The sequence below is a fragment of the Oncorhynchus gorbuscha genome, unplaced genomic scaffold, assembly GCF_021184085.1.
Source record: "Oncorhynchus gorbuscha isolate QuinsamMale2020 ecotype Even-year unplaced genomic scaffold, OgorEven_v1.0 Un_scaffold_15:::fragment_4:::debris, whole genome shotgun sequence".
Taxonomy (NCBI): domain Eukaryota; kingdom Metazoa; phylum Chordata; class Actinopteri; order Salmoniformes; family Salmonidae; genus Oncorhynchus; species Oncorhynchus gorbuscha.
Window position 1 is genome coordinate 8178 of NW_025744755.1, and position 72089 is coordinate 80266.

The 72089-nt window shown below is 42.7% G+C and overlaps 1 protein-coding gene across 1 annotated transcript; it reads left to right on the top strand.

The window, feature by feature from the left end:
- Positions 1-5369: 5369 nt before the first annotated feature.
- On the top strand, positions 5370-54902 carry LOC124017092 (AT-rich interactive domain-containing protein 5B-like; the record flags this gene model as incomplete). Its single annotated transcript, XM_046332482.1, has 7 exons — positions 5370-5600; positions 29834-29964; positions 30413-30653; positions 39924-39976; positions 41433-41530; positions 51846-52059; positions 52202-54902. Coding segments are annotated over 7 exons (2891 nt in total), but the record flags the coding sequence as incomplete, so codon positions are not given.
- Between the last annotated feature and the right edge of the window lie 17187 nt (positions 54903-72089).

Here is a 72089-nt window from a genome sequence, read left to right on the forward strand (position 1 = left end):
TTCACAGAGTTCAAGTAACAGACACATCTCAACATCAACTGTTCAGAGGAGACTGCGTGAATCAGGCCTTCATGGACGAATTGCTGTAAAGAAACCGCTATTAAAGGACACCGATAATAAGAAGAGACTTGCTTGGTCCAAGAAACACGAGCAATGGACATTAGACCGGTGCAAATCTTTCCTTTGAGTCCAAATTTGAGATTTTTGGTTCCAACCGTTGTGTCTTTGTGAGACACAGAGCAGGTGAACTAATGATCTCTGCATGTTTTATTTTAGATTTTTATTTGACCTTTATTTAATTAGGAAAGTCAGTTAAGAACAAATTCTTATTTTACAATGACGGCCTACCCCGGCCAAAGCCTCCCCTAACCCGGACAACACTGGGTCAGTTGTACGCCGCACTATGGGACTCCCAATCACTGCTGGTTGTAATACAGCCCAGGATCGAACCAGGGTCTGTAGTGACGCCTCTATCACTGAGATATAGTGCCTTAGTCCGCTGCACCACTCGGGAGCCCGTTTGGAGTATGTGTGGTTCCCACCGTGAAGCATGGAGGAGGAGGTGTGGGGGTGATGGTGTGGGGATGCTGTCAGTGATTTATTTAGAATTCAAGGCACACTTAACCAGCATGGCTACCACAGAATTCTGCAGCGATATGCCATCCCATCTGGTTTGCGCTTAGTGGGACTATCGTTTGTTTTTCAACTGGACAATGACCCAACACACCTCCATGCTGTGTAAGGGCTATTTGATCAAGAAGGAGATTGATGGAGTGCTGCATCAGATGACCTGGCTTCCACAATCACCTGACCTCAACCCAATTGAGATGGTTTGGCATGAGTTGGAGAGTGAAGGAAAAGCAGCCAACAAGTGCTCAGAATATGTGGGAACTCTGTAGGAAAAGCATTCCAGGTGAAGCTGATTGAGAAAATGCCAAGAGTGTGCAAAGCTGTCAAAGGCAAAGGGTGGCTACTTTGAAGAATATAAAATATATTTTTATTTGTTTTAACACTTTTTTGGTTACTACATGATTCCATATGTGTTATTTCGTAGTTTTGGTGTCTTCACTATTATTCTACAATATATAAAATAGTAATATAAAGAAAAACCCTTGAATGAGTGGGTGTGTCCAAACTTTTGGTTGGTACTGTAAAATTAGTGGAATTAAATGCCTCCGATTTTCCCTGGCCTTCTTTTCATCCTTAGATTCAGTCATTTACACTGATAATCTCCTTTGGGTAAGGTTTTCTACATAACAGCCTGGCCACTGTTAATAATTTGTGAATGAGGAGTAGTGCTATACTGCAATATCTGGATTGGGATAGGCAAACAGAGCCATTAATCTCACTGGATGAATAAAACAAAGACCCAGGTACGCTGTTGGGGCCTGTTTACCACGGACAAAAGATATTGACTGTCAGTTCGGTAAAATCTCTGTTTCTGCTTGTCTAAGTCAACTTTCTTGTTCCTAACAATAATACCTTTCTGGTATAGGCAATTATGGGTCTTATGTTTGGAGTATGGTTGTGGTGATGCAGGGTTGAAGCTATAATTTGGTTCAGGCATAAAACCTCTGGAACATTTGGATGCTGCCTTGTTTGTAATAGCCATGGTCTTTGATAGTCAAAGAAACCAATTTGGCACAAGGAGCTCTGAATAATTTCATCATGTATTACAGAGCCTATTAAATGCAAACTTTTCAATCTAGCAATCAATAACGCAGACAGCTTACACTGGCCCCATGCCAACGACATTAGAACTGCTAGCGCTTGTTGCTAGGGAGCAGAGCCCGCTTAGGGGAAGGAATGTTTAATGTAATAGAATCACATAAATCAACAAAGGGAAAGTGCTGCGTTCTTTTTCTAAACCATTTTGAAATAGGAGTATGTTTTTTTAAATGTCGTTTATTGCTAAAAAAAAATATGTGAACTGTGAGAACATCTGGAACCAAATTAAGAACAGTGTGTAGAGTAATTGTGCAGTTTTTTCTTCAGTATGCATGTAGCTGGCCTGAATTTTTGCGCAGCACACTTGAATAAATGGAGGTGAAAATTATATAAATGTTTATTTCTGTCTCAGGAGGACACCCTCCCCCTCTCCACTCCTTAAAAAATCTAGAACAGAAAGAGGCACTTTAGTGCTGTTAGATAATTAAGAACAGGAACCAACTTGCAGAGAGAGCAGCCCTCTGCTGCCCTTCATACCATTTCAATAGAACATTTCCTCTGGGTGTTTGTGGCCTTTTGTGAGAATACCATTCGCTTTGAAGGCTTTACGGACATGCCTTGTGAATATAACAGGGACTAATAGTTCTCTTAGTGCTGATCTAAACCGGGCCATTTTTTGATGCAGCCGATATTATTGGTTGTTGTGAAGATGCGAGTCAATACTTGAGTGTAATGTAGCAGAGGTGATTGGAGCCCATTGAATCATGGTGGATACATTATGCGTCATGAATATGAAGGGGTTTTTATTTATTTTTTATTTTTAGGGAGGACAAGCTAGTCGTTACTGAAATGTGATTGTCTTTTTGCATTCTGTCCAGTATTTATTACTGGCAGATGCTGTGCTTTTTTGGTTCAATAAAAACAAACAGCTTGAGAGCCAGCATGCATATAGCTCTCTGTGTCGTTCTTTATATGAAAAGTGTATATGCTGCAGGAAAGAGAGGAGGATGAATCCGTTATGTGTTACACATTATGATAGAAGTCTTTGGTAAATGGAAACAAGGCAACCTCTGAAATCAATACAGAGCTGAACAGCAAAAAGGTAGTGGATGGAGAGAGAATACAAAATAGTCTCCTTCTCCAGTTTCCCTCGTTTATTCCCTCTACTTTGAAAAGCTTTACATGTTGTTTTGATATCTGTGGGGTACCTACTGTAAGAACAGATATCAAAGTGACGTTATTGGCTCATACATTTATTACCTCTCTCAAATCCTATCACATTAAGCTTCAGTAAATTCCCTGGCTGGTTAGATAATGTGGAAATTTTGACAACAGCAAATTTCAGCTGAGTGAGTGATTGTGTGAGAATGATGTATGTCCGCATTTTTGCCTCAGTGAACAGAACTTCAGTCTCAGTCTTTTGAAAGATCTTGTCAGTTCTTTTGTCTGGTGTAATGATTGTAAGCTTGTTTGAAATGTAAGCCATACAGTTTACAAAAGCAATTTGGTTAATGCATTGGGTTTTTCCTAGCATAAAATCGTTTTTTGGAGTTTGTTTGAAAATACAATTTCCTTTACTCTTCACCAGGCAATCTCAATGGAAGGAAACCCACAAGTAGGTTTGAAAGGGTTGTTATCAATGACCGGAGAAGTGAAAAGCAAAAATGCGCTCATTGCCTATGGTTGTTCAGAGTAATGGTGATGCCGGAAGCAGCGGTATTATAAATAGTAGGCCTATATCCCAGATTCATCGACCTTGTCCTTGAGTTGCCTTGTAATTGAGTTCTGCACTTAGATTTTCTTATGGCGGCACTATAATCCGTCTACTGTATAGTTACAGTTGAATTGCATATTGTGTAATACACTCTTATATGTCCTCGGTTATGAATAGTAATCACCTGTCTTGAATTGTTTTGATTACATCCTGTCACATTGTGTTTATGCTGATGATACAGACACTGTGTTGTGTTTATTAGTTTTGAGATTGCTTGACGATGCATAAAAATAAATAAAAATCTGTTACATGGTAGTTTAATCATCATAGAAGTGCCTCTAGGTCCTACACAAAAGCTTCTTGTCAAAAACCAGCTGTTTTAGTCGAAAGTAGTAAAAACAGAGAGAGATCAATTACATAATGTCCTTTCTCTCCGGATTTTAACTCTCTAGTGACAGAGCTAAGGCCCCAGCCAATTTAAATTATTATGTAAAGATAACAATGTCCTTTATTTGGAAAGGTCAGACTTTTCGAACAAAGGGACATAAGGTGTGTATACCATTATGCACACGCAGTTTCTTTCTCACACACACACACAAGCACTCACACTTTCATTCACACACAGATACTTAGCCCTACTATACAGTAAATGCCCCATGGCTTCTTCCCCAGCAAGTTGAATCTAATCAAGAGAATGCTGGGAGGGCCCTCAGGAGATTGCCAGGTTCCAGGGTTGGCTAGTTCAAATAAAATCCTTGACATTTGGATAAAAACCAAGTGCCACCAAGCAGTAATTGCATGCGACCACAGACACACATCTGTGGTGTGTGTGTTTGAGGAGGGGGCTTTCATTCCCTCCCTTTTGAAGTATTAGTCATGTGTAGTTAACTAACTGGCTCAGTTGTCTGTGAAGGGTGGCTCTATTGGACTATGGTACCAAGTAGGGCTGGGCTGCAAATTAATGGTGTCAAATAGAGGTGTGCCACCTGATCCTGTCCAATAGAAATACTCATTTTTGTTGGACTATTCAGATCATATTTCATATCAATGATTATCATCGACAATTATGATTTTAATTATTATCCGTATCACCCAAAACCTAGTACATGTACAGTACCTCATACAAAAAGCCCCATTGATATGTTGTGGAATGTTTGAGTAGGTGCTACTACAGAATGCCTGCATTCAACACCTCATTATGCATAACACCTCCGGCTGGATATATGCCAAGTAATGCTACCCAGGGATTGTTCAACAAATTCTAATAGCTAGATATTCAGTCTATACTGTATGCAGTGAAAAAGAGAGAACAAGAGAAATAGGGAGAGGGAAGGGAGGGTGAATGAGGGAGTGTTCCATTTCTTTATGATTTATCTTTCCCTTGCCCTGGTCTAGCAGTTTTGCCAACTCAACCTTACATTTCTGTAGATGTGTTGCAATGCATACATGGTGGATTTTTATGCTTATATGGGCCAAGGGGTATATTTTATTATTTCATGTCTAACAGTACACGGTTTGGGCTCAATACAAGTATATTTCCCCATCATAAAGTATATGTTTTTTCCTGTCATATATTGCATGATATACATAGCCATATCAGCTGGTAGATTTTGATGGATTGTCTAGGGGTTTCTCTAAGAAGGTTACAACATTTTCTACATAAACTTCCTGTTTCTGAATGACAAGACTGCCTTAAGGGGCATTTCTTACATGCTTGTTTTCCTAAAATGAACGATCCTGGGAGAACTGCTGCTTGAATTTACCTATATGATGCTTGTTAAAACCTGTCAATCTAGATGTGAAAATCTCTGTTGCCTTGACATTTGCTTTCCCTTTGCCTCTGCTATTATCAGTTTACGCCATACATAAAGTATTATTCATTCACCTATCCAAGTGAAATGTGTCATTATCAGCGTGTCTGTGGGTTTAAACTATATTTGTTTGAAACTATGGCTAACTGTTTGTTTCTACATTTGTTTTGTTCCAGGCCAGGATGATGACAGCAAGAAAGTGCTGGTGATGAGCTACCCCCAGTACTGTCGTTACCGCTCGGTCCTGGCCCGGCTCAGAGAGCAGCCGTCTGCCCTGCTGACGGACCACACCGTGCTGGCTTTGGGCGGCATCGCCTCCCAACACGACACCACACGCATCCTCTACTGCAGGGACACCTTCGAACACCCCACCCTGCTGCAGAATGAGAGTGTCTGCGAAGAGTTCGGTAAATCCCAAAGCGCTAGGGTGCAGGTAGTAACTGTTCAGTTTCTGCTCAGTAACTGCTCAGTTTCAAAAGGTTTTCTCCAATTTTGCGCCGACTAAACACCACCCAGGGTGGGGTCACTTCTACTTTGATTCAAGTCACTTCAGGGGATGAATTGAAATTCAATTCATAATTTCAAAATGCCCTATGGACCTGAGATGATTCAATTCACTTCCTAAATTGACTGAATTGAAATTGAACTGACCCCAACCCTTCAAAACACACCAGACTGAGTATCATCGGCCCTTAACATAGTCTTTCTTTAACTTTGTGCGTTTCCACAAAGATCACTGTTGTATAGCTTAACTCATAGTAATTGTGGAACAGGTCAACATTTTTGGAGAGATTGTCAGTGTGGGTAATTTAATTTTAAAAGAGAAGCGAGGAGGTGAAGGGAAACTGTTTTATGCCTCGGAAAATAATATATGAATAGCATGCTCACATCCTGCTGCTGCTCGTACTATTGGCTCATAGTGCCAGTGCTCATACTACTGGCTCATAGTGTCAGCCCTCATACTATTGGCTCATAGTGTCAGCCCTCATACTATTGGCTCATAGTGCCAGTGTTCATACTACTGGCTCACAGTGCCAGTGCTCATACTACTGGCTCATAGTGTCAGCCCTCATACTACTGGCTCATAGTGTCAGCCCTCATACTATTGGCTCATAGTGTCAGCCCTCATACTACAGGCTCATAGTGTCAGCCCTCATACTACTGGCTCATAGTGCCAGTGCTTATACTACTGGCTCATAGTGCCAGCGCTCATACTACTGGCTCATAGTGCCAGCGCTCGTACTACAGGCTCATAGTGCCAGTGCTTATACTACTGGCTCATAGTGCCAGTGCTCATACTACTGGCTCATAGTGCCAGTGCTCGTACTACTGGCTCATAGTGCCAGTGCTCATACTACTGGCTCATAGTGCCAGTGCTCGTACTACTGGCTCATAGTGCCAGTGATCGTACTACTGGCTCATAGTGCCAGTGCTCGTACTACTGGCTCATAGTGCCAGTGCTCGTACTACTGGCTCATAGTGCCAGTGCTCGTACTACTGGTTCATAGTGCCAGTGCTCGTACTACTGGCTCATAGTGCCAGTGCTCATACTACTGGCTCATAGTGCCAGTGCTCGTACTACTGGTTCATAGTGCCAGTGCTCGTACTACTGGCTCATAGTGCCAGTGCTCATACTACTGGCTCATAGTTCCAGCGCCTGTTAGTGTTACACCGTATTCAGGCACAAGCCTTTATCACACTTTGACTCAAATTCCTTTATGTAAACACCAGTTCTCTCAATCTGCCACATTAATGTGTGTTTTATTCATGTTAGGAAACATTAAATTCACCCATGTTTAATCCAGATTTTTATTAGGTCAAGTGCCAGGGGCAGTGAATAATGGGCCGTTGTTAAAGCTAGAAGTGACCATAAACGATTGTATTTATGCTTTTCCAATGCTAATCCTGACCTTTATCATTGGCCAAATCTTTTTCTAGGGTTGCCCCTTTAACAGACGTTCTGTTGACAAACAGCCACCTCAGGGTGTGTGGACATAATGTCATTTGTTTCACTGCAGAATTACTGGAACACTGCTGATAATTACAATTCTGCTATTTAGAGAAGTGACACTGTCATTTATATAAACATGAGGGTTTATTATGGTTTGGTTACTCAAGGCCCTAGTAATAGCAAGGCAACTTGACATGATATCAGACAACTTTCTTCCTATTTCCATATTCATGTAACCTAATTTCTACCAAACTGCGGAGAGGGTATTGACAATGTGACTATCACATATTATTCTCACATTTTCTGTGAGAACAAAAATGATGAATTACATAACATAATCTAGGAAGAAAAGTTTGAAGTAATATTAGTGTTCCAAGGCAGTTCCACTGAGAGATAGAGGTAGTATGATGACCTTTGCTCTTTGGCAATCATACTAGAATTGCAATTATGTGGTTGGAATATGCTGTGAGAGAACATGCTATCCTGAACATTGGTATAATTACCTGCCTGGCAACATGCTTTCAGAATATTTTTAGATATGTCATTCTTCTTTTCCTGCAACAAAGTAATAATGTTGCTTACCCTCCCTGCCCCCATCTCTGAGAAACATAATACCCGTTGCTTAAACAAACAGTGTTTTGAAAGCTGATGAGGCACTCATGTTTGAGGTGAAACTACAGGCGCGTTCCTTCATTTAGTATTTTATTCTAGCTGCTATGTCTGGAAAGGAAATAGAATCGATATCTATTTATGCAAAAATGGTTTTTATTGTTTGCCTGTTTGAGATGTTTCCACTCATATTTCTTTTAATGTTCATTAAAGAGGAGCATTTTCTGGAATCCATCTGAATTATTTTAGTAATCCCCGGGGGTGGGGGGGGGGATTTATTGCTGGATATTAATGCTTAACAGATGCATAGATCCTAAAGAGATTCTATTTTTAACGTATTGTGAAATGAAGGACACTTGCTCTGGAGTGTAAACTGTGTTAATGTTCCTGTAAAAGCACTGTAGCATGGCCAGTATGAGGCCAGAATGTAAACACACTGATAAAGGAATGATTTCCTTTGTGTGCCTGTGTCACTCCCCTCCACTGAATCCCAGTAAAGCTGGAGATTGCCTAAGACAGGCCCATTTTTATCCTGCTAAACTGTTAACATGTGCTCTCCCATATAGATTGGAATAATTTCTGCTCTGAAATCTTTTTTCAAAGCTAAGATCAGGTTATAAAGCTGGCACTGTTTTAATGTATTTGGGTAATCATATAGCTTTTATTTTCTCATATACACTGAGTTTTTCCACAAGATGTTAGCAAGAATCTCACATTGGTATTGAACTAAAAGCATTTTCAGTCTACTGAATTAGCATGACTGTGTGGTGAAGCATAATATCCCTTATTTTTCATCCTAATTAGAAACATACAGGACAAGCTGCCCAGATGCACATTATTATAGTCATTTTAGTCTGTACAGAAAAAAGCCCGGAGAGGTATCATTTATCTGGACAGAGCGAGGAGGGAGAAGACTTTCACAGGCTCTTGATGTGGCTTAATTCCTACACAACACAACTTATAGAGGTTGAGGAGTAGAATGCTGAAGCCTGGAGTCAGATCCATGAGTCATGAGTGATGATATTATACACCCTTGAAGTTTAAGTATGTTGTGAGGGGACTCTTTTGCTCCTCATATTTGCAGGTAGGGGCATGTTGGTCTTTTTGAACATAGTTTATGAGTATCGTAAATAGCATGATTCTTACTTACACTAATCTCTCACATCCTCATTACAGTACAATGGAGGAAGGCCTCTGTGTTAGTCATCGAGGAAATATCTCACTATTTCTCAGAAGAATAAATTGCCCTACAACCAGACAATAGGTATAGTGGAAAAGCATAACCTGACCTATTTGAAATGAATATGATTATTTATAATCACCATGCTGGAAGATTTTACATGACAAAGTCATAACGATAGCTCTTTGGTTAACTCAATCCCATCAAATGTAACCAGAGCGTAATCCATGAGAATAAATATGGTTTATTGATGTATGGGTGCGTTTATCCGTGCATTCATTTATTTATAGGTCGCTGTGATTTCTCCCTTCCGGTAATGAATAGCATAAGTCTTGAGCTCCTTCACTGCTCGGTAGTTATATATGAAACAGATTGTTTGGTTATTTAAAACCCCAGACCCATTTAGTTTTTGTTTCACTCTGTCAATAGCAATAATCTGGAAACGTTTGAAGGTTAGCCCATTTTTAGCAAATCCCACATTACGTAATTTTGTCTGTTTTACATTCGCGCTCATGGAAAGACATGCCATATTTGGGACAGCCCCTCTGTGTGTTGTATGCTTGACTTTCATCCTTAAAAGGTTTTTTTTCTTTAAACAAAAGCCATTAAGCGACACTGCCAACTCAAAGGCACTAGGCAAATCTGAAACTGGACATGGTAAACTCTCCAACATGTAAACTCTACATATATGTATTTTTAGATCATGACACTATTAATGTATCTGTTTTCATATTTTTAGTTACATATATTTTCTAATGGGATAGGGCAGATGAGATGTATGATGGTGGTGTGGGGGCAAAACCTATGTATGTTAAAATCACACACTGTAACTGGATCTAAATGGAGTAGGGTGATGTTATCAAGATTGAGGTCAGAGTTCAGTGCATTCCTTACTCTGCTTGTCAGCCTTGTTTTGGTTTAAGCTGGCAGAGTTCAGAGAATGATCTGTGTTAATGAGTCCCAATGACACACTGCAAAGGGCATGAGTGTGTCACATGAAGAGGAAAGTGGACAAAAAGAATGGAAGACAGAGAGGGAGAGATTTAGATGTGCTTAAGTTACATTTTGATTTGATTCTGAAAGAGTAAAGACAACTTGTTAATCTCTCGGTTTAAGTTAAATGTATTGCACTGTACATGTGGGAATGGTATAGGGGGAATTCAATGCTTGAGTGTACCTTTATATTAGTGTACATTAGTGTACACTCAAGCACTACAACTTTGAGTTTGCACAGCATAAAGCATACACATTCACACCCTCAAACGCACTCTATCCAATGAGAATGATTTCATAATAAACGTGTTTGAACAGTTTAATTGGCTCTTCCTGGAATAACTCCGTTTCACTTCATTTGATATGATGAAAGAGTAATGTTCCCTCCCAAGGGGGGCATACACAACACTGCATAAATAAAGCTGCAGTGGAAAATGACAGCAATAATAAACAAGGCAAATTCATCCGCACTCCTGCCAATTTTAGCTCAAATTGCTTTTGGTTTATTTGCTAATCATGTTAATTAGCAGATCTTGTTTTAAGAAAATTGAATATTAATTCCAGAAGGATGAACGAGCATGGTTATTCAGTATAAGTAAAGTATCAGATGGTTGTTGGGTAAGATGTGACAAAAATATTCTCTTCACACAACCCTTTTAAAATGACATACAGTAGACACTTTTCAATCTAAGCTAGTTTGAGCCTTTATGACATGGAATGTAGTTCTGCACTAAGGCATTTAGTATATGTACAACTACAAACTGAGGAACAGAGACATAAACAACAAAAAAGAGCCTTGAACTTTGCTCGGGAACTTAAACCTCTGTGTCCTTATTAAACAACATTGAGATATTACGGATTTGTGTCTTCAGCTGCATCATTAGCTTGCAGGGCTGTTAACGTTTGGCTCTGTGGTTAAGCCAACCAGATGGAATAGTAGTGGACATAATGGAAGTGTGTATGCCCACTTAAGGGCAATGTAGTTAAATGCTGGCAGTTAAATGCTGTGTTCACCTGTGAGGTAGGGAAGCGAGAGGCTGAACTGAAAAAGGACTGTTCAATTTCCTGTAAACATACATGCTGCGATGTGGGCCTGTTGCCATGGGTACTGCGGTCCAGACAGGATCTTGATGATGATTGATAATTACTACCTGCCGTTTGGTCTTCATCTTCACAAATATATGGCTAGATTTGCCCTCCACTATATATCTGGCAAATTGTTCCCTTTGATAATAGGTTTTTAATGTTCAACAGTCAATGTTTGTTGGGTATAGCAATCATTTTCTCATGTAATTATATTTCCCAGAAAAAAATGCAATGTAAAATCAATTGTGACTTGTGACTTAAACAGGATGGTGGCAGAATTTAATTTACAAATTCTTGCAACAAAAAAAAGGATAGAGGGTGTTGTGTCGGTAGTCGCATATTGAAATTTGAGCATTTGAAAATGGCTATTGCATTTATTTGTATTGTTATTCAAATGAGATTAGTTGAATTTGTCATTTCCATGATAAGAGCATGGCATTGTGCTACTCCTTAGCTCACATAAACACAGGCAATCTGAAGCCATCTCATTACAGTATTCAGCTCTGAAAGGATAACAAGCCATCACATTATTTCACTACCACTGTCACTTACTAGCATACTACAGTAGGCTACTTGTCATACTATATTTCACATTTCTGAACACCTGCAGTAATAGCAAACCTCTTAGATGAGAGGAAATAGTCATTTTCTCACATCAGATGGCGTCACTCCTACATGATGCTCATTCCTCAACCGATCTGTCTTGTAAGACGTTGAACTCATTTCTAAAAATCAAGATTTTGCCCATCCGCCTAACACTAGTTTGCCAGCTTGTTGATGAAGTTGTACGGCACCAAAGTTATGGGACTGTTCTCAGAAATCAGCATGTATCTGACTCTGACAGCTGGCACTGTGCCTCGCTACTTTGTAACAATTGGCCAACGCGATAACGTCGCAGAGAGCAGTCTGCTGTGCAGTAATCACAGCAGAGAAGATATCATGAAAACTAGTTTGTGCATTAGCTAGAATTTCACTACACTAGCTAGCTAGAGGGAGTATTCGGCATTGAGTGTGTCAACTGGCGTTGTTAGCATCCCTGCCTTTCGTTTCATATGGATTTATTTGAGACTGGTTCAGCCAGCAAGCAGACACACTAGCTAGCTAACCCATTAGGTAGCAAATTTTCATTTCAAATTTCACACAGTAATGGAAAAGTACTAAGTGTTCATACTTAGGTAAAAAATACCCTAATAGAAAATGACTCAAGTAAAAGTCACCCAGTAAAATACTATTAAAAGTCTAAAAGTATTTGGTTTTAAATATACTTAAGTATCAAAAGTAAAAGGAACGGTACAGATAATTTCATTTATTTTATTTTATTTTTTAGATAGCCAGGGGCACACTCCAAAGCTTAGACATAATTTACAAACAAATAGTTTGTGTTTAGTGAGTCTGTCAGCTCATAGGCAGTAGGGATGACCGGGAATGTTCTCTTGATAAGTGCTTGAATTGGAACATTTTCATGTCTTGCGAAACATTAAAAATGTAACGAGTAATTTTGGGAAAATGTATGGAGTAAAAAGTACATTATTTTCTTTTGGAATGTAGTGAAGTAAAATAAAGTTGTCAAGAAAAGTACAGATACCCCCGAAAAACTACTTAAGTAGTACTATGAAGTATGTTTACTTAATTAAGTACTTGACACCACTGATTTCATAAATACTGATTCTACCACCACAAAACACCTTAGCTAGACGTAGAATTAGGTAGTGAATACTTGCTCATAAAAAAAGTCAATACTAGGTTCAGAATTTGTCAAATTAACTCTGACTCTTTTGAGGATGAAAGGTGGTTCAGTGGACAATGTCACCTAGGTAACATTTTAAAATGTTAGGACAGCATATTGTAGCCAAAATAATTTGAAACTATCCCGAATTATCAGACAAATCAGTGCAGGCGGACGTCACGCTAGGTGACGTGAGACAATGAGGAAATAGTCCCAACTCAAAACTCTATATGTTACGAAGACTGTAGGAATGCAAAGATGCCCGGGTTCTGTTAAAAAGATAATGATTACTCAACCTCCCATGTGAGCAGGTTTGGGTAGTAATACGTTCCATTAAACTGATTACAAAAAAACTGTAACTGTAATCTGTTACGTTACCAGCAAAAATATTTTAATAAGATTACAGAGACAATTGAAAAACCACATTACTTCTAGAATTGACTTTTAACTTCAGAAAGGATGTTTGTGAAAAAATGATTTGATACCTTTCTGTTGTCTCAATGATATTCAAATTAGCATTGAAAAAAGGCGCAAGTTTAAGTTTGTTCTGCCTGATCGAGTCTGACCACGTCAGAGACCAATGATGACACGCCAAATGGGTTGGATGGATCGTGGGAAAGAGCAGCAATAGGATTTTTTGTAGGCTACAGTCCAAGCTATGTCTTCCAATGGTAATGACTGCTGGTGTAGCCTACGGGTGATACAAATATAACTTGTTATTGATATCTACATAGAGCATTGATGTTAATCACACTGCTACTCTTTCATTTAGCTATTTGCCCCTTAAGGATTGTGGTCGTTGTGGATAGATGTTCACAAATGTTTGTGTATTTTAACCCAATAATGGTTTCATTGAAATGTAAGCTGCTTATCAATCATTGTTTTTTGATACCAGTGGACAGCCAGTAAAAAATGCGCTTTTGCAACAGCTGCATATTACGGGAGTTCCTAAGAAGACCACGAGTGGGGCTTTTATTGTTCAATATAATTCATACTGATTCAAAAACAAATGTCCATAGGCCAAATGGTACACATGCTCAAACTCGCATACTTTTTGATAGACTTAACAGCTGCAAATGATCGAGATATCAAAGTGTCACCATAAAACGTAAACAGCATATGGTATACATTTTTCACATGCAAATAGCACTTTTCGGCAGTGCTCAGATCTTACCATTCCATGAGAGGATAATTTATTTTTCAACTCAAAGCAATAAGCCCAATAAGTCCTCCATTACAACAACATAAACAGAGTAGGAAAACAATTCCTTACTTTTTGGGTTATGCACAGGTAAATAAATTTGGCTAATCTACTGTATATTTCCAAGTCCTACTCTTGAAGATCAAGGAGTATTTAATTCATTGGAATGACTGGAAATCTGACAGAGTTTTGTTTTTAATGTAAAGATGAAGCCTAATTGTATTATTTGAAGTGGCAGCAAGAGGTTAGAAGAAGCCTACATAACCAACACATGTAGTAAAATGCACCATCCATTTATGGTGATCTATGTAAACTCTATCATTGATTTATCCTGCAATAGATATCGTTCACTTGGTAATATTTGTTTTTGTCTTCCTCTAATGCATCTTAAGGGGAAAGTAATCTAAAACGAACTGAAAGTAATCAGATTGCGTACTGAGTTTGGGTAATCCAAAAGTTATGTTAACGATTACAATTTTGAACAGGTAACTAGTAATTGTAATGGATTACATTTAGAAAGTAGTCTTAAATAAATCTACTTTGAAACATACAGTATACAGTATGGTGATGGGCTTAAAAAAGTACACCTGTACCATGTCTGATATAGAGTTGGAATGTATTACATTTTGAGTTTGCATCCCGATATCACACTTTATGTACATCACATAAGACTGAAATATAACAACCATTTGACATAGAAACACCGGATTTTCGTCAGTGGAAAAAAAAGGTGTATTAATTATGAAAAATATTAATAACATTCCACCCATGAGGGCAATTTGGTATTTGACTGCAGGAAAGGGCTGCTACACAATTTGTATAGGAAATTAGGAGGTTGGCTGGGGAATAGCATAATGCCAGAGGATGAGTGAAGATCAATGCTACCCCCATATCACCCCCACACTGTGTTACCCTCACTGTGTGACATTTTTTAATTAAGATAAAAAAGCATCCTACATATGGGAGAGAGAGAAAGACGTGTATAAACATTAGGTTATAGACCTTTAGGTTGGGTGGGTCACACCTTAGGCTGTTGTTCACGGGGGGTTTAGCTCATTTGTAGAAGTCTGTTTAATCCTACAGTACGTGTAATATCATGGTCTGACATGTGTCAGGAGTACTGAGCTGCCCTCTGTTAGAGCCCCCTTTCAAACACATCAGGCTCAGTGACTGTGAAAATGTCACAACAGTGGAGCTACCCAGCAGGAAAAACATACACAATCAGAAAGTTTGCTGCCAGTAGGGATTTTGTTATGTGTTGTTATTTGTTAAGTATTTTTGTTTGTTAGAAGCATATTGGCTGTAAAGTTGTACATGTGCTTGGTTCGCTTCATAATCTGTCATATTTAGTTGGGTTACAGAAATCATGAATAATGGGTGTTCACTAAAAGATCATGGAAATGAGGAGGAAAATAGTATGCCAGTCATCTTTCTTCAAACCACCTCCCAGGACCGGTGTGAGAACAAATCAATTGGATGGGCATCCGATATCCATAAGGAGCACGTTTTTTTCAAGGGAACTCTTGTGTGTGCACGTGCTTGTTATAGTAAAGACCATAGGCGGCGCACAAGCTTACAATTTATCCTACCATTTCTACCGATCTGCGTGGCAGTTAGGATTTTAATTTGCATAACAAAGTTTTGGATTCTGAAAATTATCACATGGTTAATCATAAAAAGTCTGAATTAAAATTATACAAATCTAAAAGTTAAAATTCAACTAATGCGAGAACACCAGCCTCTGTCATATAGACACATTGATACCCCGGGATCCATTGTTGACTAAAGAAATGAGCGCATGGAGCTCAAACATAGCTTATAGGTTAACACAGCAGTAGGCCTATAACTAAGATCGTCAACTACACTGAACAAAAATGTAAAGTGTTGGTCCCATATTTCATGGCCTGAAATAAAAGATCCCATAAATTGTCCACAAAAACCTTATTGCTCTCAAATTCTGGGCACAAATTTGGACAATAAAAGGCCACTCTAAAATGTGCAGTTTTGTCACACGACACAATGCCACAGGTGTTTCAAGTTTTGAGGGAGTGTGCAATTGGCATTCTGACTGCAGGAATGTCCACCAGAGCTGTTTCCAGTGAATTGAATGTTAATTTCTCTTCCATAAGTCGCCTCCAACTTAATTTTAGCGAATTTGACAAGACATCCAACCGGCCTCACAACCACACACCACGTATAACCACGCCAGCCGAGGACTTCCACATCCGGCTTTTTCACCTACGGGATCGTCTGAGACCAGCCTCCCGGACAGCTGATGAAACTGTGGGTTTGCACAACCAAAGAATTTCTGCACAAACTGCTAGATACTGTCTCAGGGAAGCTCATCTGCGTGCTCGTCGTCCTCACCAAGGTCTTGACCTGACTGCAGTTTGGTGTCGTAACTGTCACATGAGTTGACGCTGGAGAGACGAAGCAGGTACGGGGAGTCAAACATTTAATAAATAACGGACATGGAGTGAGACAGGAACAGCGTCAGCAAACAGAAAAAAAAGACAAAAAACAATCAATGCAGAAGCGGGGAACAGAGCTGGTGACAAATATAGGGGAGGTAATAACAGGTGATAAGTGAGTCCAGGTGAGTCCAATAATGCTGATATGCGTGACAGAAGGCAGGTGTGCGTGATGGATGGCAGGAGTGCGTGATGCAGGGCAACCTGGCACCCTGAAGCGCCAGGGAAGAGCTGGAGCAGATGTGACAGTAACCGACTTCAGTGGGCAAATGCTTACCTTAGATGGCCGCTGGAGAAGGTGTGCTCTTTATGGATGACTCCCGGTTTGTACCGGGAGTCATCAACTGTACCAGGCAGATAGCCAACAGTGTGTATGGTGTCATGTGGGCAAGTGGTTTCCTGATGTCAATGTTGTGTACAGAGTGCCCCATGGTGGCGGTGGGGTTATGTTATGGGTAGGCCTAAGCTATGGTCAACGAACACAATTGCATTTTAGCGATGGCAATTTGATTGCACAGAGATGCCATGATGAGATCCTGAGGCCCATTTTTGTGCCATTCATCCGCCAACATCACCTCAAGTTTCAGCATGATAATGCACAACCTCATGTTGCAAAGATCTGCACACAATTCCTGAAAGCTTAAACTGTCCCAGTCCCAGGCCTGCATACTCACCAGACATGTCACCCATTGAGCATATTTGGAATGCTCTGGCGTGTTACAGTTCCCTACAATATCCAGCAACTTCGCACACCCATTGAAGAGGAGTGGGGCAACATTCCTTAAGCCACAATCAACAGCCGGATCAACTCTATGCGAAGGAGATGTGTCGCGCTGCATGAGGCAAATGGTGATCACACTAGATACTGACTGGTTTTCTGATCCATGCCCTACCTTTTTAAAGTATCAGTGACCAACAATAGCATATCTGTACTCCCAGTCATTTGAAATCCATAGATAAGGGCCTCATTAATTTCAATTGACTGATTTACTTACATGAAGTGTAACTCAGTAAAATCTTTGAAATTGTTGAATGTATCGATTTATATTTTTGTTCAGTGTAAGTCAAATACAAAGGTCTAAAGCAACAAATAAAAACAGTATGGGACACTTTTAAATGCCTTTACTTGAGCTCTTCTTGCCATAATGTTGACTTGGTCAAATAGGGCTATCTTCTGTATACCACCCCTACCTTGTCACAACACAACTGATTGGCTTAAACACATAAAGAAGGAAAGAAATTCCACAAATGAACTTTTAACGAAGAACACCTGTTAATTGAAATGCATTTCAGGTGACTACCTCATCAAGCTGGTTGAAAGAATGCCAAGAGTGTACAAAGCTGTCATCAAGGCAAAAAGGGTGGCTAATTTGAAGAATCTCAAATATATTTTGATTTGTTTAACACTTTTTGACTACTTGACTACTTGATTCCATATGTGTTATTTCATCGTTTTGATGTCTTTACTATTATTCTACAATGTAGAAAATAGTACAAATAAAGAAAAACCATGGAATGAGTAGGTGTGTCCAAACTGGATGGTACTGTATGTATTTGCACAGTTGCATTAAAATAAATAAATGACAGCCATTAAAGACCTACTGGTGACATACGTATGTAATGGGGAATTTATCAAAATAAACAATCAAATGCACACAATGAAACAATAAATGCACATGAATTGGCGGGAGACCACTGAATGCATTCTGGAGAGCTGAGTGCATGCATTCTGGAGAGCGACAAGCCTTACACTTAGAATGAAGTACTTTCTAACACCAATACTAGTGGCAGTTGAGTTGCCACCAACCTGAAGGACACAACCTTAACTTAGCTAGAGTATTTAATCACATCATCCTGAGATGTTTTGAAACATGACACGGTGTGTTGTTTACCACTTTATCAAGTGTTGTGCAACACCTTGCCAGGGACTGGGAGCACAGACATTTTTAAAACACTATTTTGGTGTTTAGAGTCCTGTCTTTATGTTTAACATTGTTTTATGTATTTGATCATTTGCCATTTTATACCATTTTGGCAGGCATTGTAAAGCATTGTGCTCAAACAACCAGCACTAACTGGAGATTGAACTGCAAGAATTAACAATCATGAATTAGGGTTAGGGTTAGGGTTAGGGTTAGGGTTAGGGTTAGGGTTAGGGTTAGGGTTAGGGTTAGGGTTAGGGGTTAGGGTTAGGGTTAGGGTTAGGGTTAGGGTTAGGGTTAGGGTTAGTGAGGGGAACAGCACCTCAGTACCTCCAGGCTCTGATCAGGCCCTACACCCAAATAAGGGCACTGCGTTCATCCACCTCTGGCCTGCTCGCCTCCCTACCACTGAGGAAGTACAGTTCCCGCTCAGCTCAGTCAAAACTGTTCGCTGCTCTGGCTCCCCAATGGTGGAACAAACTCCCTCACGACGCCAAAACAGCGGAGTCAATCACCACCTTCCGGAGACACCTGAAACCCCACCTCTTTAAGGAATACCTAGGATAGGATAAAGTAATCCTTCTCACCCCCCTTAAAATATTTAGATGCACTATTGTAAAGTGGTTGTTCCACTGGATGTCATAAGGTGAATGCACCAATTTGTAAGTCGCTCTGGATAAGAGCGTCTGCTAAATGACTTAAATGTAAATGTAAATGAATGTGGGAATGGGTTCTGTCCTCATTAAATGATGGTTTGGTTAGCCGTTCATCATGATCCATTACACCTCATGGCACAACAAGCTTAATACTAACATACTAACATATAAATACACACTATATATACAAAAGTATGTGGACACCCCTTTAAATTTGTGGATTTCAACCACATCGTTGCTGACAGGTGTATACTATTTAACACACAATCTCCATAGACAAACATTGGCAGTAGAATTCCTTACTGAAGAGCTCAGTGACTTTCAATGTGGCACCGTCATAGGATGACACCTTTCCAACAAGTCAGTTCGTCAAATTTCGGCCCTGCTAGAGCTGCCCTGGTCAACTGCAAATGCTGTTATTGTGAAGTGGAAATGTCTAGGAGCAACAACGGCTCAGCTGTGAAATGGTAGGCCACACAAGCTCACAGAATGGGACCGCCGAGTGTTGAAGTGCGTAGCAAGTAAAAACTGTCTGTCCTCAGTTGCAACACTCACTAATTTCTTACAGTCTGGCTGTGTGTTTGAGTGGGTAAAATTAATTGAATGTCAATTTGCCTGACGGTTTGGATATCCATTCATCATGATCAGCTCACACAACAAGCTTAATACTAATATAGAAATATAATTTATATTTCTTCAAACTAGGGATGCATGATATATCAGTGAACTTATCTAGTTTAACGCCAAATGTGCAAAACCGATGTCAAAGCTGACGTGCATACCTACAGTTGAAGTCGGAAGTTTACATACACTTAGGTTGGAGTCATTAAAACTCATTTTTCAACCACTCCACAAATAGTTTTGGCAAGTCGGTTAGGACTTCTACTTTGTGCATGACACAAGTAATTTTTCCAACAATTGTTTATAGACAGATTATTTCACATATAATTCACTGTATCACAATTCCAGTGGGTCAGAAGTTTACATACACTAAGTTCTGTGCCTTCAAACAGCTTGGAAAATTCCAGAAAATTATTTCATGGCATTAGAAGCTTCTGATAGGCTAATTGACATCATTTGAGTCAATTTGAGGTGTACCTGTGGATGTATTTCAAGGCCTACCTTCAAACTAAGTGCCTCTTTGCTTGACATCATGGGAAAATCTAAAGAAATCAGCCAAGACCTCAGAAACAAAATTGTAGACCTCCACAAGTCTGTTTCATCCTTGGGAGCAATTTCCAAAGACCTGAAAGTACCACGTTCATCTGTACAAACAATAGTACGGAAGTAGAAACACCATGGGACCATGCAGCCGCCATACCGCTCAGGAAGGAGACGCATTCTGTCTCCTAGAGATGAACATACTTTGGTGCGAAAAGTGCAAATCAATCCCAGAACAGCAGCAAAGGATCTTGTGAAGATGCTGGAGGAAACAGGTACAAAAGTATCTATATCCACAGTAAAACAAGTCCTATATCGACATAACCTGAAAGGCCGCTCAGCAAGGAAGAAGTCACTGCTCCAAAACCTGCCATTAAAAAGCCAGACTACGGTTTGCAACTGCACATGGGGACAAAGATTGTACTTTTTGGAGAAATGTCCTCTGATCTGATTAAACAAAAATTGTTTGTCCACAATGACCATCGTTATGTTTGGAGGAAAAAGGGGGAGGCTTGCAAGCCAAAGAACACCATCACAACCGTAAAGCACGCGGGTGGCAGCATCATGTTGTGGGGGTGCTTTGCTGCAGGAGGACTGGTGCACTTCACAAAATAGATGACATCATGAGGAAGGGAAATTATGTTGATATATTGAAGCAACATTTCAAGACACCAGTCAGGAAGTTAAAGCTTGGTCACAAATGGGTCTTCCAAATGGACAATGACCCCAAGCATACTTCCAAGAAGAACACTGTTTGCATCCATTAATTATTTTTATGACCAGCACTGTAGGTGCACGAGACAACTTTACCAACATCATAGCATATGTATCGATGAATCATTGTGACATATGAGATACAGGTGATAGTGTAGTCAATGTGTAATAACTATGTAAAACATTTATGAAAGCGTTAAATTATTATATCCAGATTCAGATCCTGATTGGCTAACAAGCATATTTGACACGTCAAATATGTTATTTGACATGTATCTTTTTTGACATGCAAAGACCCAAACGGCGTTCCATAGAAATCCTGGTTGAGAATGAAATGACTGAAGAAATGAACAATGAAACAGCACAGCAAGTTATTGAAAGAAATAGGTTATGATTATGTTTTACTGGTACTGGGGACATGTAAATGCCAACAAAATACTTTTTGGGTCTGTGTGGTGTGTGTGTGTTTGTGTGTGTGTGTGTGTGTGTGTAACCTTTATTTAACTAGGCAAGTCAGTTAAGAACAAATTCTTATTTACAATGACGGCCTACCCCGGCCAAACCCGGACGACGCTGGGCCAATTTTGCGCCGCCCTATGGGACTCGAAATCAAGGCCGGATGTGATAGAGCCTGTATTCGAACCAGGGACTGTAGTGATGTCTCTTGCACTGAGATGCAGTGCCTTAGACCGTTGCGTACATGTGTGTGTGTTAACTACTTAACTGTACTAGAATGCTTAAAAGGCCTCAAAAAATGGTAATATCGGTTACAATTCGTTTTTGGCAAGGAAAATATCGGATATCAGTATTGGCCAAAAATGTAATATCGGTGCTTCACTACTTCAAACACTACTTCAAACATGCATACACCATTGTGTGAAAGATTCAAAGTATAAACATTTTGAATTACACACCATTTACAACAAATATTAAGTAGATGTTTTTTGTACATTTCTATTCACCCCATAATAATTTATTGCTGTGTGGTTGAGTGGAAAAAAGTCCAACAATCTGCTCCTCCTGTTTCTAATCTGTCTAAATAAAGCATTGAAAAAATAAAGGTGGAATTCTGCAATTTTTTTATCCATAGGCCCTAATCATCAATAAATATTTAGATTATGAACCTTTTGCATTTTTAAACCATTGATTGTATGATGCCTATTACATGCACTGAAACCCTAAAATTGTTTTCACAACACTCTCTTAAAAACACCTATATTCAAGTTGAAGAACCACTTTAGGTATTTGAGTGTATTCTGTCTATTAAAACACTTACATTGGGTTGACATTCGAACACCAGATCTCAGTTTAGGTGCATTACTTTTCCTGGTTTCGTTACACAATCATGGTGTTTTGAGACTTTCTATTTTTACAGTGTATCTTAGCCACACACCCCTCCCCTTCTTCTTGTCTCAACATTTTAAATTATACTCAACAAACATTATCTTCACACTTAATTTGGATGCTTTTCACTGACACCCGCAACTCAATAATCAGCTAGGCCTATTGCCACGTGCGCTGCCCAAATTCCACACTTCTTAATTAAATAGGCATAGGCCTACATACTTGCGATTTGAAACAATCAACAGCTATTTAAAAATATATATATGCTCATGATCCTTTGTGGCTAAGTCATGCTCTCTGGTAAAGTATTTTATTTAGAGAGGAGTAACTATATAATTTGGGTGAAATATCAATTTACTTTAGGGGAAGCCAGCACCTGCCAACAGTCCTTTCCAATTCGCAAGTGGTTGACACCAGAGATCGGGATATAATGACGAAGTGCTCATGTCTCCGCCCTAACAATCGGAGTGGTTGTCCCAAAGGCGGGAAAGCAGACGACAAGTTTACGTCTGCATATTCTGTCTCACTATATGTAACCCATGTATCTGACACTGTCTGGACAAAGATAGTATGACATGCCATACTCTTTTTGTCCAGACAACATCAGATACATGCTGTACACATAGTGAGACAGAGAGGCGCTGTTCCGCTTGCTCACATGCTTTATCTGAGATTGATGCGTCTTTCTGTCGGAGCACGTCTCAGTCAAATATATGATCAATATTTCAATATTTTATTTGGATGGGCAAGGAAGTATGGTAGGGCAGGCCAGGCCCTTTAAAGCCCGCCCATAATGCCGGCCCTGCTTCCTCCATTTTACTGTCTTTCTGTCTCTGTTTCACTGGTTAGTGAGAAGGAAGAACAGTAAGTACTAACGCGTGTTTGCATGCTTGGCATTATGTGCATGTGTTGTGTGTCAACAAACCCAGTGTTTACTGAGAATAAGCAAACCACGTTCTTCGCTAAATGTAGAATAGCTCTCAGCAACAAAATGATATCTTGTGCTGTGGTTGCATTATATTTTTCATGGACTGTTCACTAACAAATCCTTTTTTCTGAAATACCTTACCAATATTCGAGTGTACACGACTATCCTGCAAAGTTTATGTATAGTAGTGAAATACATTTGAAAAACCTTAAATTCATAACAAGTTTGGAATAATAAATCATTCCTTTTATAGTTCTGATTTTAAAACTTTGTCATCTGTTACAATTGCTATTATTTTGTAAATATATTATTTGATTTCAATTTAGAGGCATCTGAAATTGTGGTTTTCTGAACATTTTGTGTTAGCCTGTTTTTTTTAGCCTTGTGTTAGCCTTGTTAGCCTTTGTGTTAGCCATGTTATTTGCCCCCTTTTCCTCCCCAATTTCGATCTTTTCTCAATCGCTGCAACTCCCCAACGGGCGCGGGCGGCAAAGGTCGAGTTATGCAGTCCTCCAAAATATGACCCGCCAAACCACACTTCTTAACACCCGCCTGCTTAACCTGGAAGCCAGCCACACCAATGTGTCGGAGGAATCACTGTTCAACTGACGACCAACGTCAGCCTGCAGGCGCCCGGCCCACCACAAGGAGTTGCTAGAACGATGAGCAAAGTAAAGCCCCCACGGCCAAACCCTCCCCTAACCCGGATGACGCTGGACCATGTGACGCATCTAGCACCCTGGTCTGTAGTGTTGCCTCTAGCACAGCGATGCAGTGCCTTAGACCACTGCCACACTCGGGAGGCTCCTTTGTATTGTTCTAATAATACCCAACACTTTACACACAACTGGCAGTCAGAGGGGATTTTCAGCCTGATGGATTTTTCACTGTGCTTCCCTCCTCTGTATATGAACTTTGGCCTTATTTGGGTCACAGGGTTGTAGTGAAATCATTTCTCCCTTTTGCTGGGAAGATGTCAGACTCTCAAAAGTATATTTGGACGTCAATGAAATATAGGCCCTATAATTAGTTTCAAAGTCATGTGGGAATAAAAACAAAGAAGTTGCTATTTTGGACCAAGAGTCAAAGTGGCACTTGCATCAGTAGTGATTCAGTAAAGAGTGCAGCTCATTTATATGTGGTTGTGGATTTTTATTTCACTGAGTACAGTAGCATTTCGTAAGACATTGTTGCAGCAGCAGTGTATTTTAGCAAGGAAGCATTTTAGTGTTATTGCACCATCGCTCTACAGTGCACCATCGCTCTACAGTGCATATAGTTCAAAACAGGATCATACAGTATGTGAATGGAAGCTATAATTTCAAGCTATAAAGACATCATTATGGTAGTATTTAGGTTGAATGTTATTTTTCACTTTTATACAGTGTTCTTTATATTCATTGCTGCATAATCCTAAGGAATCTGTCAATGTGGAATGTCAGAACCCATTCTGAGGTGTCTAATGGCTTTTTCAAACAAGGCGTTCGCGGAATGATAATGAAGTGCTAGTTCTTAATTGAATTGGAGAAATTAGACAAAGTACTGTCAGACATTAAGAGGAGCATTGGACTGCATCAAAAGATCAAGTTGTCAGCTTGCATCACTGCTGAATTTATTGAGACTTTCATGCCTCCGGGGTGCTGCTCAATGACAGAAATTATGGATTTTCCCCAGGGTGTGATTTTATGTCTGCCTTTACCAAGAGAGCAAGCTTTTATTCAAGGTAACCTATGCATTTGACCTGCACTCTAAATTTCTGCCACTTTTTACAGCTGGCCATTTAAACAGCTGTGTATTCCTCAAGGGGTATGAACCAGCAACCTTCAAATTCAACCTTAAGTCAGGTCAGTGACCCCCCAAAAAGTCAGAGCAGACCTAATGCCTGTGTGTTACTGTGAGGAGGTTTCCTTATGTAACTGCCATCAGCGAACATGATCAGTGGCATACAGGCTCAGAATAATAAAATGATTCCTCACATTCCTCCACTTGACCTTGAGGCTCATTTGAAGTCGATATGCTGAAAGTCTGAGGGGGGCTTTCTGATGTTTTTAAACTAGCACAGATGTCGACAGATCCATGTCAAACCCGTGGCATCAGCTCAAAGACAAACCTCTGATGTAGTCAGAGGAGTTAACACACACGATTAGTTTTGCCCCAGAATGTATTTTTCTCACTATAACCAAATCACACGTTATAACTTGATAGTGAATTGCATTATCAGTTTCTAAATCAAGTGTCAACTCCCTCCATCCAGGATACACTGCTGTGAAAATCAAACAAACTTCTAAAACCACTATCTGGAAATCAGTGAATCTCAGCCATAGTGATCATAAACAGCATGTAACATTTATCTCCCAGGCTTCACATCTGCAGCATTTGATGTGTGAAATGTGCACTGCACACAGTGTTAGTACACAATACGCTCTCATCTGAGTTACATGCTCAATGTCACGAGCTTACGGATTGGGTTTCTAAAAAAGACCCACTTTGAGGGCTCTATTTTAACAAACCTAACACAATGGTAACTCTAAGCGCAGGCGTTAGCTCTATAGGTTCAGGGGTGTGTCAGAAATATTTTAGCTATTTTCACTATTACAATTTTCAACGTACTTGTTGGCGTGGGTGCGAAAGGGCTGGGTTTTGATGACTAAACAAGTTGTGCGTGTGTCGAGACTGGCCAATCAAAACATGCTTCATGACGAAATATGTGGTTGCTTCAAGTTGTGTATTTACGGTCTTTTATATGTTGCCATGGAATCGACTCAAATTCCAATGTTAGTCTGTCATAGTTTGTTAGATATCTTACAGAAACAAAATAACAAAATGTAGACTTATCTTGGATAAATAGTTAACTTGAATCCAGTCCACATTGTTCCAAGTAATTGCATGGCTTCTATAGCATTCACACTGATATAGGGTCTGCTCCCAAATAGGCCTATGTTTTATGAACATAGTCGGAACCATCTTACAGATCTGATCACATTCACACATCAGAAGTTGCATTGCATGCACGCCACGGACGTGGTAAGCATAAAACCAGGAAGGTGAATCATTCTAATAATATTGGTTGTAATTAAAATTAAACGAAAACAACAACAAATAAATACATTTAAAATATAATGATATCATAAAATCATCACGCATTGCTGTTGAACCAGCCTTCGTTATAGTAGACCTAAGGGAGGGCTTGGGAAAACAAGCTATTTTTACAGGTTACAGATAACTTCTAAATACAATGTTCATCGGTATTCACCGGAGGTTCTCATCTCTTATTTCATGATGGGGGTGGACACGTAGCCTATATCACGGAAGGGGTTTTATGCAGGTCCCAAACGCTAACATAATGTGGGCCTGCCTGCAATGAATAAATAAAAAGGGAATGTCAGCTCACTGCTTTATATTTTAATTTATAATTAAGATTGATTTCCAAGCGGTCTCAGGAGCCAAACCTTTTATCAACAGTTTTGACTACAACGCGATTACAATGGGCAGACAAGAAAAAACTTAATTGAGAGGAGGGGAGGATATGTTTGGTTTTTAATGGAAAAAAACATGGTTTTTATGTTCCTAAATATGAAGTATAAAGGCACCAAAAGCACATTAGGCTACTCTCGTTCCATGTGCATATGGGCAGTGTGCATCAAGGCTCGATAGGCTCCGTTTCCGCTGTCAAAATTCATACTATTAAGTGCATTTGTGAAAGTATTTAAACCCCTTGACTTTTTTTCACCATTTGTTACGTTACAGCCTTATTCTAAAATTGATTAAATCGTTTTTTCCCCGCTCATCAATCTATAATCTATACACAATACCCCGTAATAACAAACCAAAAACAGTTTTTTAGAAATGTTTGCAAATGTATTAAAAATAAAAAACTATCACATTTGTATAAGTATTCAGGACCTTTACACAGTACTTTGTTGAAGCACCTTTGGCAGTGATTACAGCCTTGAGTATTCTTGGGTATGACACTACAAGCTTGGCACACCAGTATTTGGGTAGTTTCTCCCATTCTTCAAGCTCTGTCAGGTTAAATGGAGAGCATTGCTGCACAGCTATTTTCAGGTCTCTCCAGAGATGTTCAATCGGGTTCAAGTCCAGGATCTGGCTGGCCCACTCACGGACATTGAGACCTGTCCCGAACCAACTCCTGCATTGTCTTGGCTGTGTGCTTAGGGTCGTTGTCCTGTTGGAAGGTGAACCTTCGTCCCAGTCTGAGGTCCTGAGAGCTCTGGAGTAGGTTTTCATCAAGGATCTCTGTATTTTGCTCCATTCATCTTTCCCTCGATCCTGACTAGTCTCGCAGTCCCTGCTGCTGAAAAACATCCCCACAGCAAGATGCTGCCACCATGCTTCACCATAGGGATAGTGCCAGGTTTCCTCCAGACATGACACTTGGCATTCAGGCCAAATAGTTCAATCTTGGTTTCATCAGACCAGAGAATCTTGTTTCTCATTGTCTGAGAGTTTTTAGGTGCCTTTTGGTAAACTCCAAGCTGGCAGTCATGTGCCTTTTACTGAGGAGTGGTTTCTGTCTGGCCACCTCTACCATAAATGCCTTATTGGTGGAGTGCTGCAGAGATGGTTGTCCTTCTGGAATGTTCTCCCATTTCCACAGAGGAACTCTGGAGCTCTGTCAGAGTGACCATCTGGTTCTTGGTCACTTCCCTGACCAACACTCTTCTCCCCCTTTTATTCAGTTTGGCCAGACGGCCAGCTCTAAGAAGAGTCTTGGTAGTTCCAAACTTCTTCCATTTAATGATGGAGGCTATTGTGTTCTTGGGGACCTTCAATGCTGCAGAAATGTTTTGGTCCCCTTGCCCAGATCTGTGCCTCGATACAATCCTGTCTTGGAGCTCTACGGACAATTCCTTCGACCTCATGGCTTGTTTTTTGCTCTGATATGCACTGTCAGCTGTGGGACCTTATATAGACAGGTGTGTGCCTTTTCAAATCATGGCCAATCAATTGAATTTACCACAGGTGGACTGCAATCAACTTGTAGAAACATCTCAAGGATGATCAATGAAAACAGGATGCACCTGAGCTCAATTTTGAGGCTCATAGCAAAGGGTCTGAATACTTATGTAAATAAGGTATTTCTGTTTTTTTATTTTTTATAAATGTGCAAAAATGTCTAAAAATCTGTTTTCGCTTATTCATTATGGGCTATTTTGAGTAGATTGATCAGGAAAAAATTTATTTAATCAATTTTAGAATAAGGCTGTAATGTAACAAAATGTGGAAAAGTCAAGGAGGTCTGAATACTTTCCGATTGCACTGTAACCAACTGCATTACCGCTAAAACCAGCTTTTGGTTGGTCTGAAATATCCCTAAACAACACTGCCAGAAATTAGCACTTTGGATCATGTTTTTAAGGACACACCTCAAATATTCCCACCCAGCCTATCTGAGCACAAGCGAGCTGATATAAGACATATAAATGGCCGAACCTGGTTTTAGGGCTGGAAAATGCCAGTTTTTACATGATGAAATTGCAAACGAACGTGTGTTTGACACTAGCACCTCCTTAACCCCAGCTGAAAAATAGAGGCCTGAGAGTATTATTTATGCACTGTTTCCTACGTAGGCCTGTTTTAGATATGGAATCTCTTGTTTAAACTGATGTCACATGGTGAAAAACAAATCTCAATGAGGTAGAGCTCAGGTCAGCTCGTTTGTATTAACATTCATGAGTCATCCATTACGCAAAGGATTGGACTTCAGGGTATTGTAAGACTTCAACTTTATAGAGGGAGAAAGAAAGAAAGAAAGAAAGATAGAAAGATAGAAAGAAAGAAAGGGAAAAGAAAAAGAAAATACAGTGCACTGTCCTGTATTACAATCAGGCCAAGTATTGTGAAAACTTGCAGTTGCCAAGCTGATTACAGAACATGGTGTAATTTTCCTTGCCTTTTTCCCTGCCTGTTTTGGAAAGAATGTGAAGTGAAAGGTCATTGAGTCACAATAGCGTTCACCAACTGTAATTACTTCCTCCTTGATTTCATTGGGGTTTGTTTTTTTAAACATTTTTTTTCTTCAAACCATGATGAGAATTTGATTCTGCAAAAAATAATTCCCCTGGCTGCCTCTAACCTTGGACGTAATTTAATTGTCATTGCACACGGAATGTCGCTCTGAACGACTTGACTTAACCTGGCTCAAATCGAGTGCCTCCTCTCTCCTTTTAGTTTATCATTGTTATTGTTACAGTGGAAGGCAGTCTGCCAAGATGTTACAATACAGTTGGTGGTTGAAAGACACTGGAGGTTTGAAAATACTTTGTGTACTGTGGAATTATCTGCATACTTCTAACAAAGGACTCCAATCAGACAGGTTTATGTGTTTTATAACTGACAGTATTGAAGGTATCAAATCAGCGAGTTTACAAGGGAACTAAGAATGGAAATAATGATTAGATCAGTGTATGTGTTGTGCAACAACATCACCTAATGTTCTCATGGATTTAACTTTAGAGGATTGGAATTGTTATTCAGATGTTTACATAGTTTTTATGTTACACTCCTGAAACCTAGAATGGAAATGTTTATTTGCTAAATGCTTATTCTACAAATAATTCAGAATTAGCTTGTTTATCTTCCTTCCCTAGGCCCTGTGTGTGGTTGTGTCTTTCTTTCCCCAGAAACATTGTCACTAGGAATACTAACCAGCACATGGTTTGTCCCCATACTCTCAGCCCCTAACCTGAAGGGTCGGCCACGGAAGAAGAAACTGTCAGTGTCCCAGCGAAGGGACTCCCAGGGCCACAGTCAGGCGCCTCAGGGACCCCAAGAACCCAGCACCCCAGAGAACAAGTCTCACACCAAGGTACACTACTCACGTAACATTTGATTTAATAGCAGACATGCATAAAGATGATGGCCCCCATGTCCTTAACACAAATACCTATTTTGCTAAGTTCAGTTCTGCTCTCCATTACTCATTTTTTTGTATCTGCATTAGCACAGTAAACTTGATCCCAATTCTAGTTCCCAGACTGCAAAAAAAAAAAAAAAGATTATGCTGGTTTATTTGCACATTGAACCATGTCACTAGCCGCAGTTTAAAACATGACATCATATCTGAATTCCTCCATCTTTGTGTGCCTTTGCCATTCACTTAACTTTATTTCAGTTTGGTTTAATAAAAAATGTAAAGGTTGCGATTTATATGGAGTGATATGATAATACTTTTGACAGAATCATGCATTCGTTAAATAGCCCCCACTTCCTGTTGAATGTTAACCCTTCAACTCCCACTCTTATATTTCCTACAGATAAAACCTAACTGCAAGTTGACGGTTCCCACCAGAGGCACAATGGCCAAACCCAGGATCTGTAAACAGGCATCTGTGGAGGAGAAGGTGGAGAGGGAGAAGAAGGAGGAGAAAGAAGAGGACGAAGAATCATCAAAGGAGAGTCGTGCAGACGAGCAGGCCTTCCTAGTAGCCCTATACAAGTACATGAAAGACAGGGACACACCTATCGATAGGATCCCCTTCCTGGGATTTAAGCAGAGTGAGTGAAATATCTTCCTTTTATATTCATATAAGCTTTGAATATAGGATATATAATCTTCACACACCAGGTCCTGTAAAAAGCATCATATGTGGGTCCATAACGCTTCTTCTCACACTGTCAGAGTGTCGCATGCATGGGAAACACATCTCGCTCAGATCAAACGCTTCTTATGTAGGTCGAATGTTTCACTTCACAACAATGAGGTCTCACATGCTAGGGAAGATTATGTCTTATATAGAGAACCATACAAGAACCGTCATTCAATATTATTTCTCGGAACAGCCATGCGTCATTGTGGTGTAATTCACTCTATACAAAAAGAGGTGAGCTGTTTTACATGTTAGTCTCTCTATACAAATGTAAGCTGTGGTTCACGATTAAACTTCATATAGATATTTGGAAAGAGACGTCATCTTCACACCAAAGAGGCTGTTCTTAAGTTGGCCGATGTGGTTGAGATGATATGATAGTGACTCAGTATGCATGCATATTGTAGTTACTGAGTTTACAGCATAGCATAGTTTGAATCGAAGCATAACGCCAACTGTTTTACATACAGTACATGTTCTGAATTACAAACCAAGCAAGACTCTTCTCATTAAAGCTTCCAATAATGCAATTTAAACTTGTCCTTGGCAACTTGACTGTTTAAAAAAATAGAACTACTACAAAATATGCTCAGACGCAATCAGCTTTCATCATTCCTTTCAGTCACTGCAATAGCCTCAAGTATCAAAGCAAAACTTTCCTGTTATGGAAATTGTGTTTTTGGATTTGCTTTTATGAGTGGTCTATAATTAAGAAAACAACTGTTTTAAAGCACTGGATTGTCGAACGGTAATACACATGTATTCTTGTCCTCTTTCAATGTGCCTCCTACATGCTTTGCGTGATTGTTAACAGAAGCCATTTAATGACATATTCTTCTCTAAACCATTGGCTCTGAAATGCACACCGAGCTACCAATTCCACTTCCTCTAAAGCACAATGTAGGGCAGACAGAGCAGTGCAGATACAGGTGAAATACTGTACGTGAATCAGTCAATATATCCACTTTATTTTAATGGCATATTCTACACAGGGCAATGCTATAGCTCCAGCACAAAGTTTGTTATCTGTTCCACTAAAAAGGAAGCTTCTTTGGGTCTTCTTTGCCTTCTATTTAGCTTTAGCAGTGTGCCTGCTCGCTGCACAGGGTGTAAGATAAATGAACTTCAAAAGAACAAAAGCCACATGACAAAAAGAGGTTTCATTATATTCCATTCACTTGAACAAACAGCTATTCCCAGTGTTGGTACCACATTCTGAATGTACACGGAGGGGGCTGGGAGTGTGTGTCAGTGTTGGTACCACATTCTGAATGTACACGGAGGGGGCTGGGAGTGTGTGTCAGTGTTGGTACCACATTCTGAATGTACACAGAGGGGGCTGGGAGTGTGTGTCAGTGTTGGTACCACATTCTGAATGTACACGGAGGGGGCTGGGAGCGTGTGTCAGTGTTGGTACCACATTCTGAATGTACAGGGGGCTGGAGGGGTGTTGGGAGTGTGTGTCAGTGTTGGTACCACATTCTGAATGTACACGGAGGGGGCTGGGAGCGTGTGTCAGTGTTGGTACAGTTTGACATCACATTGCACATTTTAAATTGCATTAGTCGCAAATAGGAGAATGAGGAGTTGGGGAATTGGTTTTCATGTGTTGGGCGGGGGAGGTGATGCACATTATTTCAGGTTGCCTTTAGAGAGGTTATTTTTGCCTTGTTTATTATTTACCTGTTTGAACTTGTCTGTTTTAGTCTACATTGTGTTTCGTCTGTTTTGCCATCTTTATCTCTGTGATAATTGCCCTGTTGAATAGAGTGAATGAGAGAAAAAACAGTCTGGAAGTAATCTAAGAAAGAAGTATTCTCTTGTTTTCTTTCTCCTTTCTGTGCTTCCTAATTATGCTTGCTATTGTGGTAATTACAGTCTATGCATAACAACCCCATTAATAGGCCTTAGCTGCTATCCAGTTGAAAACACAATGCCATTCTGCAGTTCAAATAGAACCCACCCAGCTTCCTTTGTTATTCTGCCTGTTCATTGACAACAGCCATGGAAGAGGAGAAAGGAAAAATCAATGCTGTCAAATGCAGAGATAGGAAAATGTCATTTTGAAAAATGCAAGCCTTTGTGTACGCAAAGATTGAATTTTGATGGATTTCTCCCGAGGCGAACCTTCCTTATTTATAGGTCTTCATATAAAAATGATGTTACAATGATGTTACAGAAAGCAGATACAAATGTCATTGTTTGGGAAATCGCACAATAAAGTGGGTTCATTGTTTGTGGGGAAATATACTGTCAGAGATGGAATGATTTCAAGTTTAATCTGAAAGGGTCTTTGTTGGATTTTGATCACCTGCCTAATCACTATACTACACAACCGCTCTAATCCATGTGACATCATCTGTCATTGGATATGTGCATGTAAAATTCTATGCAAAATGGCATTGGCATTTAAGCCAACATTGGTAACGAGTGCTAACATGTCAAGTAATACTTGATGCTCATAATGGTGTTTATTCAAATCCCCTTCAGCTGAAGTGTTACAGAGCTAGCTAGGTGTCAGGCTGTATCTACAGTAGTTTATGTAGCTACAGTACATTTGGAAAGTATTCAGACCCATTCACTTTTTCCAAATTCTTTTACATGACAGCCTTATTCTAAAAATGTTTGTTTTTTAAAATCCTCATCAATCTCACACAATACTCCATAATGACAAAGTCAAAACAGGTTTAGATTTTTTTCAAGTGTATTATAAATAAAAAACAGATACCTTACTTACATAAGTATTTCTTGCTATGAGACTCGAAATGGAGCTCAGGTGCATCATGTTTCCATTGATCATCCTTTAGATGTTTCTACAACCTGATTGTAGTCCACCTGTGGTAAATGCAATTAAGCAAAAACCAAGCCATGAGGTTGAAGGAATTGTCCGTAGAGCTCCGAGACAGGATTGTGTTGAGGCACAGATCTGGGGAAGGATACCAACATATTTCTGCAGCATTGAAGGTCCCCAAGAACACAGTGGCCTCCAGCATTCTTAAATGGAAGAAGTTTGGAACCACCAAGACTCTTCCTTGAGCTGGCCGGCCGGCCAAACCAAGCAATAGGGGGAGAAGGGACATGGTCAGAGTGGTGACTAAGAACCCGATGGTCACTTGACAGAGCTCCAGAGTCCCTTTGTGGAGATGCTAGAACTCCAACAATCAGGCATTTATGGTAGAGTGGCCAAACGGAAGCCACTCCTCAGTAAAAGGCACATGACAGCCCACTTGGAGTTTGGCAAAAGACACCTATAGGACTCTCAGACCATGATAAACAAGATTCTCTGGTCTGATGTAACCAAGATTGAACACTTTGGCCTGAATGCCAAGTGTCACATCTGGAGGAAACCAGGCACCGCTCATCATCTGGCCAATACCATCCCTACGGTGAAGCATGGTGGTGGCTGCATCATGCGGTGAGAATGTTTTTCAGCGACAGGGACTGGGAGATTAGTCAGGATCGAGGGAAAGATTAATGGAGCAAAGAACAGAGAAACTCTTCATGAAAACCTGCCCCAGAGCGCTTAGGACCTCAGACTGGTGCGAAGATTAACCTTCCAACAGGACAACAACCCTAATCACACAGCCAAGACAATGCAGACAAGTCTCTGAATGTCCTTGAGTGGCCCAGCCAGAGCCCAGACTTGAACTCGGTCAAACTTCTCTGGAGAGACCTGAAAATAGCTGTGCAGCGAAGCTCCCCATCCAACCTGACAGAGCTTGAGAGGATCTGCAGGGAATGGGAGAAACTCCCCAAATACAGGCGTGCCAAGCTAGTAGCGTCATACCCAAGAAGACTTGAGGCTGTAATCGCTGCCAAAGGTGCTTCCACAAAGTACTGAATACATATGTAAATGTGATATATACGTTTTTTATATATACAGTTGTCAGGCTGTGGGTAACTGGTGCATGGAATCAGGCGCAGGAGAGGAGAGATAAGTGCACAAGGTAGTTTATTCCACGAACTGCACCAGTATAAAACAAATACTAAAGGTGTGTGAAAATACCGGTCACTCGTAAGTAACAGGCATAATAACAAACCCGGCAAACAATACCAGCCATAAAGGGGGTGCCACAGGGTTCAATTCTCGCCCGACTCTTTTCTCTGTATATATCAATGATGTTGCTCTTGCTGTGGACGATTCCATGATCCACCTCTACGCAGACGACACCATTCTGTATACTTCTAGCTCTTCCTTGGACACTGTGCTATCTAACCTCCAAACAAGCTTCAATGCCATACAACACTCCTTACGTGGCCTCCAACTGCTCTTAAATGCTAGTAAAAACCAAATGCATGCTTTTCAACCGTTCGCTGCCTGTACCCGCACGCCCGACTAGCATCACCACCCTGGATGGTTCCTACCTAGAATATGTGGACATCTATAAGTACCTAGGTGTCTGGCTAGACTGTAAACTCTCCTTCCAGACTCATATCTCCAATCAAAAATCAAATCTAGAATCGGCTTTCTATTTCGCAATAAAGCCTCCTTCACTCACGCCTCCAAACTTACCCTAGTAAAACTGACTATCCTACCGATCCTCGACTTCGGCGATGTCATCTACAAAATGGCTTCCAATACTCTACTCAGCAAACTGAATGCAGTTTATCACAGTGCCATCCGCGTTGTTACTAAAGCACCTTATACCACCCACCACTGCGACCTGTATGCTCTAGTCGGCTGGCCCTCGCTACATATTAGTCGCCAGACCCACTGGCTCCAGGTCATCTACAAGTCCATGCTAGGTAAAGCTCCGACCTTATCTCAGTTCACTGGTCACGATGGCAACACCCACCCGTAGCACGCGCTCCAGCAGGTGTATCTCACTGATCATCCCTAAAGCCAATACCTCATTTGGCCGCCTTTCCTTCCAGTTCTCTGCTGCCTGTGACTGGAACGAATTGCAAAAATCGTTGAAGTTGGAGACTTTTATCTCCCTCACCAACTTTAAACATCTGCTATCTGAGCAGCTAACCGATCGCTGCAGCTGTACATAGTCCATCGGTAAATAGCCCACCCAATTTACCTACCTCATCCCCATACTGTTTTTATTTATTTACTTTTCTGCTCTTTTGCACACCAGTATCTCTACCTGCACATGACCATCTGATCATTTATCACTCCTGTGTTAATCTGCTAAATTGTAATTATTCGCCTACCTCCTCATGCCTTTTGCACACAATGTATATAGACTCCTTTTTCTTTCTCTTTTCTTTTTTCTACTGCGTTATTGACTTGTTTATTGTTTACTCCATGTGTAACTCTGTGTTGCTGTCTGTTCACACTGCTATGCTTTATCTTGGACAGGTCGCAGTTGTAAATGAGAACTTGTTCTCAACTAATCTACCTGGTTAAATAAAGGTGAAATAAAAAATAAAATAAAATACAACCTGAACATAATAAACAAACACGCACACCAACATGGGGGAAACAGAGGGTTAAATAATGAACATGTAATTGGGGAATAGAAACCAGGTGTGTAGAAAACAAAGACAAAACAAATGGAAAATGAAAAGTGGATTGGCGATGACTAGAAAGCCGGTGACATCGACCGCCGAACTCCGCCTGAACAAGGAGAGGGACCGACTTCAGCTGAAGTTGTGACAGTAGCCCCCCTTGACGCGTGGCTCCAGCAGTGCACCGACCTCGGGGATGATCCTGAGGACAAGGAGCAGGGCGATCCCGACGGAGACGGTGGAACTCCCGCAGCATCGAGGGGTCCAATATGTCTTCCACCGGCACCCAGCAACTCTCCTATGGACCGTACCCCTCCCACTCCACGAGGCACTGAAGGCCCCTCACCTGACACCTCGAATCCCATATTGATCGAACTGCATACGCCGGGGGCCCCTCGATGTACAGAGGGGGCGGAGGAACCTCCCGCATCTCAGACTCCTGGAGTGGAGCAGCTACCACCAGCCTGAGGAGAGACATGGAACGAGGGGTTAATACGATAATCTGGGGGAAGCTGTAACCTGTAACATACCCCGTTCAGTCTCCTCAGGACTTTAAATGGCCCCACAAACCGCGGGCCCAGCTTCCGGCAGGGCAGGCGGAGGGGCAGGTTTCATGTCCAGAGCCAGACCCGGTCCACCGGTACTGCGGTGGCGATCTGCCTTGGCTTTCTGGCGCCTCACGGCCCGCTGAAGGTGCACATGAGCGGCGACCCATGTCTCCTCAGCAAGCCTAAACCAGTCGTCCACCACAGGAGCATCGATTTGACTCTGATGCCAAGGCGCCAGGACTGGCTGGTACCCCAGGATGCACTGGAGGGGGGAGAGATTAGTGGAGGAGTGGCGGAGCGAGTTCTGGGCCATCTTTTCCCAGGGCACGAGCGCCGCCCTCCCCTGGCCAGGACTGCAGAAACCTACCCACATCCTGGTTCACTCTCTCCACCTGCCCGTTACTCTCGGGGTGAAAACCCGAGGTAAGGCTGACCGAGACCCCCAGACGTTCCATGAACGCCCTCCAGACCCTTGACATGAACTGGGGACCTTGATGAGATACTATGTCCTCAGGCACCCCGTAGTGCCGGAAGAAGTGTGTAAACAGGGCCTCCGCAGTCTGTAGGGCCGGGCAAAGGGAGGAGACGACAGGACTTAGAAAACCGATCCACAACGACCAGGATCGTGTTGTTACCCTGTGATGGAGGAAGATCCGTTAGGAAATCCACCGACAAGTGCGACCACGGCCGTTGTGGAACGGGTAAGGTTGTAACTTCCCTCTGCGCAAATGCCTTGGGGCCTTGCACTGGGTGCACACCGAGCAGTAGGAGACAAACCCTCACGTCCATTGCTAAAGTGGAACACCAGTCCTTCCCACTAAGACAGCGCACTGTCCGACCGATGCCCGGATGACCAGAGGAGGATGACGTATGGGCACAATAAATCAAACAGTCGCGGACAGCAGAAGAAACGTTCAGACGCCCAGCTGGACATTGAGAGGGATTGGGCTCTCTATGTAACGCCCGATCGATGTCTCCCACACCACCGGTGCCACCAGGCAAGAGGCCGGAAGTATGGGAGTGGGATCCATGGGCCGCTCTTCTGTGTCATACATCCGTGACAGTGCCTCTGCCTTAGCGTTCTGGGAACCTGGTCTGTAGGACATGGTGAAGACAAAAAGGGTGAAGAACATGGCCCACCTTGCCTGGTGAGGGTTCAGTCTCCTCGCCGCCTGGATGTACTCCAGATTGTGGTCGTCAGTCCAGATGAGAAAAGGGTGTTTAGCCCCGTCAAGCTAATGTCTCCACGCCTTCAAGGTCTTGACAACAGCCAACAGCTCCCGGTCCCCCACGTCATAGTTTCGCTCCGCCGGGCTGAGCTTCTTCAAAAAGAAGGCACAGGGGCGGAGCTTTGGTGGCGTACACGAGCGCTGAGAGAGCACGGCTCCTATCCCAGCCTCGGACGTGTCCACCTCCACTATGATTGCCAAAGAGGAATCCGGATGAGCCAGCACCGGAGCCGAGGTAAACAGAGCCTTCAGGTGACCAAAAGCCCTGTTCGCCCCAGCCGACCATTGCAAACCCTCCCCCCTTTAGCAGTGAGGTAATGGGAGCCGCTACCTGACCAAAACCTCAGATAAACCTCCAGTAGTAGTTGGCAAACCCTAAAAAGCTCTGCACCTCCTTTACCGTGGTGGGAGTCAGCCAATTACGCACGGCTGAAATGCGGTCACTCTCCATCTCCACCCCTGAAGTGGAAATGCGGTAACCTAGGAAAGAGACGGACTGTTGAAAAAACAGGCATTTCTCAGCCTTGACGTACAGGTCATACTCCAACAGTCGACCAAGCACCTTGCGCACCAGGGACACATGCTCGGCGCATGTAGTGGAGTATATCAGAATGTCGTCGATATACACCACTACACCCTGCCCGTGCAGGTCCCGGAAAATCTTGTCAACAAAGGCCTGGAAGACTGATGGAGCATTCATCAACCCGTACGGCATGATGAGGTACTCATATTGCCCTGATGTGGTACTAAATGCCGTCTTCCACTCGTCCCCCTCCCGAATACGCACCAGGTTGTAAGCGCTCCTGAGGTCCAATTTTGTGAAGAAGCGCGCCCCGTGCATTGACTCGATCACACTGGCGATGAGAGGCAGCAGGTAACTGTATCTTATAGCGATTTGGTTGATGCCTCGATAGTCAATACACAGGCACAGACCTCCATCCTTCTTCTTCACAAAAAAATTAACTTGAGCAATGTGCCCTCTGCAGCCACAGATGGTGCATGGATCGGCCCCTCCTCCGGTCGCCCTAAGTGAACTGAACTGATCCTCTGCAGCAGAGGTAACTCTGGGTCTTCCTTTACTGTGGCGGTCCTCATGAGAGCCAGTTTCATCATAGCGCTTCATGTTTTTTGCGACTGCACTTGAAATTTTGTGTATTGACTGACCTTCATGTCAAGTAATGATGGACTGTCATTTCTCTTTGCTTATTTGAGCTGTTTTTGCCATAGTATGGACATGGTCTTTTACCAAATAGGGCTATCTTCTGTATCCCACCTCTACCTTGTCACAACACAATGAATTGGTTCAAACGCATTTAGAAGGAAAGGAATTCCACAAATTAACTTTTAACAAGCCACACCTGTTAATTGAAATGTATTCCAGGTGAGCACAGGGGTCTAAGGCACTGCATCTCAGAGGTGTCACTACAGACCCAGGTTCGATCCCGGGCTGTATTACAACCGGCCATGATCGGGAGTCCCACAATTGACCCAGTGTCGTCCGGGTTAGCAGAGGGTTTGGCCGGGGGGTTTTACAAATGGGCTGTCATTGTAAATAAGAATTTGTTCTTAACTGACTTGACTAGTTAAATAATGGTTAAATAATATACTAACTCATGAAGCTGGTTGAGAGGATGCCAAGAGTGTTCAAAGCTGTCATCAAAGCATAGGGTGGATACTTGAAGAATCTCAATTATAAAATATATTTTGATTTGTTTAACACTTTTTTGGTTACTACATGATTTCATATGTGTGATTTCATAGTTTTAGAAAATATTAAAAGAAAGAAAAACCCTTGAATGAGTATATGTGTCCAAACTTTTGACTGGTACTGTACATTTGTAATAATGTCTAAAACTTTCTGAATGCAGTGTATGTGACAGTATATTTGCATTTGTTGATCTGACTGAATACCATTGATCTCCCTGTTTGTTGTCCCTCTAACAGTTAACCTTTGGACTATGTTTCAAGCTGCTCAGAAACTCGGAGGATATGAGTTGGTAAGTGTTTACATATGTCCTGCGCCATACTTCACAATCTTGGTCAGGCCCACATTTTGCAAAATGATACCTTTGTTTTAAACCCCCTCTAAGTGGAAAACACGTTACCCTTCCATTTCAGGGACATTTGTGAAGTCTGTCATTTTTTCACCATGTTGACGCTCTAAAATCAAGCTGTCTATTATATACAGTGAGACAGCAGAACGGGGCCTTTCCCTTGGCAGCCTACCTCACATTTGTTCAGTACTAATTTGGGAAGTGTTTCCAAAATTCTTATATATTTTGATGTGAAGAGTAAATGCATTGTGAATATTGGTTAGTTCGTTAGTCACATACAGTCATACAGAGAGACGAGCCACCAAACAGGAAACGTGTCATGTAATCGGGATGTGTTTCCTTTGAAGGCTTTTTATCTACAGCTGATTATCACTTTCATGCTTGCTTTGTGAGCAGGAAGCCATGTGGTTGGTTTGTGTAGTCACAGTATGTATTTAATGGTATAATAAGTCTTCTGCATGCTTCGGTTTGAACAAATGAGTGTGCTCACATACTCCTTTAAAAGTTTGCCCTGAAAATGTGAAAATAGCAGCAATAGATATTTGTCCATCTTGAGACACCTTAGTCAGAATTAAAATAGTCAGAATTAATCTAAGATTACTCAAACAATGTTGATGTTTTTGCTGAGGTGATCTTAGTAGAGCAATTTTACATCTAACCAATGTGTTTGGTTTGGTATTTCTCAAGTGAAAAAATGGACATAAACAATTTTGTCTCCTGTTGAATTACAACAAACACTTCATTGAAGAATCCCTACTGTTGACCAATCACCAACAATGGGGTGTAGACTTTGGCTACCGACTTCAGCTTGCCTCAAGAAAGTTTTCTGTGTGCATTATAAAAACGTCAGGGTGCCCTTGGCGCCATAGGAGTCGCTAGTGCGCGATGGGACAATGACACCCCTGCCAGCCAAACCCTCCCCTAACCCGGACGACGCTGGGCCAATTGTGCGTCACCCCATGGATCTCCCTCGATCGCAGCCAGTTGCGACAGAGCCTGGGCTCGAACCCAGAATCTCTAGTGGCACAGCTAGCACTGCGATGCAGTACCTTAGACCACTGCGCCACTCGGGAGGCATTTTATGCATCTCTACCACTGTACTGTACTTTTCCCTGTTTTGCCCCTGCTGAGGTAGAGACTGCAGTAGCCAGCTACAGCTGGTGGCATGTTATGGAGATGGTTTTGCATGAAATAATGGTGATTTGATGTATTTTATTTCAGTGTCATACACCAATTGGTGCCCAGCCAATCTGGGCTTAAAAGACACAGTTCTTTAAGGTCTCTGTGGCACACTTAATAACTTTGTTCGTCATTTTCCTAGTGTGAGTGTTTAATACTATCTATAAAGATGCTATCACATAGTTATATACAGGATACTTAAAATCATTTTCTCTCTCAGATCACAGTTCGCAGACAGTGGAAAAATGTATATGATGAGCTGGGTGGAAACCCAGGGAGCACAAGTGCCGCCACATGCACACGAAGACACTACGAGAGGTGAGTTATTAACAAAGCCCTGTCCCATTTTCCTAATGCAGTGGAGGAAGAGGAGCGCTACACTCAGCCCCGGTATCAGGTGTATATAAACCCTGCTTAGGGAAGTAAGGCTTCCTTGCTATTCCTGACATGATGTCTTTAGCCATGTCCACAGACTCTCTCACACACTGCTGCTCCATGCATACTAACACAGGGCACAGCTATATTCACCAAACCATTCACACGTCTCTCTCTCCAACCAGCCTTTTTTATTGAGAGGGTCCGAACCAAAGCAAACAGCAAACGGATATGATCCTGGTGGAGCCTGAGGATATTATGCACACACACACACACACACACACACACACACACACACACACACACACACACACACACACACACACACACACACACACACACACACACACACACACACACACACACACACACACACACACACACACACACACACACACACACACACACACACAGATTACGTGTCAAAAGAGGGCATGCAGAGCAATATTGTGAATGCATATAGTGAGTATGTGTATAGATCTAGGCAAATGACAAACAGTCAGCCTGAATTGCTCAGTCAATATGTGTAGGTTTATCTATGCTCTATGAACAAGTTCATACAAAATGGGATACTTGAATATGGTTGAGCAGTTAGATTATACCAAATAGCACTGCAGCTTAATTAAACTTCCTGTGCAGCCAGAAGGGACTGTATTTGCTCTGCCTTTTTAAAGCCCTTTCCTAGCCCTGCATGAGTAGGAGGACTGGTATAGACAGTGTCAGCACAGGGGGTTGGGGGGGACCAGTGAGGTGTGACTGCTGCGCTGGCCTTTCTCAATACCGCCACAGAAAGCTGAGAAATTGTGCTGAATCAATACATCCCCAAAATATCCCCACTGCAGTGAATATCACCCTGTCAGAAAGAGAGCGGGAAATCTCAGCTGAACCCTAACAGGCCAGGGGAGGAGAATTTTAGCTGAGGCTCACTATTCCAGCAGCTAGGAGGGCAATTAACTTCATGGTATTAGCTCAGGAAACAAAGCTATTCTCTCTCCCTTGGAAGTATATGATAAATGACCCTGTTTGTCGGTTTGGTGAAGGATGTGTTTGGTCTCTGGTGGCGTCGTTGTTTTCACTTAATGATTACTCAGCATTGAGAACACAATAAGTAATTTAAACTAGAGCATGCAACATTTATCCTAACGTTTTTGATTTATCCCCCCCCCCCAAGTCAGGAGTAGTGGAAACATTTGGTTGTAATTGCACTATATTAACTGAACGTGCTGATCTTGGTCTTTTGTTTGGGACTTTGAATGTCCCCAAGCCCTGACTGCAATTTGAAATGATCCACATTATCCATTTACCTCTTTAATGGAAGTCATCTGAAACGGTTGCCTTGGAGAAATTATTTTCAATGATAGAGATCAAAATAATGACTGTATTTATGGTGTTGAGCAGCAGGCAGTAGAGAACATAGGTTATCTTTTGTTCTGTTCATTGTGAGGTACTTGTCATTTGGAAAGTTGCTCATTGCAGCCATTCTACTGTGCATTAGCTTAAAGGGAACAATCTATATTTAACGTCCAACCCAAGGTCTGGGAAAGCTTTAATGATATTTATTTAAACCGTTTCCCAAGATTAGCTGTCAGAGCTCTGCTCCCTGAATTAAAAATGAGGTCATGAAAAGATGGCATCAATAACCTTGAAATAGACTGCTGCATTCTCTCCCTGCATGCCGCTTCATGCTGATTTTTGGATTATACAGGTCAGTGGCTTTTAGCTGCCGTTGGTTATTTAAGCTCTCACTTTCTGTGTGAGCTGCTGCTGCTACAGAAACATTACATTTATACTGTACATGTTGTCACTCTGATAGTTCCTGTGTTAATGCAGATTTAATGCCTGCCATGCATAGGATTTTTTTTTAATGTAATTGCAGGGGGGAATATCCATGGCAACAGTGGAGGCAATTGAGAATTATTTTCTCAGAGGTTGTACAGAGTATAACAAACAACAATAAATTCCACTCATATTAGTTAATATACCAGGTAATGGCCATTTTTTATCTGATGAATAACCACATGTACACACTAGAGTGTGAATATTTATTTGGGTTGGATACAGGGTTGGATTCTTTTGCATACATTGCAGAAGATACCATTGATTCTTTTATGCATTCCTCCTAGTATTGGTGTGCCTCTGCTCTCACTCAAGCTGCACCTCAAATTGAAAATGCATCCCACAGTGTATAGGCTCATGACAAATTGGAACAACTTGGCAAGTCGCCACCCCGTGGATCATGTTAGAGTAGACTAAATCCTAAACACAGCCCTTACTCTGTGTTGCTTCTTGTTCCTCTATGCAACACTCAAGTCTCTTTATTACAAATCTTACAACATGAGTTTAAAAAAACACATTGCTGTAAGAACCTAAAATGACAAGCTTTAGGAAAAAACTACTGGACAGATTACAGCTGTGATAGCACTTAGATGAATGAAGTTTGATTGCTCTCCCTCCTCATTCACCTGGCACAACAAAGAAATAACTAACCCACATGAAATATACTAGGCTTTTAAACCTAGTGTTTGCATTTAGGGGCTTGCAAATTGTGCCATACTTGCAGAGTTAGACATTTGGAAATACTGATAACAATTCACAGTATTATTTTAAACATTCTTGCCTTTGGCTTAGGAATAGTTCATGTGATTTTTGTTGATGTGTAATGATGAACAGACTCTTTTAACTATATTATAAATCTGTTCCTAATGTTGAGATTGGATTGAAGAACATAATGTTCTACGCAGTGAACAACAGACATAATATCTAGCAGTTAATACAAACACTTACCATCCATTGCCCAACACCTGTCATGATTAAGGTTAGCTGTGTGCAGTTGAATGTAGTTTAGCCTTGGGGGAATGGTAAAGGTCATTTTTAGATCTGGTATTTCCAGACTCGACAAAAGGCCTTTCACTGCCCTGTTTAACTGCGTGAATCAGGATCACTTGAAGTGGTTGACTTTCTACAAAAGAGAGGCTTTGAAGCCAAATCTTTCCAAAGCTGAGGGAACAATGTCTGTTTATCCCGCTCTGACTCGGCTCTGAAGATTGGTATTTGCTTTTGTACAGACAGGAGTTATTGTTTTGCCAGTTCTTTGAAGCAGCCTAAACATAACAGTTGGTGATGAATATGTATTTTATGTTATGCTTCTTCTCTTCAAGAGGTTGTTTTAAAACTATCCCAAAATAGGGTTCCGTTAATGCATTAAGAAAACCTATGAACTAAACAGAACACCAGCTCAAATTAATTTCAGCACCGGGAAACGTACTGAATGAAATAGCCTATAGGGGTTTCCGGCGCTTTGATTTAGGCATTTCTTGGATTCCACAGGTAAATCCCCTTTAACTCAGACGACAGACCAGCTAATGGTTGATAAAAACCTATTTGCTTAATTGGCATGAAAGTGCATTATTTTAATGGGACAGACATGACTATGTCACTGAATTACAATTGTATTGATTTCCAAACAATCTTACAACAATATATTATACTAAGAAATGTCTTTAGCCTAATTACATTCCAATATGCTAGAGAAATCACTGTCTGTCTCCTTTGCCTATTGAACTTTTTTTATTTTTTATTAAGTGGATAGGTTACGTACTCAAATCTACCGTGAACATCATAGAAAATGGCTGCTCATGTAAAGGCTCAATGATGAATAGCCATGAGCGGAAGTTAAGTATTTATTGACCTCACAGAAATGTAAGCTCTCCTTCCCTCATTGAGTAATTCCCTCATTGACTTTTCCATGTCATGTTGTGCTCATTCTGCCCTCTGGTGTGCAGGAAAGTATGTTGCATTTGATTTTGATATTGCCTGTGATATTCATTACGAGAAGTGTTCCTGAGAGGCATTTCCTGCTTTGAACTCAACCAAGGATTTATATAAGAGAAAGCCCTATATTTACATAAATGTAACCTATCACTGTGCAAAGAGCCTCCCTGCTGCCTTCACATGTGGACTGAATTCCTTTCATGGCCTCTCGATTGCACACCCTACCCGGCCCCCTGCTTTCAGGAAATTACTACTTACATAAGTCATATTGTATTATCATTGCTGTATTATGTGATCAGGAGAATGTTATATGCTCTCCCTGTACTTATTATCGGTCTTTTACAAAGTCACTGGGTGCTATTTATAATGTGAGTTTTCATAGTTAACTGTTCCGCAACAGAGAAGCAGAAAATAATCCTGCCGTGTTACTTTTTTTTTAATTTCCAAAAATAAATCAAATAAAAGACTATCTGGAATATTGAGTTTAACAATTGTGATGTGACATGGATTTAAAGGAGAATGTTCCACTGAGATGTGACAAGCACACCAGTATGGACGGTACCCTCACCTCTCAGTGGCATTCTGGAGAATGAATGTAGGGCAGGGCAACTTTGATGGGGTTGGGGGCCACAAAAAAAATTGGGTTTCGTCATGAAAGACCGCATTCGCTCGTGCGTTTGCATACCCACATCAAATCAAATCAAATCAAATCAAATTTATTTATATAGCCCTTCGTACATCAGCTGATATCTCAAAGTGCTGTACAGAAACCCAGCCTAAAACCCCAAACAGCAAACAATGCAGGTGTAAAAGCACGGTGGCTAGGAAAAACTCCCTAGAAAGGCCAAAACCTAGGAAGAAACCTAGAGAGGAACCGGGCTATGTGGGGTGGCCAGTCCTCTTCTGGCTGTGCCGGGTAGAGATTATAACAGAACATGACCAAGATGTTCAAATGTTCATAAATGACCAGCATGGTCAAATAATAATAAGGCAGAACAGTTGAAACTGGAGCAGCAGCACAGTCAGATGGACTGGGGACAGCAAGGAGCCATCATGTCAGGTAGTCCTGGGGCACGGTCCTAGGGCTCAGGTCCTCCGAGAGAGAAAAAGAAAGAGAGAATTAGAGAGAGCATATGTGGGGTGGCCAGTCCTCTTCTGGCTGTGCCAGGTGGAGATTATAACAGAACGTGGCCAAGATGTTCAAATGTTCATAAATGACCAGCATGGTTGAATAATAGTAAGGCAGAACAGTTGAAACTGGAGCAGGAGCATGGCCAGGTGGACTGGGGACAGCAAGGAGTCCTCATGTCAGGTAGTCCTGGGACATGGTCCTAGGGCCCAGGCCAGTTGAAACTGGAGCAGCAGCATGGCCAGGTGGACTGGGGACAGCAAGGAGTCATCATGTCAGGTAGTCCTGGGGCATGGTTCTAGGGCTCAGGTCCTCCGAGAGAGAGAAAGAAAGAGAGAAGGAGAGAATTAGAGAACGCACACTTAGATTTACACAGGACACCGAATAGGACAGGAGAAGTACTCCAGATAAACAAACTGACCCTAGCCCCCCGACACATAAACTACTGCAGCATAAATACTGGAGGCTGAGACAGGAGGGGTCAGGAGACACTGTGGCCCCATCCGAGGACACCCCGGACAGGGCCAAACAGGAAGGATATAACCCCACCCACTTTGCCAAAGCACAGCCCCCACACCACTAGAGGGAAATCTTCAACCACCAACTTACCATCCTGAGACAAGGCCGAGTATAGCCCACAAAGATCTCCGACACGGTACAACCCAAGGGGTGGGGGAACCCAGACAGGCCGACCACAACAGTGAATCAACCCACCCAGGTGACGCATCCCCCCCAGGGACGGCACGAGAGAGCCCCAGCAAGCCAGTGACTCAGCCCCGTAACAGGGTTAGAGGCAGAGAATCCCAGTGGAAAAAGGGGAACCGGCCAGGCAGAGACAGCAAGGGCGGTTCGTTGCTCCAGAGCCTTTCCGTTCACCTTCCCACTCCTGGGCCAGACTACACTCAATCATATGACCCACTGAAGAGATGAGTCTTCAGTAAAGACTTAAAGGTTGAGACCGAGTTTGCGTCTCTGACATGGGTAGGCAGACCGTTCCATAAAAATGGAGCTCTATAGGAGAAAGCCCTGCCTCCAGCTGTTTGCTTAGAAATTCTAGGGACATCCATATCCACACTTGCAGTCAGAGCCATCCCTAGCCTTTTGGGGGCCCTAAGCGAAAAAAAATTTGCTGACTTGGGCTAATTCACTGACTGTTAGTGACTGACATGACAATAGAAAATGCAGATGCAAAACTGCAGATGCAAAACTAAATTTTGAAATTGCACTTTGTGTATGTAGTCTATTATTCTAACTCTAAACAGTAAGTTGAGCCCCGACTGGGCCCCCCCCCAGGTGTGAATTGATCCAATAGTACTTTGTATCTTCGTCTGTAGCCTAGCTCCTAAAACTCAATGCAGGATTATTTCATTGTCATCCCATGTCTGCTGATAGATACTGATTTGTAATTTGTATTGCTAGACGCCAAACACAGAAGGGCATGGTGTTCATTCTTACAGCAGATGGTACAGTATCTTTGCAGACTTGAAATGTGAGTGTATATGAAATTGCTCCCTATTTTCCTTACTCTATTTATACAGTAAGTCACGTCGAGTTCATCACATTATTTCTCAATGGTGCAGTGGTTTATGGTGAATAATTTTTTCACTCCATTAACATCTGTCTTTCTTCTCTCTCTCGCCGTCTCTATTTTCTCCTTCTCCCTCTTTCAAATAAGTCACATTTAATCGTACATTTCCTTTCTTGGCCTGGGGCCCGGTGCCAGCTGTATGAAATTTAGTTTTACTGCTTCTGCTGCCAGCAGTTTGGTTCTGAGAAATCCCACTGAGCCGCTTGAACCAATGCAGCCATTTTTATCTCAGTATCACATTTCTCTGTAAAAATGAAGTACCTTATTGTGATTGTTTTCAAATAAAAGAGCAATTTCTAAAGCAAGAATTTTGCTAGAAGTGTCAGGGAGTGGTCTGAGTGGGAGGGGAAAACTGAAAACTACATGTTATTGGCAGAGAGGTTTGGAACTCTCTTTCTTAGGCTCTATTCCCATTACAAGATACTGTGTAAAGGAGAGTCTGAGGAGCAGGGTGGTGAAAGATAATTCTACTTTTCAATTCACAATACATCCTTGCCTTACATTGTGGCTGGCAACGCAACATGTTTGGTCCACAGCTCAAATTGACCGTAAATATCACAGTAAGCACAAAATCTTCAACAATGACAGAAAATGTTCTTCTAAAACATATCACACTATTGAATAATGCAACCAAACCATCTTACACTCTTGAATAATGCAACAATTGACAACACACCTACTCATTCCATTTTTTTCATTAAAAAAAATACTATTTTCTACATTGTAGAATAATAGTGAAGACATCAAAATTCTGAAATAACACATATGGAATCATGTAGTAACCAAAAAAGTGTTAAACAAATCAAAATATTTTGCCTCGATGACAACTTTGCATACTCTTGGTTGGCATTATTTCATAGTTTATGTCTTCACTATTATTCTACAATGTAGAAAATAGTAAAAATAGAGAAAATCCTTTGAATGAATAGGTGTCCAAACTTTTGACTGGTGCTGTATGTGGAGACATTACATTTTAGCTTCAATACAAAAGCACAGAGTTGCTAACAGCATGTCCTCATCAATTAACGTTAATTTATAAAAAATGTACGATTGATCCCCAAACTAGGCTTCATTTTTTTCAATATCATGCAAAACATCATGTGGTAAAAGCAAATTGCGACTGAAACCGTGGGTATAAGTGAATTCACCACAACAAGCTGTTTTATATGGAAGGCCATACCCGCTACCAAAAAAATAAAATGCCTCATGATTTGTCAACGTGCACAATTAGTCTGTGCTTCAGTCTGATCAACTGTAGCCTCCTGATAACAACCACATCTGCAGGTAGCCTAGAGAAGCCTATGCATTCGGATCCCATCTGGGCCTGGCCAGGGGAAACGTAACGTCATGTTTTTATAGCCTAAGCTCTGTTTTTATAGCTTAAAATGGGCCCATTTATTTGTGTACTGAGAAAATGTGAGTGTGATCAAATGTGGTTTATATTCGCCTTTTTAATCCAAAATGATTGGAATTAAGTCGATCAACAGTGATGACATACTCACACAGTATCTTTTTAATTACAGATGCAGAAGGCCTGCACGATGCCACCCTGCATACAGCGACCTCAGCCCAGTTAGTTGTTGTCCAATTGCAGTTGTTGTTTCTGTCTGTGTAAAGATTTTTACTGTTTTCATCCTCCCTAGGGCCTTTTTTTTGACCTGATTATAAAAATGATCTGGTCCCATCATAGCCCATATAAAATGTTTGTTTTTTACAGCTGATTTATTACTATGTTGTATGCTACACCTAGGGTCCGGAGTTGTTTAGGTTACTACGCGATCGGGTAAAACTCTGGGCCCCAGAAAAACAATTTACCCCCCACCCTTAGGGCCACCTCTGAAATGTGACATGTGTTTGGTGGTGGGGATGGGCTTCCATAGTTTTACATGGCTCAGTGCAGCCAGCAGCTACTGTAACAATTTCAGAATGTAACAGGCTGTTACTGCAATTTCAGGTAAAAACTCAATAAAACAAGTCTCAGATATTAGGAAAATGTGTATACATTTCAGAGTTTTAAAAAACATTGCTCTGTTATTACTATTTATACTGTATGAGTGTTAGCTCAACTGGTCCTTCTGTAGCTCAGTTGGTAGAGCATGGCGCTTGTAACGCCAGGGTAGTGGATTCGATCCCCGGGACCACCCATACGTAGAATGTATGCACACATGACTGTAAGTCGCTTTGGATAAAAGCGTCTGCTAAATAGCATATATTATTATTATATTATTAGCTCATACAGTATGGGCTGCCGAGTGGCACAGCGGTCTAAGGCACTGCATCTCAGTGCTAGAGGTGTCACGACAGACCCGGGTTCGACTCCCGGCTATACCACAACCGGCCATGATTGGGCGGTGCACAATTGGCCCAACATTGTCCAGGTTAGGGTTTGACCGGGGTAGGCCGTCATTATAAATAAGAATTTGTTCTTAACTGACTTACCTAGTTAAATAACAAAAAAATAGCTCATTGAGACAAATCTGCCCTGCTTCAAGGGGTGCAAGTGTCGTGCGCTACCTCTGGCGAGTGTCGTGATGTCAGCTGGCAGGCCAAAACACCATCCCACCAAAACAGACTGAAATTTCAAGTAATAATTTTCAACATTTCACAGTATTATTCCAACCTCATAGTGTGGAAATACAGTGTATATTTAAAACACAGGAATATTACGTTTTTGACTGCACTGGTACATTAAAGGCATTTCTGTTTGTGAACAAGCGAACCACAAAGTTCCTTAAAAAGGGAATTGAGCAACTACTTAATGTGCACACATGAGAACGTGTTCATGCCTAAGTTGTTTCCTAATAGCATTTGGATTGCTATCATGGAAGCTGGCCTCACAAAGGAATGGGTGAGGCGAGAATTTCCAAAATAATATTGAACATTTCATCACTGGCTGGTACCTCTTTTCGATATTTGATACTGTAATGTTTTGTGGTGTTTAACCTAGAGTATGCCATATGTTTTTCCTCAACATTTTCATCCGTCCTTATATTGTTTCACACATTTGATAAGACCTTGGTGATAATAACCCCCATGGTGTCAGAACCCACACTGTAGTCTCATCAGCAGCACAGCTCAGTCAGAATGGATGTTGTTTTAGTTACTCTAGCAGCTGTAGTGTGTTAACTGTTTCCCTGGTAATGTGATGTAAAGATTAACACACCCTAACTGGGGGCCTCAGCCTTGCCTCATCTCCTGGCCCTATGCCAGGTGTTAGTTGGCTCCCCAGCTCTCTCAGCACATACCAGCTCTGTGTTGAAGCATGCTATATAGTCTATACTAACTGACTCAAGCCCACCACCAGTGTACTCTGGTCAGTCAAGTGTCAAAATTAAGGTTGAAAGTTATTTTCTGAATTTCAGATGTAATTCAAGTTACGTGTCTTTGTCTATGCCACAGTTGTAGGCCTAGCATCTCTGGTTTATCTAGATATTAATTCCTAGAGTGAATGTCCTCTTACAATATAAGTTGGACCTTTTCATTATTGACTGCCATGTCTTGAAATGTCGACACCCAATAAACACATGCAGAGGTAATCGTGTGCGAGGAAATTCTTATACATTTATTCAACTTTGCAGTTTTATTCCTAGCACCACTTATGAGAGACCGCGTAGTTGTTAATCTTTAAAAATTTGTTGATTTTTTGACATGTTTCATTGCAGCTACATGGGCAGGGTGTGTAACAGCATTCCTAAGAGGTGATACATTTATAGCCTTAACTTTGTTTCAGGTTAAGGTTAACTCTGTCTCTTCCCCTCTGACCTTTCCAGGCTCCTCCTACCCTATGAGAGGTACACCAAAGGAGAGAAGGACAAACCCCTCCCCTCAGCCAAACCCAAAAAACAGGAGCATGAGGCCCAAGAGGGGGGTGCCAAACCCAAAGGGGTCACAGCGAAACGACCTAAAGGTGGACTAAACCAGAGACAGGTGGCCAGGAAGGAGAGAGAGAGCGACGACGCAGCAAAAAGCCAGGAGCTCTCACAGGTCAGTCCTACTCATTTTCTGTCCGTCTGTCTCACACTCTCTCGTTCACACACACTCTTTCCTAGAAATATAACATATGCCAATGTCACACATGCATCATGTATATGTATTGAATAACAGTATGGCATGTTTTCCCACTAAGGTATCTGAGGAGAAAGAGGAGAACCAGGAGCCTGCAGTGATGAAGCAGGATCCTCTTTCCAGAAATGAGCCTGAAGAAGAGTTACAACACACCCTGAAGAAAGAGGAGACATTGAGCCAGGAGGAAGTGTCCTGCCTGAATCCCCCCAACACAGACTGCCACCGAGCCACACCTGTGCTCCACAGTGATCTGTGTCCACAGCCCGAGTGGAGACATCCCAGCCAGCCACAATCAGACACATTCAACCCTGAGCAAAGGGACCAAGCCGATGGAACCCTCTCTAAGACCCCATATCCACACAACTGGGACAACCAGAACAGTAAGCCTAGGTATAGCAGTCTAGCTGACCCAAGCACACCTGACACGCCGGTAGCTAAAGACACAGACAGTCACAGTTATGGACATGGTGGGAGGGTGGGTAAGGTGTTGCCCATGTGTAAGCAGAGCCCACCCCCACTGCAGCTATACTCTACAGAGCCACTCACAGACAAACAGGACTCCCCCAGTAAAAACAAAGAGATAAATCAGTGTCACGTGTACACGCCAACAGCATACTCCAAGGACAACCTGGGGGTCATGTCCCCACTAGCCAAGAAGAAGCTCCTCTCCCAAGTCTGTGAGACAAGTCATTACTCATTCAGTTCCCCTCATCTTCCTACTCCCACTCCATCAGTCAGTGGGGGTGATGTAAGCGACAGCTGCGTAGAGGAGGTAGTGAAACTGAGGCAGGGCTCCATCCCGGACAGCCCAGAGATGGCTACTGTCTTCAGGCCTTCTGTCATCCAGCATGCCCAAAGCGTCAAACCCCAGCAAGAGAGGAGTCCTCTGGGGGATCTGTCTGAGCCTTTCACTTGCAGAGTGAGCCACTTCCAGCCCCGGCTCAACCCACCCTGGCACCCCTACCTCCACAGGACTGAGCACCAGGATGGAGTGGAGAATGCAGGAGAGACACGGATGCAGCAGCATCCCAGTCAGGCACCACCAGGCTTTGCAGGCGACTGCTACTCCTCCCCTCACCTACACAACCTCTACCGGCAGACAGAGAACTGTCTGAGCCAAGAGCGAATGGCCAATTATCCCAACAGAGACAAACAGGGACATTTTATTGTGGAATGTCAGAGCAGCGAGGGCTTCAGCTTAAACAATCCTGACAGAGAAGGGTTGGCTTACAGAGCTCCCCACTTCTCTGAGAGGACACAAACACATGGGGATAGACCATTGGACGAGGAACCCCGAGATTTCAGTATTTCCAAGCCTGTCACTCAAAGAATGTCTTTCACAAAGCCCTCTTTCTGTGGCCTCCCATATCCCATGATGCATCAGAGTTTAGACTATCACCCCAAAGCATGCAGAGTCCTCCCCATGACTATATCTACCCCCAAACAAAGCCCAGACCCCCCTCAGCCCTTCTTCAACCCTAAAAGCCACGCTGAGACTGGCAGTGCCTCCAGACCCAGTAAGAGAAGCCTGGGGGAACTAGAGAACGAGGGGGTGCCAGACCGCAAGGTGCGAGTGGTGACCCCCATGCACCCCGCCGGCTCTGTCCGCAGGGGCGACCCACAGGGGGAGGAGCTCAAACCAGCTGAACCGGCGCATGCCATCCACCTCCACATTCCTGATGGCCACACCTACCCTCCCCACACACCCTTCTACCCAGGGATGTACCCCGGGATGCAGGATGCCCTCCATCACAACCTCCAGTACCTGAAGAGCCAGACAGCTGTGTCCCCCCTGGTCCCTCCACTAGCCTTCCACTCCATGATGCTACAGAGGCAGCTGATGGCCTCACAGCCCAGCCCTCATCACTTCTACAGGCACCCTGGGGGGGCGGCCCTGTACGGGGACCTCCTGCACCACCTGTACCCCCTGTCCACCCTTACCCACCCACAGCTGTCCTCCATGCACCCCAGCACCAGACTCTAACAGACAAACCCACATGGAGCTTAACTGTCTACCTGGGACAGTGGATCTAGTGTTCTATTATTCAGTAAGCATGACAACACTGGTTAACTGTAGCTGGTGGATTTAGTCAGGCACACAGTTACATTTTTTTGTATTTTTTGTTTGTTTTTGCACTGTGCTGTATCACCACTTAAGTTACCTTGTCTCAATTTGCACTCTGTAGTGTTTGTGTTCACCAACCAGGTCCTTTCTCTCGCTCAACAGTCAGGTTCTTACTATCTTTAAGTGTGGAGGGACAGGAGACAGAGAAAAGCCATTGGCATGCATGTCAGGGGATAATCAGATTTGCTGGGTCTCCAAAGGGATGGACTACATCACTGCAATGCAACAACCTCATCCTCCAAATGTGTTCTGGGGATTTTATCAGGTTGAAACACTAAAAAAAACATGAGGGGCCTATCTAAAATAGACTCTTTACGAAAAGTTTGCCATTGGAAAAGTTAATGCAGCTGTTAAGCATTAGGCTACTCCACCTTCAATCAAGTTTTTAATATCTTTTTAGAGCTCTCTAGTGTGGTGCTTTGGCCTGTTTCTGTTCATGTATAAGTCAACTACACCTGTATTCTTAGGAATTACTGTGTTAAACCACGGTGCTGTACAAAACCACAAGGCCCTGAGGTATTGTATGTACAGTACCAGTCCAAAATGTGGATACAACTACTCATTCCAGGGTTTTTCTTTATTTTTACTATTTTCTACATTGTAGAATAATAGTGAAGATATCAAAACTGTGAAATAACACATATGTAATCATGTAGTAACCAAAAAAAGTGTTAAAAAAATCAAAATATGTTTTTTTTTAGATTCTTCAAAGTAGCCACCCTTTGCCTTGATGACAGCTTTGCACACTCTTGGCATTCTCTCAACCAGCTTCAAGAGGTAGTCACATGGAATGCATTTCAAATAACAGGTGTGCCTTGTTAAAAGTTAAATAGTGGAGTTTGAGCCAATCAGTTGTGTTGTGACAATGTACAGGAGGTATAAGACCAAGTCCATATTATGGCAGGAACAGCTCAAATAAGCAAAGAGAAACAACAGTCCATCATTACTAAGTAGTCTATCTGGAAAATGTCAAGAACTTTCTTTAAATTTCAAGAAAGTTTCTTCAAGTGCAGTCGCAAAAACCATCAAGCACTATGATGAAACTGGCTCTCATGAGGACTGCCTCAGGAAAGGATGACCAAGAGTTCATTAGAGTTAACTGCATCTCAAATTAATGCTTCACAGAGTTTAAGTAACAGACGCATCTCAACATCAACTGTTCAGAGGAGACTGTGTGAATCAGGCCTTCATGGTCGAATTGCTGCAAGAAACCACTACTAAAGGACACAAATAAGAAAAGAGACTTATTTGGGCCAAAAAACACAAGCAATGGAGATTAGACCAGTGGAAATCTGTCCTTTGGTCTGATGAGTCCAAATTTGACATTTTTGGTTCCAACCAATGTATCTTTGTGAGACGCAGAGTAGGTGAACGGATGATCTCTGCATGTGTAGTTCCCACCGCAAAGCGTGGAGGAGGAGGTGTGATGGTGCTTTTCTGGTGACACTGTCAAGGCACACTTAACCAGCATGGCTACCACAGCATTCTGCAGCGATACTCCATCCCATCTGGTTTGCGCTTAGTGGGACTATCATTTTGTTTTTCAACAGGACAATGACCCAACACACCTCCAGGCTGTGTAAGAGCTGTTTGACCAAGGAGAGTGATAGAATGCTGCATCAGATGACCTGGTCTCCACAATCACCTAACCTCAACCCAATTGAGATGGTTAGGGATGAGTTGGACCGCATAGCGAAGGAAAAGCAGCCAACAAGTGCTCAGCACTTGACTGTTGAAAGACTGTTGAAAAATCATTCCAGGTGAAGCTGGTTGAGAGAATGACAGGAGTGTGCAAAGCTGTCATCAAGGCAAAGGGTGGCTACTTTGAAGAATCAAAAAAAATATATATATTTGTTTAACACTTTTTTGGTTACTACATGATTATATATGTGTTATTTGCATAGTTTTGATGTCTTCACTATTATTCTACAATGTAGAAAATAGTAAAAAATAAAGAAAAACCCTTGAATGAGTAGGTGTGTCCAAACTTTTGACTGGTACTGTAGATAAAAGCTCATTTTCATCAGAACACCCAAGCTGTGAAGAAACCACATTTGATGTTTTTCATCCGTTTTTTAAGGCGAGTCGTATCGCTTGTCAGGAACATTCTCTCAAAATGTTTTGTTGACCCCTGAGAGATGGGAAGGTGACCCAGATACATTAATATATTGAACAGAAAGTATTTGTACTACGCTTAACATTTGAGTCACTGATGCTGCCTACTGTGACATCTGACAGCACTTATCTTGACACATTGCAGCTCTGAAAAATCACTTATTCTTGTATGGCTGTTTACTCAGCCTCCTTCGTTCAACAGCATACTGTGTGATAAATAAAAATGTGTCTTGTAGATTATTGCTTTGTGAATATGTGCCTTTCTTAATCTTTGATTACTGGTTGCAGCACTACAGTTATAAGGTTCCCATTCCATCATCACATTGCAGTGCAAACTCATTGGACTGTAAATGTATAGTATGATAGTTAATGTTTAGAAAAGGCATAGTTAAGCACTGGTGTAGAGAATGGCTACTAGAATAGATTTATGTGCCACAGCCAGGCTCAGTGATCAAAAGGAACCCTGTAGTGCCTCAGGACTAATAGCACCTGGTCTGGGTTTACAACCATCAGAACTGTTTTAATGGGTATTTGGGACATATGAAATATAGGTAACACATAGCCATTTAATTTTGTCCTTGAAGGCAATCAGAAGAGATTTAGCAGACACTTAAGATAAACATTAATTTACAATTACATGTTCTGAATGTCATGTTTGCTTCAGCAACTTTAGTAACTACTGTTTGGGCTCCTTAACATTCAAAACTATTCTCTGGCATATTTCTCTGTCTGACATCTTCTGTAAATAATGATGTAAATACTGTTGACTTCTGATAATCTTATCATGTGTTATATGTTGTTATAATCTGTAAATAGTATAAATGCATAAAGCTGCTTACACAATCTAGATGTGTCAAAGGTCACCTTATTATATTAGATCTGAACACTATTTGTAGGACACTTTTTATTTGCTTGTTTTCCCACATTGTTTCCATACTGTTTATCTTTAACGTGTTTTTGATACGATGTGCCATCTGTTTACCAATCATTTAGCTGGCAAACAAGAAGAAAAACATTTTGTATTATATGATCCTCTGTATATTTAATTAAAATATTTTACTATCAACGAATGTCTTTTTCCCCTTAATTGTGGTGGTACAATACTACAGATGGGTGAGGTTGGAAAATATAACTAATTTTCTAAGAAGATCCATGATGAAATATTGAAATGTCATGTAGACCCAACTACAAAGGTACAGGTAACTGCAAAAATAAAGGAGACACCAACATAAAGTATCTTTATAGGGCATTGTCACATCGCGAGCAGCCAGAAAGTGTCTGGAACTCTTATTGGAGGGATGCGACACCATTCTTTCATGAGAAATTCCATAATTTGGTGTTTTGTTGATGGTGGTGAAAAAGGCAGTCTCAGGTGCTACTCCAGGATCTCCCATACATGTTCAATTGGGTTGAGATCTGGTGATTGACACACACAGACATTAAATCCCCTATGCTTCTTTGAGACCACTCTTTCAAAGTCACAGCAATATCTTCTTCAAGCCATGGTAGCCAAAATAATGGGCAACTGGGCGTTTTTATACATAAAAGTAAGCATGATGGGATGTTCATTGCTTAATAAACTCAAGAACCACACCTGTGTGTAAGCACCTACTTTCAATATACTTTGTATTGCTCATTTACTCAAGTGTTTCCTTTATATTGACAGCTACCGGTATTTCAGGGGATATTGCAGGCATTTTGCCAGTGTTGAGTCTAACTCAATGTCTTAAGTCTTAATCACTGTACAATTTGCTGACAGTATGTCTGGAACAGAAGGTGGCTAATAATTCAAAGGTTTGTGTTCCCATTTATAGTAGTTGTATAATGACTTGTAACATGTTTTCAGTTGGGAGATATTCTAGATCTCTCACCACCACTAAAGGTAGGTCTCTACAAGGTGTCAAAAGGCACTTAAATATTTTGTCTTGTTCATTCAACCTCTGAATGGCACACATACACAATCCATGTTTCAATTGTCTTAAGGATTAAAAATCCTTCTTTAACCTGTCTCCTCCCCTTCACCTACACTGATTGAAGTGAATTTACAGTTGACATCAATAAGGGATCATAGCTTTCACCTGGATTTTCAATGTTTTGCTCGCCTGAGGTAGAGTATCTCATGATAAGCTGAAAACCACACTATCTACCTAGAAAGTTTTCATCTGTATTTTTCTTAGATGTCTACATACCACCACAGACCGATGCCGGCACTAAGACCGCACCCAATGAGCTGTATTCTGCCATAAGCAAACAGGAAAACGCTTATCCAGAGGCAGCGCTCCTACTGGCCAGGGACTTTAATGCAGGGAAACTTAAATCCGTTTTACCAAATTTCTATCAGCGTGTTAAATGTTCAACCAGAGGGAAAAAAACTCTAGATCACCTTTACTCCACACACAGAGACGCGTACAAAGCTCTCCCTCGCCCTCCATTTGGCAATTCTGACCATAAATATATCCTCCTGATTCCTGAATACAAGCAACAATTAAAGCAGGAAGGACCAGTGACTCGGTCAATAAAAAAGTGGTCAGACGAAGCAGAGGTTAAGCTACAGGACTGTTTAGCTAGCGCAGACTGGAATATGTTCTGGGATTGTTCCGATGGCATTGAGGAGTACACCACACAGTCAATGGCTACTTCAATAAGTGCATTGATGATGTCGTCCCCACAGTGACTGTACAAGTAAGATATTGTAGCAAACAAGTCTTTGTTTGCCAAGGCAACACACCATCCCTGTATCAGCAGCACATCTTTTTCCCTACTCCCATCCTGCTTCTCCTGTCTGTGGAACAGCTTGTTGTGTTGTGGTCATAGACATATAATCCATCAAAGGGTTTTGGAACCTCTAAACCTGGCAATTTGACTCTTAAACTCATGGGTACACTAGCAATGGCTGCCAGTCTTGACTTGAATGGGAACTGCCATATATGGATTATATGCCTATGGTTGGTTACAGCTGTCATTTGCCTTTTCCAAATCTCTAAATTCAATCGTGCAAAAAACATACAGTTTGGAAAGCAAATGCTGTCATTACTAAATGTGTCAGGTGATAGGTATTTTAACATTTAGTGCTGTCCCAATGGAGAAAAAAAATATTGGTTGACCAAGAGGCATCTGTTCTTTCAACCAATCAATTCGTCCCCCCAAAAATTAAGTGTATTTTTCCATATATTCACAAATCCTTTGCATCAAAACAACGATATTCACTGAGCTTTTCTGATGCTTTAAGCACACTGTTTGATTAAATAATTAAGACAAACAAATGACTAGAGGAAGTCCGACTTGATTTGATTATGCCAGGCCGGGCTCAGACTTGCTCAGACTGTGTTAAAAAAAAACAGTGAGTGACTAGCATCCATTGTGTCTATCTCCTCCCTGGTGCAGGGACCACCACAGAACATCAAAATGTTTATCGTGCTATGTTGCTGAACATAATTACAGCCATTTCTAACTGAAAAGTTCTGTTATCGAAATCCCTTATTTGTTTAGGAAAAATATTCCCTATTCCCTCAACCCTTGCTCTCTTTATGTGCCACATGTATGCCTCACATGCACATGACCAATATGGCCTGACCTAAAGCATATCATATTCACATCAATAAATTGGTTATAACAAACTCTGAACACCGTAACACATGACAGCAAAATGGATGCAGAGGAAGTGACAAATAAACTCGAAACAGGGGAATGTTTACTGGTTGCTCAGGAAGTAAAGGGAAAGTCAGATCTGTGGAAGACATTTGACCTATGGAAACTACTGGAGATCAAGAAGGAGGGTAAGGAGCAAGCGCTGCGTGCATAGTATGTGTGCCAAACAGATGCTGTATAGATTACAATATACATTTTTTTGACTGTTTGGAACTATGTAAAAGACACTAAATAAATTCTAAGCGTACAAGAGAGTCTGTTGTAGCATTTTTATTTTGTCAAGCCTTTATTATACAGCAAAGACTAAAAACAATCACTTTCATTCGTAAATGCAATTTCCACTTTATTATCCAAGGCTCACATTATTTTATTTTAAAACTAAAATGCTTGAATCACTCGCATGCTGTGTGATGACATTAACGAATGAATGACTGATATAGTTGCCTATATAAGTATTGAAATATAGGCCGAAGTAAGTTACGGTATTAAGACTAAACAGGATGCCCTCTTAGGCCTACAGCTCAATGGTGGTTATACAAGGCTGCTATACTAAGCCTACTAATGAGAATGACATTACCTACAGTATGATAATAATAATAATAATAATAATAATAATAATAATAATAATAACAATAAGAAGGAGATCAAGAAAATTTAGCATTATTATAAATATAATTCTGGGGACAATTTGGAACAGTGTCAACAAGACTAAATAAATTATAAATAATATCAGAGAAGGTGTTCTTTATATATATATATATATTACCCCATTTTTCTAAAATATTTTTGTGATATCCAATTGGTAGAGTGCTGTCCCATCGCTGCAACTCCCGTACGGACTCAGGAGATGCGAAGGTCGGGAGCTATGCGTCATCTGAAACATGACCCTGTCAAGCCGCACTGCTAGAGAAGCTGTTCTAATGATAAAAAGCCTTTATTACAGCAAATCAACGAATTTAAACAGCCAAATTTGTGAAATTGTTTACTTGACATATCGTTGCGTGAGGCTTGATGCTCATGGAATCAGCAGGCTATTAAACAAACACTCAAACGGGATCTGTCTTATATATATATTGATGATTTATATTGCCAGTCACATTTGTAACCCGATTCAGGAAACTGTAATGATCTTCGTCTGTTGTTTGTAGAAAGTCAGACCGAAATGCAGCGTGTAGGTTACTCATGCCTTTTAATGAAGCTAATACGGTACATGAAAATAACGGAAGTAGAAAACAACAAACCAACAAACGAATGAAACAAATACAGCCTATCTGGTGACTAACACTAAGACAGGTACAATCACCCACGAAATCAACGCGCACTCAGGCTGCCTAATTACGGTTCCCAATCCGAGACAACGCGAATCAGCTGACTCCAATTAGGAATCGCCTCAGGCAGCCAAGCCTAACTAGACACACCCCTACTAATACACACTCCTAATTAATACAAACCCCAATACGAAATACAACATAAACCCATGTCACACCCTGGCCTACCCAAACATATAACAAAAACACAAGATACAATGACCAAGGCGTGACAGAACCCCCCCCCTAAGGTGCGGACTCCGGGACGCACCTCAAGAGCATAGGGAGGGTCCGGGTGGGCGTCTGTCCATGGTGGCGGTTCTGGCTCGGGACGTGGACCCCACTCCATAAATGTCCTAGTTCCTCCCCTTCGCGTCCTAGGATAATCCACCTTCTCCGCCGACCATGGCCTAATAGTCCTCACCCTGATCCCCACATAACTGAGGGGCAGCTCGGGACCGAGGGGCAGCTCGGGACAGAGGGGCAGTTCGGGACAGAGGGGCAGCTCGGGACAGAGGGGCAGTTCGGGACAGAGGGGCAGTTCGGGACAGAGGGGCAGTTCGGGACAGAGGGGCAACTCGGGACAGAGGGGCAACTCGGGACAGAGGGGCAACTCAGGACAGAGGGGCAACTCAGGATAGAGGGGCAACTCAGGATAGAGGGGCAACTCAGGACAGAGGGGCAACTCAGGACAGAGGGGCAACTCAGGACAGAGGGGCAACTCAGGACAGAGGGGCAGCCCGGGACCGAAGCAGCCCGGTACTGAGGGGAAGCCCGGTACTGAGGGGAAGCCCGGTACTGAGGGGAAGCCCGGTACTGAGGGGAAGCCCGGTACTGAGAGGGAGCTCGGTACTGAGAGGGAGCTCAGTACAGAGAGGGAGCCTAGTACTGAGAGGAAGCTCAGTACTGAGAGGAAGCTCAGGCAGGTAGTAGGCTCCGGTAAATCCTGGCTGGCTGGTGGACCTGGATGATTAAGGTTGTCTGGCCGATCTAGAAGATCTTGGCAGACTGGCACTTCTGGCGGATCCTGGCAGACTGGCACTTCTGGTGGATCCTGGCAGACTGGCACTTCTGGTGGATCCTGGCAGACTGGTGACGCTGGGCCGACAGGAGACTCCGGCAGTACAGGAGAGGAGAAAGGTTCTGGCTGAGCTGAACAGGCTGGAGACTCCGATAGCACAGGAGGGGAGAAAAGCATTGGCTGTGCTGAACAGGCGATGCGCACTGGACGCGCTGGGCCGACTGGTAGCACTGGTGGCGCTGGACAGACAGGAGACTCCGGCAGCGCAGGAGAAGAGAAAAACTCTGGCTGCGCTAAACAGGCGAGGCGCACTGGAGGCCTGGTGCGTGGTGCTGGAACTGGTGGTACTGGCGCGAGGACACGCACAGGAAGCCTGGTGCGGGGAGCTGCTACCGGAGGACTGGTGTGTAGAGGTGGCTCTGGATAGACCGGACCGTGCAGGCGCACTGGAGCTCTAGAGCACCGAGCCTGCCCAAGCTTCCCTGGCTCGATGCCCACTCTAGCCCGGCCAATAGGAAGAGCTGGTATGTGCCTCACCGGGCTATGCTCCCGCACTGAAAACACCATGCGCTCCATAGCATAACACGGTGCCTGCCCGGTCTCTCTAGCCCAACGGTGAGCACAGGGAGTATGCGCAGGTCTCCTACCTGGCATAACTATTCTCCCTTCTAGCTCCCCCCCAATAATTTTTTTGGGCTGTTTTTCCGGTTTCCTTGCCAACCGTGTTCCCTCGTATCGTCGGCTCCTATCTCCCGCTGCCTCTGCTCTCCTTAGTGCCTCCACCTGTTCCCATGGGAGGCGATCTCTTCCGGCCAATATCTCCTCCCAAGTGTAACAACCTTTACCATCCAATACGTCTTCCCATGTCCATTCTCCAAATAATTCATCCACCCTTTGCTGCTCCAGCTGTCGCTGCCTGTTTATGTCATGCAGGTGAAAGAGGACCCAAAAGCGACTTGGCGAAAACAGAGTCTTTAATCCAGTAAAGTAAATACAATCAAAAAACACAACTTTCACTCGAAATGACGAGGACAAACTGGAGACTCGATCTTGAACAGCAGGTGAACAGCAGGTTGCCTCGGGAAGGCACTTGAACCAAACAGACTCAGACACCTGCTCACCACGCAGCATCTGAGGAAAACACGACACGACAGGGCGATACACAAACACAGCACGGTGAATTCTAGACAAGGAACCGACGGGGCAGAAACGAATAACAAGGAGAGAAATAGGGACTCTAATCAGGGAAAAGGATCGGGAACAGGTGTGGGAAGACTAAATGATTGATTAGGGGAATAGGAACAGCTGGGAGCAGGAACGGAACGATAGAGAGAAGAGAGAGCGGGAGAGTGAGAGAGGGAGGGGGAGAGAGAGGGATAGAAAGAGGGAAAGAACCTAATAAGACCAGCAGAGGGAAACGAATAGAAGGAGAAGAACAGGGACAAGGCATGATAATCAATGACAAAACATGACAGTACCCCCCACTCACCGAGCGCCTCCTGGCGCACTCGAGGAGGAATCCTGGCGGCAACGGAGGAAATCATCAATGAGTGAACGGTCCAGCACGTCCCGAGACGGAACCCAACTCCTCTCCTCAGGACCGTAACCCTCCCAATCCACTAAGTATTGGTGACCCCGTCCCCGAGAACGCATGTCCATGATCTTATGTACCTTGTAAATAGGTGCGCTCTCGACAAGGACGGGAGGGGGGAGGGAAGACGAACGGGAGTGCGAAGAAAGGGCTTGACACAGGAGACATGGAAGACAGGATGGACGCGACGAAGATGTCGCGGAAGAAGCAGTCGCACAGCGACAGGATTGACGACCTGGGAGACACGGAACGGACCAATGAACCGCGGAGTCAACTTACGAGAAGCTGTCGTAAGAGGAAGGTTGCGAGTGGAAAGCCACACTCTCTGGCCGCAACAATACCTTGGACACTTAATCCTGCGTTTATTGGCGGCTCTCACAGTCTGTGCCCTGTAACGGCAAAGTGCAGACCTCACCCTCCTCCAGGTGCGCTCACAACGTTGGACAAACGCTTGAGCGGAGGGAACGCTGGACTCGGCAAGCTGGGATGAGAACAGAGGAGGCTGGTAACCCAGACTACTCTGAAACGGAGATAACCCGGTAGCAGACGAAGGAAGCGAATTGTGAGCGTATTCTGCCCAGGGGAGCTGTTCTGCCCAAGACGCAGGGTTTCTGAAAGAAAGGCTGCGTAGTATGCGACCAATCGTCTGATTGGCCCTCTCTGCTTGACCGTTAGACTGGGGATGAAACCCGGAAGAGAGACTGACGGACGCACCAATCAAACGACAGAACTCCCTCCAAAACTGTGACGTGAATTGCGGGCCTCTGTCTGAAACGGCGTCTAACGGGAGGCCATGAATTCTGAATACATTCTCGATAATGATTTGTGCCGTCTCCTTAGCGGAAGGAAGTTTAGCGAGGGGAATGAAATGTGCCGCCTTAGAGAACCTATCGACAACCGTAAGAATCACAGTCTTCCCCGCAGACAAAGGCAGACCGGTAATGAAGTCTAGGGCGATGTGAGACCATGGTCGAGAAGGAATGGGGAGCGGTCTGAGACGACCGGCAGGAGGAGAGTTACCCGACTTAGTCTGCGCGCAGTCCGAACAAGCAGCCACGAAACGGCGCGTGTCACGCTCCTGAGTCGGCCACCAAAAGCGCTGGCGAATAGACGCAAGAGTGCCTCGAACACCGGGATGACCAGCTAACTTGGCAGAGTGAGCCCACTGAAGAACAGCCAGACGAGTGGAAACAGGAACGAAAAGGAGGTTACTAGGACAAGCGCGCGGCGACGCAGTGTGCGTGAGTGCTTGCTTAACCTGTCTTTCAATTCCCCAGACTGTTAACCCGACAACACGCCCATAAGGAAGAATCCCCTCGGGATCAGTAGAAGCCACAGAAGAACTAAACAGACGGGATAAGGCATCAGGCTTGGTGTTCTTGCTACCCGGACGGTAAGAAATCACAAACTCGAAACGAGCGAAAAACAACGCCCAACGAGCTTGACGGGCATTAAGTCGTTTGGCAGAACGGATGTACTCAAGGTTCTTATGGTCTGTCCAAACGACAAAAGGAACGGTCGCCCCCCAACCACTGTCGCCATTCGCCTAGGGCTAAGCGGATGGCGAGCAGTTCACGGTTACCCACATCATAGTTGCGCTCAGATGGCGACAGGCGATGAGAAAAATAAGCGCAAGGATGAACCTTATCGTCAGACTGGAAGCGCTGGGATAGAATGGCTCCCACGCCTACCTCTGAAGCGTCAACCTCGACAATGAATTGTCTAGTGACGTCAGGAGTAACGAGGATAGGAGCGGACGTAAAACGTTCTTTTAGAAGATCAAAAGCTCCCTGGGCGGAACCGGACCACTTAAAACACTTCTTGACAGAAGTAAGAGCTGTGAGAGGGGCAGCAACTTGACCGAAATTACGAATGAAATGCCGATAGAAATTAGCGAAACCTAAAAAGCGCTGCAACTCGACACGTGACCTTGGAACGGGCCAATCACTGACAGCTTGGACCTTAGCGGAATCCATCTGAATGCCTTCAGCGGAAATAACGGAACCGAGAAAAGTAACGGAGGAGACATGAAAAGAGCACTTCTCAGCCTTTACGTAGAGACAATTCTCTAAAAGGCGCTGTAGAACACGTCGAACGTGCTGAACATGAATCTCGAGTGACGGAGAAAAAATCAGGATATCGTCAAGATAGACAAAAACAAAGATGTTCAGCATGTCTCTCAGAACATCATTAACTAATGCCTGAAAAACAGCTGGCGCATTGGCGAGACCAAACGGCAGAACCCGGTACTCAAAATGCCCTAACGGAGTGTTAAACGCCGTTTTCCACTCGTCCCCCTCTCTGATGCGCACGAGATGGTAAGCGTTACGAAGGTCCAACTTAGTAAAGCACCTGGCTCCCTGCAGAATCTCGAAGGCTGATGACATAAGGGGAAGCGGATAACGATTCTTAACCGTTATGTCATTCAGCCCTCGATAATCCACGCAGGGGCGCAGAGTACCGTCCTTCTTCTTAACAAAAAGAACCCCGCCCCGGCCGGAGAGGAAGAAGGCACTATGGTACCGGCGTCAAGAGACACAGACAAATAATCCTCGAGAGCCTTACGTTCGGGAGCCGACAGAGAGTATAGTCTACCCCGAGGAGGAGTGGTCCCCGGAAGGAGATCAATACTACAATCATACGACCGGTGAGGAGGAAGGGAGTTGGCTCGGGACCGACTGAAGACCGTGCGCAGATCATGATATTCCTCCGGCACTCCTGTCAAATCGCCAGGTTCCTCCTGAGAAGTAGGGACAGAAGAAACGGGAGGGATGGCAGACATTAAACACTTCACATGACAAGAAACGTTCCAGGATAGGATAGAATTACTAGACCAATTAATAGAAGGATTATGACATACTAGCCAGGGATGACCCAAAACAACAGGTGTAAACGGTGAACGAAAAATCAAAAAAGAAATAGTCTCACTGTGGTTACCAGATACTGTGAGGGTTAAAGGTAGTGTCTCAAATCTGATACTGGGAAGATGACTACCATCTAAGGCGAACATGGGCGTAGGCTTCTCTAACTCTCTGAAAGGAATGTCATGTTTCCGAACCCATGCTTCGTCCATGAAACAACCCTCAGCCCCAGAGTCTATCAAGGCACTACATGTAGCACCCGAACCGGTCCAGCGTAGATGGACCGACAAAGTAGTACAGGATTTTGATGGAGAGACTTGAGTAGTTGCGCTCACCTGTAGCCCTCCGCTTACAGATGAGCTCTGGCTTTTACTGGACATGAATTAACAAAATGTCCAGCAACTCCGCAATAGAGGCACAGGCGGTTGGTGATCCTCCGTTCCCTCTCCTTAGTCGAGATGCGAATCCCTCCCAGCTGCATGGGCTCAGTCTCTGAGCCAGAGGAGGGAGATGGTTGCGATGCGGAGCAGGGAAACACCGTTGATGCGAGCTCTCTTCCACGAGCCCGGTGACGAAGATCTACCCGTCGTTCTATGCGTATGGCGAGAGCAATCAAAGAGTCCACATCTGAAGGAACCTCCCGGGAGAGAATCTCATCCTTAACCACTGCGTGGAGTCCCTCCAGAAAACGAGCGAGCAGCGCCGGCTCGTTCCACTCACTAGAGGCAGCAAGAGTGCGAAACTCAATAGAATAATCCGTTATGGACCGTTCACCTTGGCATAGGGAAGCCAGGGCCCTAGAAGCCTCCCTACCAAAAACTGAACGGTCAAAAACCCGAATCATCTCCTCTTTAAAGTTCTGGTACTTGTTAGAGCAATCAGCCCTTGCCTCCCAGATAGCTGTGCCCCATTCTCGAGCCCGGCCAGTAAGGAGTGAAATGACGTAAGCAACCCGAGCTCTCTCTCTAGAGTATGTGTTGGGTTGGAGAGAGAACACAATCTCACACTGCGTGAGAAAGGAGCGGCACTCAGTGGGCTGCCCGGAGTAGCAAGGTGGGTTATTAACCCTAGGTTCTGGAGGCTCGGCAGGCCAGGAAGTAACAGGTGGCATGAGACGAAGACTCTGGAACTGTCCAGAGAGGTCGGAAACCTGAGCGGCCAGGTTCTCCACGGCATGGCGAGCAGCAGACAATTCCTGCTCGTGTCTGCCGAGCATGGCTCCTTGGATCTCGACGGCAGTGTAACGAGCGTCTGAAGTCGCTGGGTCCATTCCTTGGTCGGTTCCTTCTGTCATGCAGGTGAAAGAGGACCCAAAAGCGACTTGGCGAAAACAGAGTCTTTAATCCAGTAAAGTAAATACAATCAAAAAACACAACTTTCACTCGAAATGACGAGGACAAACTGGAGACTCGATCTTGAACAGCAGGTGAACAGCAGGTTGCCTCGGGAAGGCACTTGAACCAAACAGACTCAGACACCTGCTCACCACGCAGCATCTGAGGAAAACACGACACGACAGGGCGATACACAAACACAGCACGGTGAATTCTAGACAAGGAACCGACGGGGCAGAAACGAATAACAAGGAGAGAAATAGGGACTCTAATCAGGGAAAAGGATCGGGAACAGGTGTGGGAAGACTAAATGATTGATTAGGGGAATAGGAACAGCTGGGAGCAGGAACGGAACGATAGAGAGAAGAGAGAGCGGGAGAGTGAGAGAGGGAGGGGGAGAGAGAGGGATAGAAAGAGGGAAAGAACCTAATAAGACCAGCAGAGGGAAACGAATAGAAGGAGAAGAACAGGGACAAGGCATGATAATCAATGACAAAACATGACAGTTTAAACCAGCGCCTCTCAGTTTTTGCCGGCGTGTCTTTTTCGTTGATTCGATTCGCCTGTAGCCCTCTTCGCATTGCTGTAGGGAATCCCAGGCGGGCTCCTGCACACGCACTGGGTCGGCTGCCCACCTGTCGATTTCTTCCCACGTCGTATAATCCATATCGTCCTCCTTCAACTCCTGCCAGTTCACACGCTGCTCGGTCTGTGAATCGTGGTGGGTGATTCTGTAATGATCTTCGTCTGTTGTTTGTAGAAAGTCAGACCGAAATGCAGCGTGTAGGTTACTCATGCCTTTTAATGAAGCTAATACGGTACATGAAAATAACGGAAGAAGAAAACAACAAACGAATGAAACAAATACAGCCTATCTGGTGACTAACACTAAGACAGGTACAATCACCCACGAAATCAACGCGCACTCAGGCTGCCTAAATACGGTTCCCAATCCGAGACAACGAGAATCAGCTGACTCCAATTAGGAATCGCCTCAGGCAGCCAAGCCTAACTAGACACACCCCTACTAATACACACTCCTAATTAATACAAACCCCAATACGAAATACAACATAAACCCATGTCACACCCTGGCCTACCCAAACATATAATAAAAACACAAGATACAATGACCAAGGCTTGACAGAAACTGGGCGTATGTCGCAAGTCACGACTTCACAGGAGAGCCGTTTGAAAGTAAAACATGTTTTTTTAATCAAAATTATTTTTTGGCAAAAATGCCTTCTCAAACATGTGAACTTTCATGTGCCTTAATAACAAACTTGCATGCCATCTGTAAACATGAATAAAATTGTTAAATTATGAGCATGGTTGATTAAGCTACAAAAAAAGACAGCAACCTTCCCACTAGCCATGATTGGCTGAGGTAATGAGTGGGTTGGACATGCCGAGAGATGAGTTTTGATAGTCTGCCATATAGAGGATTTCTGTCCATTTGAGCTCGTCAGTCTGTGTTGGTAATCCTGTCGAACATGGCTTTTTTAATGGTCTCCACTTTCTGGAGGATCAAGTTTTGAAATCAGCTTGCAGGGGTTGCATGCATTTAAAGGGAAGGTATTGACTGCTATTTCAATTGACGTGGCAAAGTACCCCACACTGTGTACTCCCCGCTCTATTTCCTAGGGGGTCCATGCCAAGTGGGGGTCCATGCCAGGGGGTCCATGCCAAGTGTGAAAATCTTACAGTTGATATACTAATCGAATGTCTTTGAAGAGTTGAGAGAGTACACCTTTCTATGAAGCTGTAACGGTTCTCTTCTATCTCCTCCTCTGACGAAGAGGTGGAACAAGGATCGGACCAAAATGCAGCGTGATGATGATTCATTATATTTTAATGAAGGAAAAAACTATACATGAAGAAACTACAAAAATAATGAAATGTGAAAACCAAAACAGCCCTATCTGGTGCAAACACAAAGACAGGAACAATCACCCACAAAACACTCAAATAATATGGCTGCCTAAATATGATTCCCAATCAGAGACAACGATACACACCTGCCTCTGATTGAGAACCACTCCAGACAGCCATAGACTTTGCTAGATAACCCCACTAAGCCACACACCCAACACCCCACAAAACCCCAAGACAAAACACACCACAATAAACCCATGTCACACCCTGGCCTAACCAAATAAATGAAGACAAACACAATATATTACGACCAGGGCGTGACAGAAGCAATGCTTCTTTAAACCTTTTTCGGTCCAATTGCCCCTTAGCCTCCAGACCTGCCTCTTTATTTTCTGCTACACTCTTTCAATGTGTTGTGTGTGATATCCTGTGTGAGGATCAACAAAGTTGTTTCTGTGGTTGACTGTCTGGTAATTGTAACCCAGTATGATGGAAAATGTTATCTTGTGAAGAGACAGCCTTGAAAATGTTAATCTTGTCTTAGTGTCATAATGTAATCCTTGGTTCCTTCCTGTGCTTAGTAAAGATATGAAGGGGTGGCATGACCCCCTCAGGACCATCTGGCAGAATGCCTAGAATATGTTCTATAAGTTAAGATATAGGAGATGGTGCCAGACACATGCCGGAACCAATCCTATGAACTATGCCTATGTAATGTGTCTGTAACCAGTATATAAGAGATCTAACGGGACTGCCCCGAGAGTGCACCTCACTGAATTCACTATGGTGCATCAAGTTTGTTGGAACTGTTAATAAACAATGATTCATTTAAGATCAACTTCAAGTGTCCCTGTGTAGATTTTCCACAACAATTTGGCTTCATGAACTAGATTAGTGATTCTGCCTTCGTAGTTTTCCAGTGAGGGTCTGCGAGAAAAACCGTTGGCGCATTTTATGAAGCATGATGGAAATTCCCGTCTGACCAAAAGACGACGAAACCCGCCCAGACCAGATCCTTTCTGCGAGGTGCCCAGGAGGAAACACATCATCCATGAACAATTAAGGGACATGTCTTATGAATTTCAGTAAGTCAATTTAAATGAATCTGTATAAAAACAAAATAAATGATAAAACCAATAAAATGAAGGTGAGTAATGCATAAAAGGTACCCATAGTCTTATCTCTATAAGGCTATTCACTAGTCTTATGAGAAGACTAGCATGAGGGCGTAACGGTACCATGGAAAACCCCCACTGACAGCTGTCTGTAGGCATTTACAAGACAAGTGTCTACATGGTCTGCGGCCACTACTAATAGCAAGTGGTGTTATTATATATGTATGTGAAAGATACATATGGTGCATAGATGTGCATGGGTAATAAGGGAGATTACAGAGTGTGTTTGGGAATAGTATTAAGTGAATGTGGATGTGAAAGTTGCGTGAGTGTGGAAAGGACGTGTTATATATATGATTGTAATATATGCCATTTAGAGGACGCTTTTATCCAAAGCGACTTACAGTCATGTGTGCATACATTCTGGGTGGTCTCGGGAATCGAACCCACTACCCTGGCGTTACAAGCGCCATGCTCTACCAACTGAGCTATAGAAGGACCACCTGTGTGTTAATCTAATTTGAAATTTGGATAACAATTAGATTTAAATTTGGATAATAAAATGATTGAAATTGAGCTATTAATTACAGAGTGAATGAGAGCTATCAGGGGACTAGCTCACGTGTGAAAGGGGTGAATTAATACCCCAATCAGTTCTGTGTGAGCTGAGAACTGAGATTTTTCGATCTATAATGTTATCAAAGGTTATCGAGAGATTCCGTCCACCGTAGTCTGGGACTACAAGCACGAGTGTTATTGAGCACCGGGTGATTTATATGTATAGAAAGTAGCAGCAAGAGAACTGTTTAAGATACATATGGTGCATAGGATGTAACAAAATAATTATTGAAGATGCACATGGGGGGGGTGTGGATGTAAATACCTAGGTCCACCACCACCAGTCGGATCTACAGGTAGAGGATAACATGTCTCAGGATCTCAATCAAGGATAACATG